The sequence below is a fragment of the Eucalyptus grandis genome, chromosome 8 (genome assembly GCF_016545825.1).
Source record: "Eucalyptus grandis isolate ANBG69807.140 chromosome 8, ASM1654582v1, whole genome shotgun sequence".
NCBI lineage: Eukaryota > Viridiplantae > Streptophyta > Magnoliopsida > Myrtales > Myrtaceae > Eucalyptus > Eucalyptus grandis.
Window position 1 is genome coordinate 66767251 of NC_052619.1, and position 63371 is coordinate 66830621.

General features: G+C 38.7%; 4 protein-coding genes across 10 annotated transcripts in view; 1 reads left to right on the forward strand and 3 right to left on the reverse strand.

Annotated features, from left to right (window-relative positions):
* LOC120287744 (histidine kinase 3-like) overlaps positions 1–242 on the reverse strand; it is a 1290-nt gene extending 1048 nt beyond the window's left edge. Inside the window, exon 1 of the mRNA XM_039301072.1 lies at positions 1–242. This exon is cut by the window's left edge and continues 195 nt beyond it. Coding sequence (XP_039157006.1) covers positions 1–197 — 197 coding nt within the window. The 5' untranslated portion in view covers positions 198–242.
* Positions 243–29087: 28845 nt separating this feature from the next.
* Positions 29088–36608, reverse strand: LOC104415677 (histidine kinase 3). 7 transcript variants are annotated; one of them, XM_039298897.1, is made up of 13 exons: positions 36133–36608; positions 35798–35914; positions 35160–35538; positions 34422–34703; positions 33994–34163; positions 33593–33805; positions 32580–32766; positions 32440–32491; positions 32091–32320; positions 31899–31997; positions 30570–31708; positions 29661–30011; positions 29088–29527 (listed from the first exon to the last, which is right to left on the reverse strand). In XM_039298897.1, the coding sequence occupies exons 3-12, from the start codon at positions 35529–35531 to the stop codon at positions 29747–29749; spliced, it is 3009 nt and encodes a 1002-aa protein (XP_039154831.1). In that variant the 5' UTR covers positions 35532–35538; positions 35798–35914; positions 36133–36608; the 3' UTR covers positions 29088–29527; positions 29661–29746. The 7 variants fall into 7 exon arrangements, with proteins under 7 accessions (XP_039154831.1, XP_018716751.2, XP_018716749.2 ...); XM_018861206.2 differs by having other exon boundaries at positions 36450–36606; XM_018861204.2 differs by having other exon boundaries at positions 35160–35914; positions 36347–36608.
* A 13712-nt stretch (positions 36609–50320) lies between these two features.
* On the forward strand, positions 50321–52596 carry LOC104415678 (stress-associated endoplasmic reticulum protein 2). The gene is made up of 3 exons (XM_039298670.1): positions 50321–50479; positions 51315–51471; positions 52267–52596. Exons 1-3 carry the CDS (start codon positions 50477–50479, stop codon positions 52311–52313), a joined length of 207 nt encoding a protein of 68 aa, XP_039154604.1. The 5' UTR covers positions 50321–50476; the 3' UTR covers positions 52314–52596.
* A 747-nt stretch (positions 52597–53343) lies between these two features.
* LOC104415679 (F-box only protein 6) lies at positions 53344–58129 on the reverse strand. The gene is made up of 2 exons (XM_010027007.3): positions 57777–58129; positions 53344–55005 (listed from the first exon to the last, which is right to left on the reverse strand). The coding sequence occupies exons 1-2, from the start codon at positions 57947–57949 to the stop codon at positions 53763–53765; spliced, it is 1416 nt and encodes a 471-aa protein (XP_010025309.1). The 5' UTR covers positions 57950–58129; the 3' UTR covers positions 53344–53762.
* Between the last annotated feature and the right edge of the window lie 5242 nt (positions 58130–63371).

The window sequence follows — 63371 nt, forward strand, 5'->3', positions numbered from 1 at the left end:
GAGACTTCGCCGTTGCGGCAATTTCCCTTGTTCCCCATGTTACCCATGGTTCGCTGTAGACAAGCGGCCACCATACTAGCCCTTAGAGGTTTCATGATGACAGCAGGACTATGAGCATCAGAAGTCACATTGTCACTCCGGGTTGAACTAATGGATTTTGCTAAAAAGAAGAGTCTTGGAGGAACCTTTTGGTCCATATGCCTTAACTGATCAACAAAAAGAACCGCCGAATCTGAATCATTGTTCCAGACCTCCTCTTCAATGAGCACCATGTCGATTCTGGGGTTCCTGCTTTTTAATGATGATAAAACTTGATTCAAGTCTGAGACGATCTGGACATGATACTTGGATATTTTGGCTCGGACGGATCTGAGATCCACCACTAGTGCCAAATAAGTGCTTTAGCCAAAACTTTTGTTCATCAACGCCAATCTCTATTGATCTATACGTATATTAAACCAAAATTACTCTGACTCACGTTTCTTTTTCATCCATATATGCCTGAACATACAAAAGGGTGTGTATCTCACTTTTTTTAATGGGAATTGGCATTGTTCTCAAATGGTTAGATCTTTTATTAAAGAATTTGTGATGTGTTACCTCCCTATCTCGCATGTTGCATGCTTCCCTTCATGTCAATGACCATGCGAGCTTAGCAAGTAGTTTTCATTCATGACTTGAAGTACAAGTCAAAATAGTGCGTGAAATATCGCTCATATTGGGATATGAGGATTGAGTCATGCATTACATCAAAATTGCAATTCGTGTATCAAAAGACTAGTCAACGAGGATAATGTTTGACTTTTCAAATTCTCTGAATCAATTCCCTTGTTTCTCTCTGGCCAAAGGGAAAAAGAATCCTGGAATCATTGACGATATGATAAAAAGAATAGAGGAAAGAATCCGGGTGGTAACACGTGCTCGTAAGTGGTGAACGATACAACGTCAACAAGTTCACCTGCGCTTTAGGCAGAACTTTTCCCAATAAAACGGCATTCACGTAATGAAGTATACACAAAGTGCACATGATTAGACATAAGAACATGAAAGAAAATCGAGAAGGATCATGGGATACCTCGCCCTCGTTTTGGAGCATGTAGAACAGCGACTGCAGGAGCAATCCTCCGCCTCGGTTTCATATTTTCTTCAGATTTAACAGAAGTTACCTCAATTGTATCAAAATATCTAATCAAACCATTCTGAAGAGAAGTACTTCTGTAGGTTGCAAAAATAAAAATGAAGGTAGGATGACAGAAGGAAAAGAGTGATGTAAAGCTTTGCCTCTGCCTTGCACCTACGTCGTACGCCAGAGAAGCATGATGCGGATTGTGTGAAAGTAGAATACTCCAAATTCAGTGTCTAAAAGTTTTATAAAACATTCTTGGTGGAAAAAAATTGTGTATGAAAGATCCCATGGAATTGAAATATCTCTCTCAATTCAAAAATCCAAGCGTCTCAATAAGGGCTTCAAGGGTGGTAGAATTGGTGGAGAAGTCAAGCAGAAAAGTAAATGCATGTTTGGTAACCATCATGTTTTCTATTTTGCCGTCCTTTTGTTCCCTAAAATAGAAAAAAATAGAAATTTATTTAGTATCATCAGGTAATTTTTCTATTCCGAATTGATTTGGAATATAAATAAGAAATAAATATATATATACTTCTTTGTTCCAAGGGACAGAATTGAAAAAAACAAAGTCTGAACAGAATTGAAAAAAACGAAATTTGAACAAATATTATTTTCAAGAATAAAAATGTTACCAAATGCTTCCTAAGTAACTTGGATAAAGGAGCTGTGTTTTGGTTTTTCGGATATGGGAGAAAACTCCGTTTTTAATCTTTCTACCTGAACCGAAAGAGAAGCGGTTGGAATTTTTGGTTTCGGGTCTGGCCTGGTTAGGGTTCTCTTTTTATATATATATATTTTTAAACACCTAGACGATGAGGACAATTCCAAATAAAAAGAGAGAGAACAAGGTAAACCACGAACCCCACATATTTCTTTTGCCCTTGGGCTTTCTCTCGCGTCTGAAGCATAGAACCAAAAGGAGAGAGTACGATGAGTACGCATCGAGAAACCATGGATCTGACAATGAAAACATCCGACGATGTCCGGAAAAAGATTCATAAGTGGTTATTAATGGAGTTGAAGTTACCAAATTCTAAGGAGTCGGTATCAATTTATGCCTAATTGCTCCACACATAGTTCCTCTGACCACATTTTCTAAACAAACCAAAGCCAATCTAAATTGATCTTGTAAGAGATCCGCTACAGAACGAGTACACTTATTTTTCAAATGATTCATATCATCAAGTTTATCCATTCCAAATTTCATGCCAATCAAATGATCATTCGGACTAATCTGCCCACTCGGCTTCTTATATTGATTCATGTATCTACTCCAATCAGACTATTATTCCGTACTATTATCGAAGAAGATTCAAGGAAAATATGCACTTATTCAGAAATGTAAAAACATCGCTGAATATGCTAATCTCCTCTTTACCGACTCGTGCAATTTCAGAAATGCTCTAGGGTAAATCTGGCTAGATTAGCATATTCAGCGATTTATGGGCTTTTTTTTATATTATCATTTGTATTTTCTCTGCTTTTTTTTTTTTTTTTTGGGAATTATCGTGTGAGGAAATTTTTTGATAGGATATTCTATTTGTATAAAGATTGAAGTTTCTACATTAATTGACATCTTTAATTATTATGATTAATTATTGTTCAATTTTAAATCCTATGTAATTCAATTAAAACCCTTCCATTTTTTCATTTACTAAAATATAATTAATGAATCGCATGCTAATCTAAATGTCAATATTTAGTTTGACAATTCTAACTATTTCGGGATCACGAACCCACAAAATTTAGATAAAACAAAAAGTAAAAATCAGTTTAGGGGGAGTTATCAGTAGTATTGCGTATTTACCACATCAAGGCAAGAGCTCAAACGGGTAAATAAGTGATGTACATTTACCTGCGAACTTGGAGACTCGGAAAGTCCCAGTGAGGCAAAAAGTAATCATGCGGAAGAAGACAATGCCATGGTACGTCCCGTTGGAATTTTTTTTTTACGTGAAAATAATAATAATTTTGAAAATATATTGGAAAAAATTATAACATAAAATCAATTGTTTGAGGCATGTATACATTTTTAAGAATAATTTTCCCCCTCAAAGTTTGAAACTAAGTGTAATTGACTCCAGCAGCTATCCTCCTAAGATATAACTTGCCTTATTCTTTATTCCGCATTGAATAATAGCAATAAATATAAATAACGTTATATGTATAGCCTAGTAATGAAAGAAAAAATATATAATGATATAGAAAAAAAATAAGGATATTTTGATTTTGATACATGGATATCTTATGTTCATAATTATTATTTATATGTAAAAGAAAGAGAAAGCCATTTGAAAATCGTTTAGATCAATTAGTAGTTAAAGAAGAATACGACCATTATAAAATAATGAATAGTTTATGAAGATATAAATCCAAAGTATTTGAATGAAACAAATGACGAAATAATCAAGCCGATTTGGATATTGTTCCTGATTACGATGTATGATATCTTTGATGATTTTGAATGATTTGCCTTGTTAGAAAGCATGCTCTAGGATTACTTGCATATTTAGATTAAGCATTTTATTTATCTGTATAATCATATAGAATTAGATTCATGAAATGCACGCATTTAGGGATTGTTATTAAATCCATTTAATTAGAAATTGCATGACATTAGAATTAGGTCATTTAGGCTGCATATTGCATGATTCTCATTAATTAAGTGAAAATGAAAAAAAAAGAAAGAGAAATTGCGTGTTAATTAGAAATCATATCTAGGGTTGATGAACCATGATGCTTTCATTGCATTGCGGCAATCATACTAAAATATCCAACAAGAGACTTCCATTCTTACATTTGAATCAAATGATATAATACAGACTCTAAAGATAGTGGCTGTCCTAAGATAAGAACAACAAGATTCTTGTGAATGGTGAGTTCGCATGAATATAGGCAAAAGTACACTGCAAGCGTTAAAACTTGGCACGGTGGATACTTAAATGTCAAAACTTATGAAAGGTATACATAAGTATTATTTTTTTAAAGCAAAAAAATTGGGACATTTGAGTGCTAAGTTCGATAACTCTGACTGGAAATTCTACGTGGCAATTTTTTATTAATATAACTTGCTTACGTGGCTTGCCGAAAAGCTGAGTCAACAAAGAAGAGCCAAGACGATGTTGTTTTTTACTTATCTAAATACGTTAGCATGCAAAACAACGCCATTTTCAACTTATTTAGCCACACTAGTGTGCAAATTGATATTATTTTGAACTTATTAGAAAAACGCTACATTAACATTTTGGCCAATTTTTCTTGCTATTGGTACTTAACTAATCTAGTTTGCTCTAATTTTGGTATTTAAGTGTACATTTCCTAACTTTTGACACCTAAGTATGTTCTGTGCCAAATTTTGGCACTCCAAGGGTTCGGTGTCCATGAATACACGTATAAGAAAGGTGATACAATGTCGACGCTCTGCTATGATACAACTTATTCACACGATTTCCTGGGATGACTTCTTATTTGGTATTTGAATCCCTCTGAGGAACTTCTATTCCCTTGATTGCTGATCTAGCGACTTCCTGGGTAAATTAGCATATTTAGTGAATTCGGGTCTTTCGAGTCTGAGCTCGTGCCACGATATGTGACTACGAATTTCGCTTTCCCAAAAGCAAGAAAGATGCTCAAGAATATAAATCTGGCCAGCTGGTTATTGAAAGTTGAAAACAAGCAAGATAGCATAAAGCTTGATGTCCTCTAATGTCATACGAGGATATTAATCTGGACACGGCATCATTGAAGCCGATACGGTGGGGATGCACGGTAAGATTTTGTTGGTTATTAAACTCATAAAGAGTATCCAACGTGCTGAAGGGATCGACACAATAGGTCCTTTCAGATTGTTGATGAAGGTCCATCGTTTGCAAAACAAGGATCCCAAATTGTTCCATTCGTTAAAACCAAGGATTCAAACAGACATCGAGCCCTTTTGACTGGAATCCCTCTTATTGCGAGTTGTTTGTATCATTATCGCGTCCCAGGTGTTAACTGACAGCGCTGCCAGGTATTAGGATTCACAAGAACAACTTCCAGTTATAGCTGGATCTGCATTCTCTCAATTAGTGTAGCTTTTTTTTTTTTTTTTTCCCTTTTATAACAACTTCCTCCTTGAATGCTTTGCTTACATTTGATTCATGGACCATCGAAGCCTTTGAGAGACAGAACCACGACTGCTCCATTTTTTATTTTATTTTATTTCTTAGATGAAGGAGGGATCCCGTTTGGTTCAACATTTCAAATGAGCTTTACGACTCTAAAATCTCTTGGCCAAATATAAATAGCGTTTAGTTCATTTTTTGCCTAACTTTGGAAAAATACAATTGTATCTTCAAAGTACTTTAAGAGCCTTTAGCCCAAACTAGGTCTGGAGGTCCATTGGGAAGTTGCATTCTCAGAATGCAAGTCTTGGCCTCTCATTAATTGTTCATTTTCTCCATGGTTTGCATGGAGAAGTTGAAAGGAGGTTGATAACCACCGGTCTAGGGGTCGAGCATGCCAGCAATCGCCATCAGGAGGTCGTGACCACCTGGCTACTACCGCCTAGGGTCGTGCGACCTCAGGTGGGCATCGACCAAGGTCATGTGACTAGGGCGTCGGTCACTAGGGTTGCAATGACTTAGGTGTTGATCACTTAGGTTTGTTTGACCTAGGTGTCACTCGAGTCCTGTGACCTTAGGTGACGCATCATGGCAACCTAGGCGACGTCGCCTGGGGTCATAAGACCTCAAACAAGCTATCTGGCGGTCAGATCTAGCCATCAGCAATTGGTTAGCGACTATTTTGGCCGCTGGTGACTGAACTCCACGAAAAAATATTTAAAAACTTAAAAAAAAAGTAAAAGTTCTTTACAAAATATTATTTTTATCAAATGGCATTTAAGCCAAAATTGTTTTCCAATACATTTTAAAATTACAATTCACTAAACACTATTTGCATTTCGAAAAATCTCTTTAATCTAAAGGTATATGCATTTTCCCAAGCACGTTTCCTCAAAGCCAAATCAAATGAGACCATAATTTCCCTTAGGTGTAAGCCAAATGTCATGAGTTTGTAGCCCATATCTCTTGAGATGGTCCTCACATGAGTTGTGGAATGGGTTAATGGTCGGTTTATAAAAGTGAGGGAATGCCTCATGCTTTGAGTTAGTTTATGTGATGAGAGAAACCCAAGACTATTCAACACTGATATTGGAGCTTGGTTTTCCGACCAATTTGGACTAAAAGTCAAATGGAAGAGTTACAGCTTGTTGCGCCTCTGACCCAGGCTTGATATGTGAGGGGGAGATTGTTGAGGTTGTCCTATATTGATTAAGGAAATGACTAATGATTGATTTATAAGTATGATGGAATGCCTCACCCTTTGAGCTCAATTTTGGAGTGAAAGAAACTATTGCTCTACTATATCGTTTCCCATTAGATTTACATAAGAGGAGAGATTACTTTGTTCCGTTATATTAATTCGATATTATTAGAATTGTTGGTGATTCGTGGAAGAAATTTTTTATTTTTTATTTTAATTTTGGTACACACAGACAGGATAAGCAAACTAAATTTCATTTGCGGCTAGGTTTAGCTTTTTCATTTTTAAATCTACGTGTATTCTTTTTTACACCTCCTCGTGACACGTGTTGAAAACGGTGTGAAGACGGGGTAAATTAAGGCTTGCATGACAACGTTTTTGTTTTTTTTCAATTTCTATTCTTTTGTTCCTCGAAACAGAAAAAGAACATAAATCCGTTTGGTAACGCCAACTTATTTTTCTATTATTCGAAATAAAAAAGTAGTCGTGGAATAGATTTGGAATAGAAACAAGAAACAAAAAAAAGCAACTCCTTGTTCCCGGAAACCATTTCTAGAAATAAGTTAATTTTTCTTTTGTTATTCTTTCTTGCTGTAGCCACCACCGGCCCCCATGCTAACCATTGGCCATCTCTGGCTGCCCGCGGCCATCGTTGATCGACTGTTGACCGCCGGTGATCATCGTCGTTGCCGTCGCCCCATCGTCATCGGCCAACCGTCGGCGATCATCGTCGGCCGACCGCCATTGCCTGACCATCGGCGATTGTCATTGTCGCCGTCACCTAACCGTCATTGCTGTAGCCTTTGACTACGGCAACCATCATTGGCGTTGCCCACAACCTAGTGGCCACCCCCGCTGGTAGACGATTGCCACCGACTGCCGATCGATCGCCGCACGACAGCCGCCTAACCGCCGCACGATTATCGCACGACTGCTGCACGACCGCTGCACGACCGCCGCTTGCCGCTGCCGGTCAGCGATCGCCAACCGCCGCTGCACAACTACTGCCCACAACCCACTGACCACCGTCCCCTCTCGCGGTCGGCGGCTGGTGGTCAGTGGGTTGTGGGTGGCGATCGTGCGGCAACCGGCAGCGATTGGTGATCTGTGAGTAAGAAGAAAGAATGAATAAATACAAAAATTTATAAATCGTACCAAACACATTTCTATTTTTTTTCTATTTGAAGAATAAAATTTTTGTATCATTATCAAACATGTTATTTTACTCATAAATTGTTCCTCGGAGTAGAAACGTTGCCATGCGTACCTTTAGCTTTTGCTTCTCTTGTGGAAAAAGTAGATATTTTTTATATTGGAAGTTTGAGGTAAATATTATTGGTGAGATCCAGTTAAATGCGGAAGTTCTCCTAATCGCTAGAAAGAAAAATGTGAGCTTTGGGGACTCAAATCCATATTACGTGATAAATGACCAGACTATCAACACATTATTTTGATGTATATCATTAGAAACTTGGTTTTTCTAATTGAATGCATATATTTTATGCGATCTTCTTTCATCATCATCTTTCGAGCTTGCTTTTTTCAGACCAGTAAAGATGGGAAAATACCGGACGCAATGATCAAGCATATATATTCATTCTCAACACAATCATATCCATACTCTTCAAAATTCGACGAAATCCTTCCATAAAGTAGACAGTTAAAGCACAACATAGTAAACTATAAATAATGGTTGTTTTGGTGCACATGAGGAACATATAAAGGCAATAAAAAATGCAATTAAAGTACCGCAAGTCTCACACTCCTGCAAACCACTATGCCAACAAACATAGTACAGGAAAACACCCAGAAATCTGCGGTGACTGCAATGCAATTTTTTTTTTTCCCCTTTCCCCTTCAAATCAAGCACCAATGAGAAATGTTAAACTTAATGAGAAATAACAATGTGACATGGATGACTTAATTTGAACATGAATTCTACCTAATTATCCAGTATACATTACAAATCCTTATACATCTTTCATGATGCTGAAAACTCAAATTCTAGTCTTTATTTTGCATTTCAAAACTGCCAGTCCCATAAAAGGGACCCTAGACACATATTGGCTTATCCTTATGGAAGTTTCCACAACAAAATCTGGGAAAAGAAACTGGTAGTATGTGTAAATCAATATTTAGCTTAAGTTATTCTTTCATATCTTCATTTTGCGGTGGTATGGGATTGACCAACCGAAAAATGTCATTCTTTATGCAATAGCCTCTTTCAACTGTTAGCATCAGATGGAATGTTTAAGGGCAGATGACAGCACAATAGGGTGTTAAAAGTAACTACGCAAGTTTCACATATGCATAGATTATATTATCAAAATGCAAAACATACATATAATGGCGATGTCTCAAGTAACAACATGAAGAATGTTCCGTTGTATTAATCCGATATTATTCGAATTGTTGGTGATTCATGGATATATATATATTATTCTGGTACACACAGACTGGATAAACAAACTAAATTTTATTTGCGGCTAGGTTTAGCATTTTCTTTTTTAACTTTACATGTAGCCTTTTTAGCTTCTTCTTCTCTCGTGTAAAAATTATATATTTTTTATGTTAAAAGTTTAGGTTAAATATTATTAGTGAGATCTAGTTAAATGCAGAAGTTCTTCTAATCGTTGGAAAGAAAAATGTGAGCTTTGGGAGCTCAAATCTATACTATGTGATAAACGACTAGACTACCAACACATTATTAAACTGTATATCATTAGAAATTTGGTTTCTTTAATTGAATGCATATACTTTATGCGATCTTCTTTCATCCGCATTTTCCGAGCTCGCTTCTTCCAGACCAGTAAGGATGGGAAAATACCGGATGCAATGATCATGCATATATATTCATTCTCAACACAATCATATTCCTATTCTTCAAAATTCCATAAAATCCTTCCATCAAGTAAACAGTAAAAGCACAACATAGTAAACTATAAATAATGGCTCCTGCAGTGTTTTTGTGCACATGAGGAACACAAGCGTGCAAGCAAAAATGCAATTAAAATATGAACACAAAAATGCAATTAAAGTACCGCAAATCTCATACTCCTGCAAACTATTATGCCAACAAATATAGTACATGAAAACACCTAGAAATCTGCGGCGGTTGTAGTGCAGTTTTTTTCCCCTCCCTCCTTCAAATCGAGCACCAAGGAGAAATGTCAAATTTAACGAGAAATAACAATATGGCATGGATGACTTAATTTGAATATGAATTCTACCTAATTATCCAGTATACATTACAAATTCTCATACATCTTTCATGATCCTAAAAACTCAAATTCCACATTCTAGTTTGCATTTCAAAATTGTCAGTCCCATAAAAGGGACCCTAGACACATATTGGCTCATCCTTATGGAAGTTTCCACAACTAAATCTGGGAAAAGAAAGTGGTAGTATGTGTAAATCAATATTTAGTTTGAGCTATCCTTCAATATTTTCATTCTGTGATGATATGGAATTGACCAATCGAAAAATGTTATTCTTTATGCAATAGCTTCCTTCTACTGTTGGTATCAAGTGAAATGTCTGAGAGCAGATGACAGCACAATAAGGTGTTAAAAGTAACTGCGCAAGTTTCACATATGCACGGATCATCAAAATGCAAAATATACATATAATGGTAATGTCTCAAGCAACAACATGAAAAATGTGATTTAGTACCCCCAACAACATAAAAAATGTTCCGTTGTATTAATCCAATATTATTGGAATTGTTGGTGATTCGTGGAGATAATTTTTTTTTTTTATTCTGGTACAAACAGACGGGATAAGCAAACTAAATTTCATTTACAGCTAGGTTTAGCTTTTTCATTTTTAACTCTACGTGTATTCTTTTAAACTTCTGTTTCTTTCGTGAAAAATGTAGATCTTTTTTATGCTAGAAGTTTGGGTTAAATATTGTTGATAAGATCTAGTTAAATGCAGGAGTTCTCCTAATTATTGGAAAGAAAAATGTGAGCTTTGGGGGCTCTGATCCATACTATGTGATAAATGACGAGACTACCAACAAATTATTTGGATGTATGTAATTAGAAATTTGGTTTTTCTAATTGAATGCATATACTTTATGCGACCTTCTTTCATTCTCATCTTCCGAGCTTATCTTCCGAACTCGCTTCTTCTAGACCAGTAAGGATGGGGAAATACAGAACGAAATAATCGGATATATATATATATATCTCTACTCTTCAAAATTCAATAAAATCCTTCCATCAAGCAGACAGTAAAAACACAACACAGTAAACTATAAATAATGGCTTCTTTTTATGTGGATGACTTTATGGCTCTATCTTCAGTTGCTTCTACTGCTGCAACTTTCCATCAAGCTTTAAGAAGTTTGGTTTTCTGTAATGTCAATTTGACTTGTGCTTTAGTTTTCATATTCGGCATATTTCTCAAAAGAATTTTGGGATTGAAATTCACTTGACCAACGCTCTCATTCATGACTTTCATTTCATGCTTCAATTGATTCAATCACATCTGAAGTACTTCAATGGAGACATTTTGATCATTTTTTCTCAAATGATTTCTTCTCCTTGATCTTATTCCACCGATTCTTGTGCCACGGGTCATAAGGTGAAGATAACCTCATTTTCTCTATAAAAAAAAAAAACTTTCTTTTTTTCTTACATGTGTTTTTTGTCTCTTCTTATTTGATCAATTGGGACATTCACTTGAATTCCTTAAGTTTTTGCAATTTACATCGGAACTTCTCAAGCTCTCTTTCTTTTACCTTGAGCTCTTTGTCCTTTTGCCTGAGCATTTCATATCTCGTTTTTAATATCTTTTCTATCTTCATCTTCTTAATTTCTAGCTTCTTCATCGTATCCTACATCTCTTGTAGTTCCTTCTCACAATTGCTTGTTGATGTCGTTACTTGATTCTTCGAGTTCACCCCTCACTTACTCTTTTTAGGGACATGAAGGAAGTTGTTGAATCATTTGACTCAATCATACAAGCGATTGCCAACTCTTCTCTGTCCTTTATTACAATAGCCGCTTGAAAGTCCTATTCTTCTTCGCTTTCAATCTCCTTCTTGAAAGAAGTTACAACATTGCATTCTTCTTGCCTAAACCAAAAGACTCTAGCAATGTACCCTACATGATAGGAGTTGTGGAATCATTTGAACCAGGAACCGGATTGTTGGAATCATGCTCACTGCTAAAGCATATCTTTTTTATGGAGGCTATAATAGGCATTGTTAAAAAGTATTGAATGAGGATAAATTTGACCTCTTGGCTCCCCTTTTGGATATTGTTGGCGATACTAAGTCACATTTTTCATATTGTTGCTTGATACGTCACCACTATATATATGTTTTACATTTTAATGATATGGTCCATGCACATGTGAAATTTACATAGTTACTCTTAACACCCTCTTGTGCTGTTATCTGCCCTTAGACATTCCAGCTGAAGCCAACACTACAAGGAGGCTTTACATAGTGAATGACATGTTTTGTGTGGGCAACAACGCACCACCATAAGGTCAAGTCATGGGAGGTGTGGCAGGTATTGAGCATTAATTTACCCATCCTCCCATTGCCATCGACCAATAGAGTTCTAGTCTGAGATTGCTCCCGTGTTTAATAAATAAACTTGGCCAATGTGGTGTTGTATGCATTTGATACCTTGAGTATGAGAGTGGAGTCCTAGATGAATTGAGTTTATTCATGTTTTAATTGAGTCACTCTTGTCTGATGGCTATCCCTTATGAAGGTTCACAAGGGGGAAAAGAATTTGTGGGCTTGGGTGTTTTCCTTTGCTATCTTTATGGGTTTGTAAAATGTGAGACTTACCGTACTCTAATTGCATCACCATAGGAGCCTTTATAGTTTACTGATATTTTTTACATGCTAATATGACCAAGATTTCAATGCCACTCATTAGACCAGTCTGCATGATAGCAAATTTCCATTTGCCAAAGGCTGGGCCAACTTAAATACCTTTGTTTACCAATGACACCACAGCCATCAACAAACTTAGTCTTATCTTGTTAGGTGGTTGTCAACTGTATGAAAGCTTTTTTTAATCTATTGTAGTCAATTTCATGTCAAGTCTTCTGAAAGATCTTAAAGGTCCTTATCTTCTTGAACTGTTATGTTCACTGTTGGTGGAATTTTTATTGACAATGCCATATTTTCAGAGTTTTAGAACGAGCGAAGATTGAATCAAGTAAACCTGAACTTGAGGTGGTACAACTTGATCTGCGGGCAATACTCAATGATGTCTTGTTGTTTTTTTTCTGAGAAGTCTCCGTAACCCTGAAAAGAGAAAATATTCATTAGCATCATATCGGCAGGTCACGTGTTGATGTGGCATGCATGTGTCCAGTCAACACCATTCAAAATTTGACATCTGTAAATTTGGAGCATCTCAAATTAAGAAAAACAAATATGTTGGCTGTGAGTGTAACCTGTGAAAAGCAGAAGAATTAATTGCCCTATCAATGCAATAAATGCCTTCCAAATTTCAATTGGTCACTATATATTCTCTTCTCTGCTGAATTCATTATGTTCCTTTCCATTTCCTTTTCTTTGAAACGAAAACCTCTATTAGAGAAAAGCGAAACTCTAAAGGTAAAATCTCCATTACAAATGTGCAAAGTTTTGTTTTGCGTAGTACTTGGTTCAATCTTCTTCTTCATTTTTTTACTCTTTATGGTTAGAACTTTTTCCCTTTCATTGACTTTCCCCAATTTTTTTTTTTTAAGGAAAAATCTTCATACTAAAGGTGTCAAGCTCCGATTCACGTAGCACCTGGTCGAGTTGCCCTCTTAACCCTTTCACTCTTTTACATTCAAAAATTTGTCATTTCATTAACTTTTCCCAATTTTTTATTTTTTATTTTAATTTCTAAGGGAAAAATTTCATGTATGAAAGTACAAAGCTCAACTTCGCACAACAAAGAGGTGTGAAGGTTGAGTGCGACACTCTACTTTGGTTCTGCAATGGACAGGTGGGAAAGGTTGAGAACGGCACTTCGCTCCGATTCACGCAAAAAAGAGGTGTGTTGTGGCACTTTGCTCCGGATCGCGCAAAATAGATTGCGTTTCGGCTTTGCTCGTATTTTGCATTCACAAAAGTCTTAGTTTCATAAATGAGTTGCACTTCCTTCCAATTCGATCTTATGTAGACTTTTCCCGATCATATAAATTATTGTATGTATGTTGTTACGCCCTGAACCCCGAGACACGTGAACAAGCCGTCATGGTTATGTAAATGCGACATTCCTAGATAGTGTCGCCGACCCCATTCAATTATTATGTGCATGCGGAACGTACTAAGAAACCTCTGACAAAACTTACAAGATAGGACAGCGGGAAAAATCAATTCAAAATCAAACCAACATACTTTCATATATCATCATTCTAGGGTTTACATACACCAACAGGATCTAGAGACTATATGCACCAAAAATGGGTCAGAGTTTATGTGCATAAAAAGGGTCAGTCTACACTACATGGATTGGTCCACCAAAAAAAAGAACAGTCCTATAACTACTAGTCGGACTCATTCGTTGATCCCACATTTTTCACATCTGACTGTATTGGGTTCGGAGACGATGGGTTGTCCACCCTACCATTAGAAAAGTCAGCTACACCTTCACCCAAGATAGCATTCATTATAGCCAGTGGAATATCAAAACTATCGAGTTGACCAATCCTAAAGCCATTAGCCCCAAAACGGAACCATATCCTAAACCTATGTGGTACCCTAACATCCTCGGTCTCCTGAATCCATACGGTAATCCTGATTAGCTCGTAGACCCAATGGTTCCCAGGATCAGAAAAGTTGTGCACCTGCTCGATAATCTGCATTGGGATGCCATTCTTCTCCGGAGGTCCCTCCATCTACGGCCCTATAATATTTTTCCCGCAGTGGGGTGAGACATTGTCTCAACAAGTTCACCCCTCCTAAAACCCTATTAGAAAGAAAATACGTCCTAGAGTGGTCTCGCCACACAGTACAGAAGACTTACATCGCCTTCTTGCCTTCCTACAGATTAGTACAATTCATATCACTCAATCATATGTAATAATAGGAACTTAAATCATTGGAACACAATCAATTTCACTTAATTTCACAATCACAACAAGCGTTCCAAATTATTATTCACTGCCACACAAGGGCATAGCCTACTCGCATAATTCGGCTATCTATTGACATATAGCCAAGCATTGCCTCCCCACCTTGGAGCTTAGCTTTATCAGTACATCGACGGCGTTCCCGAAGGAGCATGGGCCCAGAATCAACTGTGACCCGCATCCGTTGTATGGGGCATCCCATAGAGGGACAATTCCAGCTCAATAGCTCAAGACAATTCCTCTTAATTATCATACAACAACTCATAATCAACCCAAGGCACTTTGCACATCACTCACATACCCCAATTACAATATTAATCTTTAAAAATCCAATTTCGATGCTAAACCCGACATTTGGGATTTTCTAAATAAAATCCATATTTTCCACAATCAACACTCAATTTGCATTAACCACTCATCAATTTCAAATTCTAAATATACAACAGCGATGAGTACGAAATTCTGAGCAATTGGGATAAAAATTATTTTTTGAATTTTTTTGAATAATAATATTTTAATAATTTTCGGAATATAATATATTATTAAATAATCCAATAATTTTGAAACATTTATTTAAATCAGAAACAAATCCCTTTAAGTCATATCAAGGCTTATATTAAAATAAACCTACTTAACTTTAAACTAAACATACTTTATTTTAATTAACCACCTTAATCTAATCCACAACTAAATAAACTAATCTAACCACCTAATCTCAATCAACCTAAGCTAAACACACTTAAGGCATCATTAACCCTCTAATCAAGGTTTAGTGAGCTAAACTCACCGGAATTGCTTTTCGACGAGTCTCCGGCAAAGAGCACGACGATGCCGACGACAAACCTACACTGATCAACACCAAATGAAAACCAAAAGGCGACCAAATTAAGCTTAGAAGGGCCGGATCTCGCTGGAACTTCCTGCAACTGAGCAAGCTTGGAGGAAGGCGGCACGGTAGTCGGTTAGACGCGAAACCGGTGGAAGAGAGAGGCGGCAGCTCGAGTAACGACCAGCGGTGGCTCGGACGGAGGAACGGCGGCGATGGAGACTTCGGCGAGGTGCTACAACGTCGAGCAGTAGCTGTGGGACGGCGGACGACGGGCTGGAACTTGCGGGCAAAGGCGGGGGCAGCTCGCACGCGGAACAGCGTGCGGTCGTCCGCAGACGAGCGACGACGGCGAGCTCCGGCGACGAACGGCAAGTGGCGAACGGCAAGCGGCGACGAGCGAGCGGCGAAGGGCGAATGAAGGGGAGTCGGGTTCGCTGGTTCAAAAACAACCGTTCCTCTCTCTCTCTCTCTCTCTCTCTCTCTCTCTCTCTCTCCCTCCTCCAAGCTTGAAGATGATGGAGACAAGGGGGAAGTGACATCCCACCTTTTTGGGATTCAATCTCCACCCTCCAAGTGTCACCACCCTAGCCCATCTTGCCCCACCCCATGATATCACTTGTGATGTCACAATCCACTAACTCCAACCTCCCACAACCTTAGTCCAATAGGTTCAATTTCATTTTCCGCTGGGCCATAGAATCTTGTACAACAATTCTTCAACTCCACTCGCTTCAAATTGAATCAAATTGAAGTTCATAAAATTAATCCAATGTCATCACACTTCAATTCACATCTTCACTTGTCCATAGAACTAACTTAACTCCCAAAAGCACGACCGAAGGCGGGCCTATTAATTTCTCGAGCCAAATTAGCTATTCCCTGATTTAATTGCTGAAAAAACTCTGATGGCATGAAAAATCTTCCAAAGATGAGTCAATGATCCTAAAATGATTTGTGACACACCATGATTTCTAATTTCTGAATTCGTTCACAATTTCACGTTAATTTCACTTTGGCACAATACTAGTGCGTCCTGATTTGTCGGGTAGCTTTTAGGAATTTTTATGCATTCGACCTATGGTTGATCAATTCAAGCCACAATGTACATCTTTGACACATTGGCAACTTTCGATTGTCGGGGTAATCTCAAGGTTTTAAATACGGACACAGGGTACCCAATCGATAGAAAAGTCGGTCCAGTGCCGATCGACAAGAATTGTGCGATCTGGTGGAATCACCCACACCTGATCACATGCCTCTGTCGAGTTGACCTATCTCCGATCTCTAATCGATTTTTATTTGTGCCGTAATGACCCTTGCGGATTATCTCGATCAAAAGGTCACTTCCTAATCAAATTATCGAGTCTGATGCATTAAAAATCTCTTAACGGCTTCACCTGATAGACTAGTTTTCACATAAGTGACTGACTCGAGGAAATGAATTATATGCGTGCCAACGAAATGTCCGTCTCAATTTATTGAAATTAGAATTAGAAAATCAGGATGTCACATATGTTATGCCACATTGCTTTGGTACCACCAATCCAAATCTTGTCAATCGGCTAAAACTTGGCATATTGAAGCGTGGATGGAGCGATTTAGAATGTAAATTTTCTAACAATTCTGAAGAATCCAAATGATACCCGCCAACTATGATTGTTTTCACCAATGATCCTGCAACATAAGAAGGGGAAAAATTTAAGATCCTTGAACACAAGTTATAGAAAATTCAAGCCATTTATGTCGTTTTTGTTTTGAGAGATTTGAATCTAAAATCTAGGAGGACCTCAGAATGCTTATATCTTTAGGTTGCTTTGCTCTATGCATTATCTCGTTGGGAATGAGTGGTGGACGACATTGAGGTAATTAACTTTAAATCCAAATTGATTTTTGATGATTTGGGCTTTTATTATTATTGATGCATAAGTTTCGGATGAAAAAATATCTGGACTTTTGTGTTTACTTTTGTTCTTATAACGCACTCAACATGTTCGACAATCTAGTTCTTGTGTTGCTTTGTTCTTGGTAATGCCCAATAGTGCTTATGCTGTTAACAATCTAGACTGAGCACATATGGATTATGGGTAATTGTTGTTTATTTTGTTATTTTGTTATTTTGTTTGCAATTTTAGTAATTATTTATTGATGGGTAATTGTTATTTATATTATTACAATATGTAGGCCAGAAGGTACTTGGATGGTGGGAGTGATTATAAGGTTTGAATGCCTATATGTGTAATTTGAGAAGCCCAATATTGGTTAACACAAAAACTCGTTTTTAAGATTTACTTTCGACAAAATTCGCCAATCTTCTTGAATGAAATGGGTATGTCTTCATCTTTTTAAAAGTAAAATTGTATTTACTTCATTTTTCTTTCATTTTTCTTCTTTAAATGATTAAATTTTTTCCTCAAATTGTAGAGACTTCAAAGGATAATATCATCATGCATAATTCAATTTAAAATTGGCATGGTGTTTGCTAATGAGAATGAAGTTTATAATACATATAATGCATATGCAGTTTGCAAGGGACAAAAAGCAAACAATAGTAAAGGGGTATTGCAACACATTTGTATGTAATTGTGAATGACACTCTCCACCAATCCTAATTCATGAACATTGAGATGTTTATAAGATAGTGAAGAGAACCAGATGTCAAGCTTGCATTAAATTTAAAATCAAAGATGGAGTTTAAGAAGTTACCAAGTTTGAAAATATTTATAATCATCATTTCATTGATGATAAACAAAAACACCTTATACGATCGTATTGATACATTACGAATACTAGTAAAGGTATTTTGACTTCTATGATTGGGTTGATATAGGGGCTACAAAAGCATATTCTTATCTTTGTGATGAAGTAAGGGCAAAATAATATTGGCTTCACATTATGTGATTATCAAAGTTTATCACAATAAAAAAGAAGGAACCTGATTAGTGTGGGTGATTATCAAAGTATTATCAACCATTTTAATTGCTTACAATCAAATGGAAGCAATTTTTCTTGTATATCTCAATTGGATGAGAAATAAGGGCTGGCCAATTTTTATTTTTTATTTTTATTTGATGGTGTATCCAAATTGGAATATGAGAGTTTTGGAGATGTGAGGTATTTGATACTACTTACTGTGCAAATAAATACAATATGATATATGCGTCTTTTGTTGACTTGAATTATTATTGGAAAAATATTATGTTTGGTTATGCATTTCTAATTGATGAAACTATTGCTTCATTTGTTTGGGTATTTCAATCCTTTTTGGAGGTAATAGGGAATAAAGCACCCAATATTATTTTCACTAATCAAGATCATGTCATGCCAAATACCATTAGAACTATTTTCCCGAATTCTAATAATCGTTTATGTGTATGGCATATTGGGAAAAATACTACGCATCATATTGCACATCTTCTTGGAAGGCTAAGTTTTCGCGATAAATATTGGTATAAGTTTTTATATCATTATAAATCTGAAATTGAAATGGAGAATACTTGGAAAATTATGTGTTAAAAGTAGAGTTTGAATGACAACAAGTAGTTGGAATAAAGTAAATAAAATGCAATCTCATTACTAGCTCACAATATCTATGGCGCAAAGAGACAGCAAAAGCGTCATAGATGGTGGTTAGTAGCCACCACTCATCATAAGGATCCCTTGCTTTGTAGCTTTTGTCCATCTCTTCAGAAAATATTGTGATGGAATACTTGTAACATTCACAACATGAGTCAACATGCACAAAATACACATGCACAATCATTATTGCATTTCAAATAACTTGCAACTACATGTAATGGTAGAATCGCTCGAACTAAAATGAACATTATGCTTCATTTCATTACTTTTAGGTCCCTAGATATAAGTATGCAATGGCCCATCAACTTTTGATCTAAGAACATATTCAGACAAAGCATACAAGAATTTAGCTTAGAGATTCTTATATATGACATGAGTGTATACATTTACAACATGTCTCAAAATTCTACTATTTTCAACAATAATATGTGGCTTTCCTCAAGCACACTAAAAAAATCATCAACAATATCATTGGTGCGCATTTTTCTACTTGCTTTTTATAATGATTGACAAATTCAAACAGTCATCATCTTTGCTTTTTGTCATGGTGTCCTTCACAACTACAACGAATGTGCATCTACACAATATTCCTTTATTGCTATTTGTTTTTTGTTATTTTTGCACTCCAAATCTCTTGCAAATTGCATATGCATTGCATTTATTATATATTTCTTCCTTATTAGTAAATGCCATGCCTATTCTAAATTAAAATCTTTATCAACTTTATACACGATACTATTGTCCTTTCGAGCCTCTACAATAAAAAAATCTAATCATTGAAAAAAGAAAGATAAAGTGAAAACAAGTTTAATTGTACAAAAAGATGACACCATACCCATTTATGCTAAGAACAAGTTAAGCTAGCTATAGGGATTAGAAGTAATCAGCCACATTTATGTGAAAATATAAATTAGGAAAATCTATCATCATCATCAATCATCACAAATTACAAGAGATTTGCCTAAAAATCTGAAGCATCCCCATAATAGAGAGAACTTGTTATGATCGGAGAATGAGAGCGTTTGAGTGGTCGTGCTGGAGTGCTTAACAGTGGTCAACCATGATCAACTTTTGCACCTTTTTACTTCGCAATGAATATGGATTACTCAACCCTTCACAGATCTCTGCTTTATAATGTCATAGGTAGTTAAACTTATAGTCATGATAATCAAAAATAGATTTAGTTTAAGCAAAAGAAATTATCAAACGTGAATTATCCAAAAACCTTTCGAAAACTATTCGACAACAACCTTTTGGTTTATCTAACATAACCACTAATTTGTTAGCTTTAAAATGAAAAAGCTTATCTACAACTTGTTGGTAGCACTGTTTTCTTCCATATTAAAATTTCAATCTTTGTTTAAGCTATTCAATTATCCAGCAGCACTTATGATAGATGGAAAAAAGAAAGAATTTCATTAGAGTAGTGCGACTATAACCTGAGTCCAGGGATTTTAACTTTTTTTGTTCCTTTCTTCCATTGTAGGATTATTGGTGAAAGCAATCACAGTCGGTGGACATCATTAAGAGCGGCTCACTTGCATAAGCTTACTTTCTAAAATCGCTCATTCCACATGTTAATACGCTAAGTTTTAGCCGATTGATGGGATTCAGATTGATGGTTCCAAAGTAACATGTCATGATATACATACAACAATTTATATGATCGGGAAAGGTCTACATAAAATTGAATCGGAAGGAAGTGCGGCTCATTTATGAAACTGAGACTTTTGCGAATGCTAAATATGAGCAAAGCTGAAACGCGCCTATGTTTTGCGCGATCCAGATCGAAGTGCCGCAACGCACCTTTGTTTTGCGGAACCGGAACGAAGTGCCACGTTCAACCTTTCCATCTCTCCACTGTGGAACCACGGTGGAGTGTCAGCACTCAACCTTCATGAAGGGTGCACAATATCTTATCTAATATTTGGTTCATGATTTAATAATCTTTTGTTTTGGTAGAAGTGTGAGACAGCTTGTCTTTTAGAAAATCTCATACTGATAATTCAATGATGTCACGCTAAAACGAGTGCAACTGTATTATGCAGAGTGCAGACTACTTTTGTATCTGCAGTTTTTCTGACATTCATGGTTGATCTAAATATGCAGATCTAAAAAAATGCACAGGCCCAATTGCCTCAATACTGGACCGAGATTCACTTTTCTGGGTTGCGTTCAAGGATTCCCTCCAATATAATGTCCATTCTTCTAGTATATTGCTTCGTCGAGTTTTTTGACAACTCCGAAGTCTTTCACACATCTTATGTGGTCCTCTTTGTCTTTTCCTTTCCTTTCTAAAATTGTTCTTTTGTATTCCTTTTAGTAGCCTCGAAACAAATCTAAATGTGCATGATTTAAAAGACGACAAACAAGCTTGCACTAAAACAGTCAATTTGGAATCCAATTCAGGATTTTACTTGGCAGGTAGCAGGAAGTTATTGGTTTGGAAGGAATTAGGAGAAGAAAGAGCCATGCGTAATGAATGGAAGATTGCAAAATTGGAAGAAAATAGGATTTCTGGGTTTGAATTGGCTAAGCATTCTCCTCACTTGCCCTGTACTAGACAAGTACGTAAAGATCTTCGTATTAAAAACAGTTAAAATCAATCTTGCCAGGCCTAACACTGAAATCAATCTTATTAAAGAAATCGTTACCAATGTCAAGACAAGTCTGAGGAACAAGGTTTAACAATGCCACAAAAATGAGATAAGCATACAGAAGAGATGGATTGAGGTTGGAATAATATACCTCTTCTTGTAGTCTGACCGAGTCTATGCCATTTCAAAATTCAATCAAAAAAAGGATGAACAAATTAAGACCTACCGTTGATCTTTCAAAAACGCGGATATATAACCATCATATGTAACAATGACACGACTGTATCCTTTTGTCCTGTCAATAGAATGACCATTAGACTGGATTAATAAGGGCATATTTGGTAACAATTCTATTTCCGAAAGTAAATTCTAATAAAAAATTATTCTTTTTTATTCTGTTCTGGGGAACAGATTTTAAGCATTAAGTCGTTGGTAATTGTCCAAAATTTTGATTCCGGAATAAAATTGTGTTTGGTACCGTACTTATTGATTTGTTTCAAATCAATTTCTTTTAATTTTTAAATATTTTTTTACTTTTTTTTTTCCTTTTTCTCCTATTCTTCTTCTTCTTCTTGTGGCCGATCGCCACCTTACCGGAGCATCGCCAGCCCCCTCGCCGGTGGCCAGGCGAGCTTTGCCGAGGCTTAGTGAGCCCCACCTAGCCACCAGCGGGGCTGGGCGTCGCAAGTCTTGCCCAACCCTGGTGATGCTTAGCCTTGCTAGATCTAGCGAGATCGAGCCTCGCCGGTGGCCAGGCAAGTCTCACCGAGCTCGGGCAAGGCTCAGCTGGCCACCAGCGGGGCGCCGGACCTTGCCTTGGCCTGGCGAGCTCGCCGGACCGGCGGACGGCAACCGACGGCAGTGGGCGGCAGCGGGCGAGCAGTGGTGGACGGCGGTCGTGGGATGACGAAAGGGAAGAAGAAGAATAATTGGTTTTGATTCTCAAATTTGTTTCTGGAACAAGAATCAACTTTTTTTTTATTCATGATTCCACTCCAAATTTGTTTCCGGAAACAAAAATTTTACCAAACATTATCCTGTTCAAAAACTACTCCCGGGAACAAAAAATCAAAATCGGGTACTGTTTGGCATGTTACCAAACAGCCCCTAAGTCAAACCTGCAGAGGAGTTTCTAGGTCTGAAGCAGAGCAATCCCCAGAAAAAGACCTCAGTTTAGCTCCAATTGTTGTACCAACTTCAGCTCTCTTACCAGCAAGCATATCCAAAAGTACGGAAGGTCTACAGCCATACCAATTTCTCCAGCGATTGTTGATCCCTTAGAGCATGAAAAGTATTCGTTCTTCGGTACTTCAGATAGACCCCCATATGAAAAACCAGTAAACAGGACCTGTAGTGCAGAAATATCAATATATTAGATAAGGAGAGAAAAGAGAGAGAGAGAGATAGAATGCGGTAAACAGAGAATCTCATGATTTCTGCAGAACGTCTCATCATACGTTATGTTATGTATCACGAATATGAAGAAAACAAGCAAATAAATCCACCAGCATAACATTAATTAATTAGGATTCCATGACGTAGAGAACTAAAGCTTTTGATTCTAAAATGTAAGGTGGGAAAGCAACCTCCTCTAGCTTCTAGTAAAACCAAATATCAGTGCTCATCAAAGGAAACAAGTGAACAAAAATTGGCACATCAAGTTCAATTAGACTTTTTTTCTGGTGATGATCAGCAGCTTCTAGAGCTAGTATCCTGCAGCAACAAAGGCTTAGAACATCTTTGAAAATTGCTTTGACCTCCAGGATACAGTGTCGAAGGTTAGACTGCTTACAACATAACTTTCGCCAAGATAAAATGGTTCAAGTATAGCAAGCAACAGACAAACCTATTGAAAGCAAACTGGAAATAAAAAGGCGTGAAGATGTATGTCAAGTATGCGCCGGTTCACACGTGGGATGCCATGCTTTATGCAGGTGGTGTTGTCATAACTCCTTCCTCTAGTCAAACGCTGTTTTCATCAAGGTTCTATAGAGGAGAAATTTTTAAAGTTGCCAGACGCACATCTTCTCGAAAGCTGAAAGGTACTCATATTTTACCTCAAGCCCAAATCTATTTTAGCATAAGTGTGGTTGAAGAAGGATATACAAAGAGGAACTTTGTCAAAAAAAGATAAATTTACCTCCATGGTTCCTCCTCCTTTGCACAATACTGTTGTAACGTACGCCTATGGTGGACAAACTAAGACATCCAAATCAGCTGAACATGAGAAATAGGGCAGATCTCTCCTCCGAGATTGCCTGACGAATCTTTGTTTAGGGCATGAAGAAACACAGATTCTGTGAGCAAGTCCTTGTAGTCCTTCATGATTTGTAAATCATCAGCTGGCATTTTGTAGCTGATCACTCTCTGCACCAATACACATCAAGCTTAAAACATCAAGCTTAAAGAGTCGTGAAGAAACACTTCCAGGATAACAAACAAAATCTAGTACCATGTACAAAAGAGAATTAACCATGCACTCAACGCAGCAGCTTCACATTCAACAAAATATGAAAACCAATGTTTGTCATGAGATGGAACTGAATTGGTAGGAATTCGTCGGTTGTCAAGGATTGTGCCTTTCTACCTAAAATGTGTCTTTTATCATATCAACAACACTCTTGTCCACCACCGGCCGTGGTGGCTCCATTGGATAAGAGCTCCAGTGATCCTTCCCCAAAGGTGAGGGGTTCAAAACCCAGTAGAGGCATTTGATGTCTTAAGTGTGGCGCCGGGTGGTAGGTCCTCTGCCTCGCCAGCTACCAGCTGTATGGGGAAAAAAAAAAAAAACAACACTCTTGTCCTGTAGAAAGGAGAGCTTTAGCAATCCTAGAAATTCGGAAACTAGACATGGGGCTTTAGGATGGGAAGTTGACGTACAATGGTACCAAACCCAAGTATCAGGAAGCTGTCCAACAGCTATTACTGTCATACGACATAATCAGTACCATTTTTTAAAAACCTGCTTCAGAGTCTCAGCATGGACAGTTCATACCGTTTCTGTTCCAATAGCGGCCATAACCTCTGCACTGGTAAAGTGCCAATACTAGAATCTGACATTGGCAAAAGACCTTGTGAGTGGTACAAGCTAATTGATAACATATACTGCGCATGCTCTTCCAAAGCACTGAAAATTTGTCTTTTTTGTTATAGTTAACCAAGATGACAGCAAACCTGACCCAGCAGCAGTCGTGAACTATCGGTATCAGGATAGTGATACAAACGGTATACAGCAGCAAAACCAAGAAGCCTGTCTTGGAAATTGCCTTGCTGATCACCTGTCTTCTGAATAAGAAGACACAGCTTCCAACTTGAATTGGTTACATCAATAGGATAGCTACCTGATGTTGGAAAAATATGGCTTCGAAATGGGTTGAACAATGAAATCGGATCGAGTAAAACAACTCGGACTTTGAGGCGTGATATCACTTTTTTTAAGGATTTATTTGCCCCACAACGTTGCTAATGGTCACCGGCAAAAATCTTCCAGGATACAACAAAGTCTTGGATGAGAATACTAGATAGCAATTCTAGTATTTCTCCAGGGTCTCTCTAGGAAAACAATCGAAAAATTGGCTAGACTCGAAAAATGACCACCTATTTCTTTACGAAAAATGACAAGTATATATATGAAAAGTCTTACAACTCTTCGTGAAAATTGCCAAAAAATGAACAAATACGTCTTTTAGAAAATTGTTCGGATAAACAAATGCGACTCTTCGGAAGAAGTCGAAAACCGAACAATTGTAACCTTTCAGAAAAATTGCAAGACCGAATAAGTAATTTTTTTTAAATAGAATTTCGAAATTCGAATTTTCGTTTTATATTTCATTTTCGAAAATTCTCCAATTAAAAGGCAACCTTTGAATTACAAAAATAATAAAATAAAATAAAATAAATAAATAGCAATGAATTAATGCTAATTAAACCGCGGGCGCGCAATTATTCGCGCACCCGCATGCGGGTATGGTGGGGTCTAGCCCCACCCAGTCATTCCTTTAACTACAAAAAGTAAAACCCAACCAAGCAGGCGCGGATCATTGGCAACATACCCGGGGTACGTGGGTGGTTTCCTACGTGCTTCCCCAGGGTTTACTTACGCAGTTGTCGGTTGTACGGGGTTCCTGAGTCCAAAAAAAAAAATGTACTTTTAAATTAGCCCACTCCCTCCCACTTTTCCTATGTGGGACAAAGAAAAATCTCTGTTTATTTTAACAAACAAACCTCAACACTTGATTCATTGGAAAAAAACCTGCACAGGATTGGAAATTTCTACCCTTGACATATAATGCAACACATGCACACCCAAATAACCCATGAGAAGTCGATGAACTACCATCTACAAGAAGAAGAACAAGAGGGGCCGACCGACGATGCAGGTGTCCCACTGTCATATCACCCATCAACATGTGCACAACCTGACATGCAGGAAGAGTCAATTTTCATGATCCTTTCAACGAGTATTCCCTACTGTGCGGTTAAAAAAGGGAACACCTAATACATCTGACAAAGGAAAGATGAAAAGGCAGAGCAGGAGAATGAAAAGCAGGCTCCTCCAAGAACACTCTGTCAAGCTTATCAGATTGTTAAACGGGCAATATGTAAATCCAACTCCCCCCCTAGGTCCCCGGAAGAGAGAAGGGCAGGATAGACATTGCCTTTCACAATGTTGACTAGCCACCAGCCTACAATGGTAAGGCAAAAAATGGGCATTTCTTCTTACGATTTATTGACATTCATAGGACAACCAACTAAAAAAATCAAAGATGAGATTGCACATAAGTGGAGCTCTGCTTCCCTTGACAGGCTTGTATTGAAACAGGAAAATCTTAATTAGCAACAGTAGGAAGTGAGCACATTTATTAGGCAGATTTTACCTATCAAAAAGTACGGTGAAAGTCAATTATCATGTTCATCATATTATGCACACACGATGATGGTGATCCCCAAAAATAGGAAATTTTGATAAATTGAAACAAAACGCATACCTATGTAAAGACTTTTAGCACGTGTAACTGTAGTGAGCATCCGAGTTAAGAGAATTAAACCCACCTCAACATCAGAACTAACTTTTAGATTACGGAATAGTTGACATGACCAACAGATTGTTGTGCTCTAAAACCTCCCCAGCTGAAACTGTAGACCTCAGAAAAATTATATTGACACAAGAACTTAACAAATAACCAAATAAGACCCACAGTAAACCAGAACTGAGAAAAAAGAACTTCTAATCTTCATCCCCCAACCCCAAAAAAATAGGCGTACCTGATAAATTGGGTCTGCTTGGGAAAAACTCGAAGGAAGTCATCTTTATCATCCACAAGAGTTTCACCAAACATATTCTGATTCAAAGATCAACCAATCAGCGGCTGTCAGGAGGAGAGAAAAAATTAGTTAAACCAGCAAGTCAGTACCTTAGGAGCAGTGTTCAGATCTGTGATTCCTTCGCCTCCCTTGCAAAAATGAAAACCACAAATTTCGGATGTCACCATTAAGAAACACAAAGCTAAGTTGCAAGAAGAAAGCATGATTATCCCACATGTCTATCAACAACCATAAAAAGCCAGCAATGCGTACTGATCATAACGCAGAAGTAGATGAAATGCATACTGATCATAATGCAGAAGTAGATGGAGTACTTACATCTGATTTGCTCATAAAACCAGTTTCTTCATACGTACACAATCATGTGCAGCTTACCCAGACAGATATCTGCATCGAGTGCAATAAGCATTAAATGGAGTCATCTATTACTAATTAAAACTAAACGATCACACAACACATGGAAAATGTTTTCTTATTTTGAGATTGAGGAAAACATTTTTCTTATCTTATTTTACTTCACTTTCTTTCAGCAAATATCTTTTCATTTTTTTTTAAAATCGAGTTTTAATCATTCTTTATTTTCTTTTTTCTTTTTTCTTTTCCTTTTTCTTTGGCTGTTTGACCAATGACCAGCTATTAGTGACTATAACTCACCAACGCTCGAGCCTCATAGATCGTTCCTAGCAACCAGCTGAGGGAAAGAAAATGAAAGAAAAGAAGAATAAAAATTAATTTAAAATTCGAATTTTTTTTAAATAAAAATGAAACAAAAAATAATTTAAGATTTTAAAAAAAAAAAAGTAAAAATAAAATGATCAAAAGAAGAGCACGGAGGAAAATCAAATCAGATGCGTTTTTCACTTCAATTTCAAGTTTCTGACGAACACCGGAAAATATGGTTATATTCTTAAAAAACGATTTTAAGAAAATATTTTCCAAAAACATTACATTTTCAGCGAAACAACCTAAATATCAGTCTCTATTTATAAGAAGATTTATAGCGGAGCCGAATTGTTGCTCCGATCAAGTTCAAGAAAAAGCTAACTTTGTGGGGGGTGATGCCTAAAGAAATTGACCTTTTTTAAGTTATTATTTCTTCCCTCCTCCTCAATAAATCAATCTGTCAATCCCTCTCCCTCCAAATTTCTCATGTCATTTTATCGGAGGAATTCTACCGCTTTGTTACCTGTCCCGTGGGAGTTGCCAGATGCCCAACTTGCTCAGTCTAGCAAGATGTTTCTGATGCAAGGTTCGTGATATTGATAAATACAATATGGTCTTATTTGACAGTATTGAACGAGATTAAGATATGACCTTTTGGATCCCTTTCGGTACGCAACGCTAGGAGTTGCTTCACCAGGGTTTTTTTTTTTTTTTTTTTTTTTGGTCACATTGTTGATTGATGCATCAGCTATGTATGTTGTGTATTGCATTTTGATGATACGACCCGTGCAACCATGTACATCTCCAGGTTTTGCTGTGATTCTGCCCTCAGTTGTTCGATTTGAACCCAACACCACAAGGAAGCTTTTATGTATCATCCCTAAATTGGAGGACCTTCGATTGGAGACAGGATCTCGGACAGGGCAGCGTGTCAGCGGTACGCTCGAGATTGTCCAATGCGAACCGTATTCTCTAGGCTTTTCAGAGGCCGGGAATTTCAATCTGTTTTTCCTTTCGATAAAACTTATCGTAGGACTGTTTGAAACAGATTTCTATGTACGTGATTTGGTAAGACAGAACTGCACGTCTAAGTGGAGTTCATGTTCGAATTGAGTCTGCCAATGTCAGGTTGCTATTTCATGTTCAAGTTTTTATATTCCGGTTCTCCCTGGTGCATGATTTGTTAGGGAGAAAAAGAACTGCAGCGTAGCGTTACTTAGACCATTATTGTTGATCATGTGTGCGGGGGTTCATGGTATACTATCATCAACTGATTTAGCCCATCAAGGTCCTTCATAAAATCGTAGGCAGCACCTGCTTTCAAGGCCCTACATTTATCCTCTCCATTCGCATTCACTTGGACTGGGCTCTGCCTTGCTGTTTAAAATCCTAGAGAGCTGGATTTGAATCACTTGAATTTGCTGCCAGCCAGCCTCGCGACCTCAACTTGAGGTCGGACGGGCCAAGCGGCCCTCGCCGAGGTCGCGCAACCTTGGCCAGTGCCAAATATGGCTTGCTGGTGGCCTGAAATTCAGAACTGTTAAGCAGGAAACTAGGCACATCCAAACGGGGCAAAAAAGAATCATGCAACGAACATGAAAGTAGACAACGCTATGCTAAGATCTACAACTTTCATTCTTACATCTGAATCCAACGCTCTAGTTCAGACTCTACAGACAGTAGCTGTCCTAAGATAAGAAGAACAAGGTCATTGTGAATGGTGAGTTTGCTACATATGTATAAGAAAGACGACACAACGCCGCCATTGCTGCTGCTATGATACAACCAATCCACACGATTTCCCGGGACTTATCCTTGTTCCGAATCTGAATCCCTCTAATGAACTTCTATTTGCTCGGCTGCTGATGGAGGTCACACGTGATGAGATGAAGCGTGTAAGGAAAAAACAACAAGCGGTTGCTATCTATGGACAATCTGTCAAAAATCAATTTGCCGGCAATAAGGCATTGCTCTATTTACACACTCTTCCACGTAATACCTGAAAATGTCTTCACAAGAAAGCAAGAAATTACGGGGAGGTTCTCAGCTTTTCTTCACATAATCAGCAGTTAGCAATACGCAATAAACAATTTGGCTAACACTTCAAATTTAAGAATAAAGTTGACAGAGGCAGAAGCTTACTTTGGTGAAGAACTTTGACTTCATTGAGGAGAAGTGAGAAGAATGACGATCCACTATGAATTCAGCGACCTGCAATGGAGTCACCTTTACAGTTTCCGACTCTCAGCTGAATAGGAAAATCGTGAAACTTCCCGATAAAGTTGTTCTGCTTCAAAAGGCTTTGAAACATATCCATCCATTCCACACTTCATGCACTCTTCTTGAGTCGCATGAATCACATCCGCCGTCATGGCCAAGATGGGCACATGCCAATTCAAGACGTTTCCATGTGCTTCTGCAGATACTTCCCCAAGTTGGATTTTCCGGTTGACACTTTTTTCCACGTCTCGGATTGTTTTTGTAGCTTCAAACCTTCAACAAAGCATTAAAGCCGTCATCAGAGAGAGCAACCTATGTGTACTTCACCTTAAGTTAGACCCATGAACAAGCGAAAATCTTACAAAGAGAGCTGCACCCGATAGCCAACAGTTTGAATCTAAAAGAAAAATGAAAGAACTAAAGCCCAAGACTTCTAGGTAACTTCCATTTCTAGCTAAATTTCACTAATCATTTCATTATGAAGTGACATCAAGACAGAAAATATGCCATAAACTGACTGAATCTGTTTTTGTCGAGAAACACTTCTTACAGGTACAATTAGTACAAGAATATGATTTTATCATGCAATCATGCTTTTTATGGTGCAAAATGTACAATTAGAACTTCTAAAAAAGAAGAAACCGAGATGGACCAGCAAAACTAATGTTTCTCAAAAATATTCAGTATGGATCAAAACCTTTAACTGGCTATGATGATGGCCACGCTATCACACACAAAAACCAGTTTGGACCATTGACACCCCAGAACAAAGCAATGAATTCTTTAAACCAGATTTGACAGGGCGTATATCAAATAAAAAAACATACATACCCATCCATTCCCGGCATCTGGATATCCATGAAGCAAGCATAGAAGCTGTGTGGTGGTGTAAGCAAACTAATCGCCTCTTTCCCACTTTCCACACAGACCAGTTCAGCTCCATATCTTTTCAATGCACCCGCAGCCACTTTAAGATTCACCTTATTGTCATCTACGATTAGAATTTTTCTTCCTAGGAGAAGATGCTGCAGAGATAACCTGGAGACTTCGCTGTTGCGGCAATTTCCCTTGTTCCCCATGTTACCCATGGTTCGCTGTAGACAAGCGGCCACCATACTAGCCCTTAGAGGTTTCATGATGACAGCAGGACTATGAGTATCAGAAGTCACATTGTCACTCCGGGTTGAACTAATGGATTTTGCTAAAAGGAAGAGCCTTGGAGTAACCTTTTGGTCTATATGCCTTAACTGATCAACAAAAAGAATGGACAAATCTGAATCATTGTTCCAGACCTCCTCTTCAATAAGCACCATGTCGATTCTGGGTTTCCTGCTTTTTAATGATGACAAAACTTGATTCAAGTCTGAGACGATCTCGACTTGGATTCCAAGCCTCTGGACATGATACTTGGATACTTTGGCTCGGACAGATCTGGGATCCACCACTAGTGCACTCATGCCCTCAAACTCCGAGTTTGCAGAATTGGATTGATTATTCATTTGCTGGCACGTGTACTCATTCAAATTGGAATGGCCATTGTTGAAGACGGCCGTGAAGGTAAACGTGGATCCTACATTGGGTATGCTCACAAATCCAACCTCTCCGTTCATGAGCTCAACCAAACACTTGCTTATGCTTAGCCCTATGCCAGTCCCTCCATGTGTACGGGATATGGAAGGACCAACTTGCATGAAGGGAGTAAAAACACGACATTGGGCCTCAAATGGGATCCCAACTCCTGTATCCTCAACTGATACAATTAGATTGATGAGGTCGTAGGTAGAGGAAGGGTAAGAACAAACACATTCATGTTGGCTAAAGGTCTTGAATTTCGCCCAGCTGAGACGTCTCTCAGCAACTTGGAAGCCACTCAAGGTATTCTTCGACGATGACTCAGTCTCAACATCTAACGAGTCCATGACCTCTTGAGCAAGATGCACTGTGACAAAGATATGGCCTTTCTCTGTGAACTAGATTTATAAACTCATAATTAGTTTTTTATATGGATGCACCAAAAGATCAAAAGAAACAGTCCAGACATATCTGTACAGATCCACAAGATTCAAAATAAGTTTTGACATAATGTTATATAGTTTGAAAAATTTTCTAGAGCCAAAAGTTAATTTTGAAATGCAGTGAAATGGCCTACAAGATACTCACTTTAATCGAGTTTCCCATAAGGTTGGTTATGATTTGTCGAAATCTTCCAGGGTCACCAATTAACTTCTCAGGAACTTGATCAGAAATGAAAACGGCCAACTGCAGATTTTTGGAAGTCAAGAAGTCATCTGTGAGACTAGCACCAAACTGACTTAGTTAAGTACAGATCTGATTCAAGAAGATGATTGATACCTCCACTCCTTTTTCCTGGGACTTCCCAGAAAAGAGGGACAATACATCATCGAGTATGGCCCGCAGATCAAATTGTACCGCCTCAAGTTCCAGTTTACCAGATTCAATCTTCGCTTGGTCCAAAACCTCATTGATAAGTGAGACCAGAGCTTTTCCACTGGCCTGGGCAGTTCTAACATAATCCTGTTGAGTTACATCTAGATCCGTGTGCATCAACATATGCAACATTCCTGATGAATTAGCAGAACATTTAAATTTGTGGCGGAACAATATTGTAGGAAAGTCACAATATTTTCCAAGAATTCACAGGAAACTCTGAAAGTGGAATAGATTAATCCGATATGCTTACCTAAAACACCATTCATTGGAGTTCTAATTTCGTGGGAAACAGTGGCAAGGAACTGAAAAGTGCATAGGACAATGTTAGGTGACAGACACATTCACATAATCTAAACATTGAGCTTATACAAAGCACTTAGACATGAAAACCTGTGACTTTGCTATGTCAGCTGCCTCAGCCTGCTTCTTGAGCTCCATCATTTTCTGGTAGTCATCTTCGACTTTGGCAATCCTATTTACTGTTGCATAACATATATGCCCAGTGAGCATCGCAATCACAAGAAATCCATACGATGTTGTTATCGCAAGCCAAGGCCATGGAGGTTTCTGCTTGAATCTGTGTGAAGAACATCGTCAATCTCAGCAATGGCATTAAAATTTAGACTTCAGCAGAGTTAATGTACTTTAAGAGAGTTAATGTAATTTAAGAGATAACGGTCCCAGTCCTTTTTGCCATGCAGAAAGTGATGATGCAAATGATGCTTCATCTATTTATAACCTAAAGGACCTCTAAGTATCAGGAAGCATCAAGAAGAACCTATTAAAAGACTACATGCTTCCACCCAGTCTCAAAGGACTTAGCATAAGATTGAACCAGAATGCATTAGCTTGACCACAGTCCCATAAAAGTAGAGTGGGTCAGAATAATGACTGACTAGGTATCTTCTATCTTTGCAAAAGGGGAACCCATTATTTTCTACTCAACTTAATATTTTATGCTCATCATTTACTCTATACTCTTCTTAAGAAAGCACCAGGAAGAAATCCGTATTGAGGACAATCATGTCCTTATTTTGACAATTTTCAGTAGTATTAAGTATCCCACGTCTTATTCAACTGAGTACATAAGTTTTATACATCAATCAGATTAAACCACTTCAGTTTCAAGTATTCAGACTCATGAAGTACACTTTTATTAGGTCCTTCATAAGCATGTTTGTGACAAAACGAGTTTCAAAAGTTTTCCTGTGAAGCATCTTGGCCTATGCAAGCTCTTCAAAGATATGGAAACAGATACATGCAAACCTGAAATAGCCAGGCTGAGGATGCATTGAATATCTCAGATGTGGACAAATAGTTGATGGATATCATACAGAATTATAATCAATAATGAGGGACGATTAAATGCTTAACTCAGCCACAAGAGGAGGAACTAGTATTACCTGCATCGCATTTCATGCTTCCTAAATGGATCGCCAAAATTAAGGGTACTGACATACTCCAAAGCATCATCCGCTTCATCTGAACCATACATACTGATCGGATGTGACTGATTGGTGGTGTCCAATACGTTCAGCACAATGTTCTGCTTGCTAGCCAGCTGTTGCAGCAATTTCTCCACCAATGATTGAATATGAAAGATACCACCAATGTACCTGTCCATCAGCATCGCATTAATGTAAGTACCATATTTCATTAAGCACAGTAAAACATTTTTGGGTGTTGAGCTAACTGTGGAACCAATCATTGAGTAAGATATTGCCACTGAATTAATATACAGCAGAAATTCTATATAAGGACAATATCTTCAACTAATTTTCACATAAATGACGAAATGGCATACCCAGCAGTTGCCTGGATTCTCTCATCCGGAGTTGCATTTGAAGGAAGATCAGTTTTATAGACAGCAAAGGTCAATATGACCCCCAGGCGGTTTGTTTTAATCAGCCTGAAAGGAGCGGTAAGCACCCCTTTTCCTGAAGCTCTTGCACGCAGTACATTTTCACGATCCTCCTGTTGCAATAGAAATTCATAAGACATCATATTCTGCAGAAAAAATCTTAAAGCCAAAAATTCAAGACAAAGTCTAGAATGTAATCCAAAGAATGGACAGACAACAACCAGTTCAGAAAAATCCTTCAGGCTATCCTAACGGTGAACTCAGAAGGAGGCCATGGCCTTCCTTCTTTTAGTCACCATCGATCATCAGACGGAATTACCAAAATCACAGCAATAGACTGCAGTTACTCATAGCAAGACAAAAGAATTTACCTTTCCTGAGAGTAAATCAATGGAAACTACGTGGGAGACAGTATCTTGAGCGAAAATGACGGGGGCGTATTCTTCCTGAATTGGAGAGGGCTCCAACACTTCAGGGTCAAAGTCATCCTTATGAACCAGATTTTGCTCAAGGGTGTCCATTCTCCGGATAGGCCAGCCTTGCTGTTTCTCGAACTCTGCCCTCTCTGAATGGAGCACTCTCACTGCATATGCCACACCACTAGTGAGAGGCCTCTCAAATGCAGTTCTTTTGGTATATTCAGCAAAAGTTGTCTGTGGATTGAGAAAAAAATTCCGTGAACACAGTATTAGTGATTGTAGGTAATTGGTTCAAATGTCAAGCTAAACATCAAAGGACTTGAAGATTAAGCTTTGACCTGAGATATTTAATTGGGGAAATATCATAATCATAGAATGGAAGTACAAATATCAAAGGAATCCAGATTAAGCTTTGACCGGAGAAATAAAGGAATTAAAGATTAAGCACTCGTCAAGATTCAGACTGACTATTTGGACAAGCAAATATGAAAAACTCTTTTGCAGACAAGGCCTAAGGCAGAAATGTTCAATCTCATACAACAGAACTTTCAATAAAAGCAAGATTGCAAAAAATTGCAAGCAGCACAATTAATTGCAAGCGGCACAATTAATCGCATCAATCATGTGATCTGTGAATCGGATGGAGTTGATTTAGAAAGCATATAAGTAGTTCCAGATACTGAAGATAACCTGGTCAATAGCAGAGGGGCTCTTGCCATGGTGAAAGGTTGAGATCAAAATCGACATAGCCTGAACATGGTTCATGCTCACGTTGAACTGGTCCTGCAACATCTGAGCCCTCTCGTCGCACATACTAGCTAGTGTCTCTTTCCTCTTCTCAATAGCTTGCGAGCTCATGTATGAGAAAATCCACAGAGAAAACATGGTCGCACAAAACACCCATGTGTACAACAGCTTCCTCCACAATGCGTTGCTAATTTTCTTGGACCCAAACAAGTGGTCATACCGATGCTGAATCTTGACAATTTTCCCCAAGACTTTCTCACGCCAGTTCAGCGAAATCTTGCCATCCCCTCCAAGCAGGCCAGTCTTGGCATCCATGAGCCCCCTACTAATGAACCAGTTCATTGAAATTACGGATACTATCGACCACCATAACATCCAAATTAATTGCCCTGCCTTTAGACCAAACCCAAGTACATAGAACAGACTCATCCAACACGGTAAACTAGACAACTTTGGCCAGAAACAGTACCACCAAGTTCTTTTTCCTTCCTTCTTTTCCCAGTCATTCAAGACCGACCTGAAGAGCCAATACCAGATCCAGACAAACAGTCCAGCTACAGGGAAATTCTCAAAAACCTCACCTTGGTGATCGTCGTACGGCAATCGAAGAGGCAAAGAAGCCCACTCAAACCTCCCAACTCAGCACCCAAAAGAGAGCAGATCAAAAGGGAGCTCCTGAAGCCCAGAGACAAGATATGCTGTTTTATCCACCCAAAGAGCTCCAGCTTCAGATTACAACAGGAGGAACAGAAATTGCAGAAAGGTTGAAAAGAAAAAAAAAAAATTAACCCAACCAGCACCCCAACACTACCCAAAAAAAAAAAAAAAAAAACAAACAAACAAACAGAACCGACTAGTCCTCAGATTCTTTTCTGATACCCAATCAGAATGTGAAGTTATATAGTTAGTTGCTAACCGAAGAACCCGGAATCGAGAGATGGGTCCAAAGCCAAACCACCAAAGATTCCAAATTTAGCTGCCTCAAGCAATAAAAACCGGAAGAAAAAAAGCCCCGCCCCACCCTCGCCCGACTCCATGGAAGAAGAACCTGATGGGAGTCGTAATTAAAGAAGGGCCCTCGAGAAATGACTCCAAAACTGTGGGAAGACGAAAGAGAGAGAGACACACACAGAGCAAGCAGAGTTCTTTGAGGTTTGACTCTCGTTGGAAGGAACCGACCACCCGCTCGAAACTAATATGCTGTGCGGAGAAGTAACTGCAAAAGGAACCCACTGTAAGAGGCCGAAAAAGCTCTTCCCTTTTTCCCTCCCCGACCCTGCGCTTCGTAAAAGGGAAAATTAAAGTAAAAGGGATGAAAGAAAGAAGAAGAATCTGCGTGAAGAGGATAGTGAAGAATATGGTGGCGAGGATCGTCGGCCGGCGGGGGGGCTTTATCTATATTTTATCCCGTGTCATTATTTTTGCCCGACCGAAGAGAAAATGATGTGTCGTTTGATAGTTACTGACAAGTTTTTTTCCGATATTTCGGACCGTGCGCGTTCCCGAAAAGGACCGGTTCCCTAAAAGGGCCTTAAATCTCGATGGTATTTCGGTTTTGCCAATGGTGGTCCTCCTCTTCCGAGGTCAACTGAGTTCTCCCCATGTCTTTTCTCTTTCAATGCTGTCCTCTTCTTTACATGTCTGTAGAAGGCCTAGATGAAAGCTTAGAAATACAAAGGCCGTGTTCGGTTGAAGGGAATCACGCGGACGGAATGAAAGTAAAACGAACCAAACCAAAGTATCGTGTTGTTAGGAACATAAATGACTTAGCTTCCCATAATAATCACGTTTTAAAAGCACTGACTTCACATTGAAATTCGAACTATAACTTTGTTGCAATGTGGAAAAGAGGAGTCGGTTGTTTCCCATTTTTAAAGTATAGTCAAAGTTACTTTGCAAGATTTCCCTTCTCAACAACTTTCAATTGAAAAAAAATCCCAATTCCAACATTGCTTAGTCTTATCCCCAGACAAAAACATGCTAAAACTATAGGCATGCTTTCCATTTGTTCCATAAAATCAAACACCATTTTGGAAGACGGAAAAAAACAATTGACAACCCATTATCCGCCCTCCTCGAATCTCGGGGTTACACCACTTTTTCATACAATTTCAAAAGAGCTATCAATACACAAGCAAATGTTCAGAATCTCATCTAATCACGAGCAGATATTATGAGAATACTAAGCCCCCAGATATGTGGTGATTTACCTTATTTTTTGCATGCGAATAAACTTCACAAACACACGCTAGGGGCAAAAAAGAAAAAAATTGTAATAATGCACTGAAAAAAAAAATGCCCCCCCTAGTTCATGCCCTCAAAGTGGATGCCCATATTCACCAAAAAAAGAAAAAATAAAGTGGATGCCCATAAAAAGGAAATCGTACAAAAATTGTGGTTGCACCCAACTCTCCCCCGCCCACCTACATCGCTTAGGTTGGGGTCAATTTCCCCGGGGAGCGAAAGCAACCAGGAATTTTGCAAGAAGCTCGGGGGGCATCACCGAAAATAGAGTAGACGCTCGAGGGTAATCCTGTCAATTCACGTGGAGTTAGGCGGCCACAGTGGCGGGGCAGGTAAATAACGGCGCGACGCGGGGGCACATGAGTAAAAAGGATGCAGGAACGGGGAGGGGGGGATACGATACGATGCGATGCGACCCACTTTCGATGGTGGGCTCTTTCTTTTTTGTCACCGAGTGATTAGCGCATCACCACCGTCCATAGCGTCTACTCCTACGCCTCCGCCATTCCCACTTCCCTTTTTTCTTTTTCTTTTTTATATATCTTTGGTGGGGAAGAAAGGAACAGCTGCTCCGACAGCGACGGCCCACGTCAGCGCACCGGTTCTCCAGCCGCCGTCCGATTAAAGAGGCGCACGTGTCGTGACGGGGATGGCTGGCCCCGGCTGGGTAAAAAGGTAAGAACGGGGGGAGGCATCACCCGTTGTCCATGCTCGCACGTGTGCGAAATCACGGGACCATCCTCTCTACTCGACTTCCGCGGCACAGTGTTTTTTTTCCTGGAAAAAAAAAAAGCCACCTAAACCTTTAAATTAGGAAAACCTGGACACATTTATTCTAAAAATATTCCCAAGCTTGTATCAAGATAATAATTTTATCTCAAAATCCGAACTTAATACTATCATATATGTATAAATTTTGATTGAATATATTACATAAGTACAAATTTAGAAATTTTTACATCACAAAAAAAATTGAAAATAAATGTATCACATTATTTCGTCTCTCTTTTCAAATGGCAAGAGGGCTTCTTCTTCTTGTTATTGAGTAATTGAGGGGATTTATATTCAAAGCTAGATACAAAAAGGGAATTCGACTTCAATGAACAATGGAAGGGTGAATTTTACTTTTCAGAAATAACCTTAAAACGTGTGTATTACTATCTAGACAAGAAGTATATTTTTCCTTTTTTTTTGTGATTTCCAAACACGCGTCCTTATTTCTTTATTTACTCCCAACGACTTCATTTGAATTGTGCTGGTTTGTGCTCCATTGGTTGAAAAAAAAAAAAAACATTAATAGTGACCTAACGAGCGTAGCTAGCTATCTTGTCTAATTTGACTATTTGCCCCCGCAAAATGACGAAAACATAAATGAATAGATACAAGAAGTGACCTCACCTCGCGGTTTCCCCTCCGTCTCCTCTCTTGGTGTTTTCTGATAAATGCTGGGAAGCAATGGTTGGCTGGTTGGCTGGCCGCGACTTTGAAATCATTGACGAATGATGCCCCTGGCGGACGGACACTGCACTATGCGTGCGCTCGCTACAGTAAACGAGTCAGAAAATGTCTCCAAGAAAGGGAGGGAAAAAAATGGGACAATCGCCTTCGACCTCATTGTTACAGCGACTCTGCCGGAAACGAGCCGTGTGAGGTTCTGAATTTCTGATGAACTTCGTAATGTGTAAGGCGAATTGAATGCTCGGGTAGCGTACGCGCACGCCTGCAAGGGATGGCATTTAACGCTTTAGTTGTCCTTAGTTATCCTATCTCCATGCATTCCCCCCGTTCAATTTGGAGCGTACAAAAGAAAATTAGGAACAGCCTAGACTCTCCGGAATCAGATTGAAATCGACGATTCCAAAGGAAACTTGTCCGATTCTTAGTTTCAATAAATTGAAACTGTCAAGTACTAATCCAATTCATGGTTTTAAATGTGGAACACGCCCACCCGAATGTAATCGGTAATATATTTAATTTATAAGGAAATTTTCTGATAAAAAAAAGTTGAGAAAAATGAAAACCCAAAAAATTCCCGATTTGAAGCTCAATACTCATTAGCTGAGCGCCCATCTCATCTCACACTAACCTCACATGAGTCGTCTCTTTATATCTCACTCATGGCATCGACTCTCACCTTTTAATATGAGTCCAATCTTTTTACTGATCTTGCAATTAAGACTATGGAAGTTATTTGTTTTTTGCATTACTTTTGGCTTGCTAAAAAATGTAGCATTGAGTGCATGAGGCGTGTTAGGAACACACTTAGGAACCGGCCTGAATTGATGGTCTGATTCCTGGGTGGATTTATGAAACCAACAAGTGGTTCTTGGTTTTAATTTTTGCGAAACTAGTTCTTAGTAGGGGGTTCCCGCTCTGGGGTGGGAACCGCCCACTTGGACCAAGCTCACCTTTACATTCGATGACAAGCATGAGCATTCTTGTCTTGCATCTTAATTTGAAACTGCTACAAAGCATTGAATTCGGTTGAACAGGTACATGATCAGTACTTCTTTTAAGTGTTCGGTGTTGTAGCAGTTAAGGAATTATGACATTTACATTAAGATATAAAGGTGCCCCAAAGTGTCGCAAAACCCGATGTCTAAGTTTTTTTTGGGTAAAGGCAAGTATAATTAAATAGATAAAGTCACCAAACACAAAAATCCGACGCCAAACTCTTTCACTCATAATGCGAACATGCAGGATGAGTGGAAGGGAGCCGAATTAAAAGCAAGGAAAATAAAAACACAGCTAAACACCCAGCAACACAAGCCTAGGCAAAAAAAAACGCCACTAGGCAGAGAAAACAACCCAACAAACCACCTAACTAGGTGAGATGAGTGTTGATTCCATCAAAAATAGAAGAGTCGAAGCCCCATCCACGCTGAAGTCACCTGTTCCTAGGGTTGTCCAGCACATTGCTAAAGGTAAGAACTTTATCCTTGACGACTTTAATAAGGTACTTCTTCAAAGTAGAGACCTCAAGCGCTTTGCCCCGAAAGATAATGATGTTCCTTTTCTTCCAGATTAAGTGGCACATGGCCCCAAAAGAAAACTAGGCAACGGAGTGGAAAAAATCCTTGCAAGATAGGAACCTGAGGGCCCAATGAATGGTTTCTGCCCAAGTCCTATTTCGCCAAGGAAGATTACACCGTGCAGCCTAGAAGAAGGCAAGAGTCGCAGGGACATGGCACTTGAAAAGGAGATGATCAATCGAGTCCGGAGTGGCATTACAAAAGGCACATACTTCATAGTTAATTTTACCATAGGATAAAAGAAAAATCTGAGTAGGTAGTCGATTCTTAGTAATTAACCAAAAGGTTAAATTGAAACCTAGGAGCCATTGACATGTTCCAAATGAAGTGGGCCTAGGGAACTCAATCTTTCTTGGTTCTTAGAACCTCCCAAGCTAAGGCTGCCGAGAAGATCCTAGAGGAAGATTCACGCCAAGAGAACCTGTTAGGGCCCTGAGCAAGGGTCGGAAGAGAAAGATCCCAACACTCTAGAAGATATTGGAAATGCTGGCCTGCCGATGAGAGAAATTCAACAACCGTCGCTTGTGGAGAAAGACCCGAAATAGCAATAAGAAACTCTGGAAGGAAAAGGCTCAGCGGGTCTTTTGATGTCAATTGTCATGCCAAAGTGAGACTGATCGACCATCTCCCACTTTCCAAAAGAAGGAGAGCCTAAAATCCCTTCTCAACTATAGAATATTCTTCCCAATGTCTAAGTTCATGTTCGCATAGTGGCAAAAAATATATCGGCCGGCCACATCGATTGGTCCCGCGTCATTGGTTATCATAGCTTCCCGAGACCTAAATTTTGGCTGAGAAAGGGGGATTATTTTGCTCTTTCCTTCGTGCACACAAGCTCCGCTTTGCGTGTCGTTTACTTTAGAAGCACCGTTGTTTGCAATGTATTCATTGCACGAACACGAATTTAAACCTCTCGGGGCACGTGGCGTGTGTTGGTTGCGGCGTCGAGAGATTTTTCAGTTTGGGAATCGTAGGCCGCCTGTTCAAGTCCTACCAACAGCCCGCGGGTGTTTTTCACGAGCCTAATTTAAAGTCCTACCAATAGTTAAGTATGTTTGAAGAAATATGTTGAAAATGTTATTTTATGACAATAACGTATCTACATGACCCTTCCTTTCAATGGAAACATTGACTTGGTAATGCTTTCCATTGCATTTGTATTAAATTACAATGCAATTCAATATTAGTAGGTGTCTGCAGCATACCTTCCTCAGGAGAGAGAGTCGAGATGGAGCCCAAATTGGAAACTCTATCAGCATATTCAATTAAACTAATTCTTACTCGGATACTTAGGTTAATGAATTATATTAATTACTTCACATTGTATCAATCATCCAATGTGGACCTTTTTCTATCACAACTTATGTGCGTATCTAAACAAATATCTCAATCTCTACTCCTCTACAAAGTGGAAATGACCATTTGGATGCCCCCACAACAAATTAAAAACTCCACTTTAGATGTTTATTCGAAATTCGCCACATTAAATAAAGAGACTTTAAAGCTCCTTGGGTTACACGGGAGGAGCATTCTCAATTGTTTTCCTTCTACGAAAAGCATAATAAGAGGTGCTCCGAATAAAGGGGACAGAGGAAATTCCGACCAGGCAGCGCGCAGCTCCATCTCATCGATTCCGTGAGGACTAGGCCCTTTCGATAAATGGGGTTAGGCCGTCCGCAACAGCCGAAATTTAATCAAACCTCTTCACGCACGCAACCGAGTTGAAAGAAGGATGGGGCAACGACCATTTTGGAACTTGCTATAAAGAGCTGTCCATCACACTTCTTTTTAAGTAGTCAATTAAGGAAACATTAAGGCTCTTGTTACGGGACGTGCTGTAAGGTGTTTTGAAGATCGAAACACATTTTGCAAAGTGTGCGTGGCTAGGGTCTGATGCCGCTCGATGATATGATTCTTACTTCAAATTTGGTATGCTTTTTAAAAAGGGATAAGTATAGAAAAAGTCTTAAATCTGTTACAATAGTAACAATTTCATTTTAAACATTTTAATTAGATCAATTTAGTCATAATTTTTTTTTATATTGATACCAATTCAATTCATCCAGCCAATTTAGATAGGCAATTACCAACATGGAGTCCAACCATCCAGCCTAGCATAGTCGGCATTGACATTAACATTGTTAATAATTTTTTGAATTTTCGACAATCTTTTCTTTTCTTTTTTTTTCCCCTCATTTTGCCCGCGGCCCGCCAACAACTCTTGCCAGCCCTTACAAAATTTGGGGGAGGATCACCTAGCCCATGGCCAATGGGCCCACAAAGGCCCTAAGCGAGGGCCTTCGCACCCTCAGTTGCCAAAATGAAGAAAAAAGAAGAAAGAAAAATAATAAAAATAATAACGTCGATGCCAGTCATACCATTAGCACCCGATATACCATGTAAGATGATTGACGTCCACATCAATGAATTTTTGACTTAAATCAGCAGGATGAACTGAACCGGTACCAATATAAAAAGGTTTATGAATCGATTGGTCTAACTAAAAAGTCTAAAATTGAACTAATACTAATACAATTAGTTAAAGACTTTTTTTTAGTATTTCTCCCAAATAGAATAAAGAAAACCGACAGCTCTGAGTACATTGCTTTTCTTGTGTTTGGATTTATAACCAACAAGTACCCTCAAGACACTCATTAATAAAATACTTATATCATCACGTGAAGAGAGAAAAAAAAGTTTAGGAATCAATTTATCCAATTGAAAGGCCTAAGGTGGAATTAGTACTAATACAAGAGATTTAAGACTTATTATTTGGTATTTTTCCCAAATCAAATAAAGAAAACCGACAACTCTCAATACATTGCTCTTCTTGTGTTTGGATGTATAACCATTTCTTCTTAAGGATATGTAAAAGTATCCTAAAGATACTCGTTAATAAAATACTTATATCATCGTGTAAGGAGGAAAAAAAATTCCTGTGCCTAATAAATTAAAACCCTTGTAATTTCATCCGTTGAAATTGTCGTCTTCTAACCGGCTCAGATATGTACATCATCAATTAACTTCTCTAGCAAAGTCTAAGTTAATCTAATCAGTCAATGGAGATAAACTTTTTTTTATGACTAACCATTTGACAAGTCATTCTTAATCAAAACAAAACAAGATTAGGGCATCGCGGATCGAGGCATGCATTGCATGCGACGGAAAATATAAAAAGAGAACGGCTGACGAAATGCCGACGCCGACCAGGAGCATAAAGTTCAGTTCAGAGCAATCAAACTGGCCTCTCCAATCAAATTGCTCGTTTATCCTTTCGATGTGAATCGTTATTATTTTAATTGTTATTCCGCCCCCATCTATTTTTTTTTATTTTCACTTTTTAACATTGTTGTCTAGTTCACGTAAGCCACGTTGGAAGTGCCGGCTCCAAGTGAGGCACTTAAGGCATCAGGCGACGTGGCCGTCGGATGGTTTCCACGTGTAGGGATCTAATCCCCCCGGGACGATTAAAGTCTTAATGGATTGATTTGATGGGTTTAATTTAATCCGTGGAGATTAGGAAAGGGATAACAGGTATTGATTTTTGGGATCGTAGGAGGGGGGTCCATGGGCATCCAGAGCAATTAATTCTGGATGATAGCGATGTGTCCACGAGATGGACGGTGGGAATTGGCCAACCGTGCTCTCTTTTTCTTTCGCTTTTTCATTTTTTTATTCAGGTAAATGCCATAAAAAAATCTCACATTACACCCATCATAACACATTTATCCCAAATTTTATACTCGTGTGACAAGTTTTCACTAAATTTTTACCCTTAACTGTTTTTTTTAATACAAAAACTCAAATTTAGACTAGTGCCACATATATGTCATCCATTAAGAATTTTTTTCTCATTTTTTTCTTTTTTTCCTTCCTCGTTCATCTTTACTGCCGCCCTAGCCGCAATCGCCACCCTTACTGTCACCATTACCACTGTCTTCACTGTCACTAAACCAAAGAAGAAAATGAACGAGAAAGCTAGGAAAAAGGAAAAAAAAAAACGAGAAAAAAATCACTCCAACACTACTTGCTTTCCATCAACCTTGTAGGGTACCACATAAGAATTTTAGCTGCATTCAAAGGAAATTTTGACGAAGGGAAAATACAAATACAAGTTTAAATGAACGTATCATTCGGATACAAATTTAGAGTCTTTGGTGTCATTGAAATAGGTCATATGAGTACAGATTTGGAGTCTATAGTGTCAAGGGAATAAGTTTCGAGTAAATGTATTATAGTGAACATAATTTGAAGTTTTATGAAAGAAGAGTTTCAAATCTAGGGGCCAAACGCTTTGAAAAAATTTGTATTTAATGTTCGCCTAATTCACTCAAATTTTAGAAGGAAATTAGTTGGCCAAAAAGGACACTTAAGAGTGGGATTAACATATTGGTTGATTTTAAAAAGGGAAGGGAGATTAGGAAAATGGAATATTCGGCCATGGCTGGAAAGCCGCATGCACTATCAAATCATCATGAGTTTTAGTTATTCGGATTAAAGTAATAATAATCATCGGTTTAGCTGTGTTCCTTAACCTTAAATTGCTGGGTGACTCGCACCGCAATAGCCGTACCAATCATGAGGAATTATCGTCTCTCACTTTTTTAAAGATTTTTTTATCAAAAAAAGTTAAAGTTGGGGGGAATCACCATGTTCCTCCAGCGAAAAGTAGATAAATAAAAACTTGATTGGATCGCCATCTTTTGTTGCTACGTCCTAATCTAACATGAGAGATACTGCTAAATGTGCGAGATCATTATATTCGAGATTGATCAATCAATCAAATACTCTGAAAAAAAGAAGAAAAAAAACGCGTCACTTGTCGTTGCTTACATTCTCATCATAGCTAGCACGCGACACGTGCCTGAATATCCGAATGTGCGAGGCGGCTGCTCGAAACAAACCAAAAACAACTGACTGTGTTGAACACGCAAACAAGCTGAGCGATCAAGAGCGTCTTCCTATCATATCTACAGTAAAAATGTTCCTGAAGTTAGATAGGACTGCTAAAAATTTTAATCACTTTTTCTCAGGCTAGTCAAGTCCCTATTTGCTTTAATTGACCAAGCAAGCCATCAGAAAGTCCAAAATGCATGCTCAATACTCATTACCATGTGGCCGAAAACCAGTGATCGAGGCGTATGCGTGATTTTTGGGTTTGGTTGCTCCGACGCCGACCGATTTCAGGGCAAATGTGTGAGCATAGAACGAGCAAAAATCTTTGTGAAATTGGGGAAATTTTTGCGAAATTCACGCGTCAAATGGATTCGTGTAGTAGTGGAAATCAACCACACCGTCGACGGTCCAGACAGTCAAAAAACGCAGTTTGATATTTGCCAAACTACCCTTTTTTTGTCATTGTTAATACGGCTCTTTTTCAGTTTAGACATAAAACATCAGGAGACATGCCTTCCGGACACCCACCTGACCTTGTGGAAAAAGAAGCATGAATGTTTTTCTTTGTTTCCCCTCAATTTGTGATTGCTTCAAAAGTCAAAGTCATACATGTCGCACCCCGGAAGCAATCTAAGCAGAAAATAATCCCCGCACCTTGTTATAAGTTCACAGAACCTCCAAGTTAGTGCGGCCACTGGTCCGATGGCAGGCCAATCACAACTCTCGATTATCTTGTATACGATTACAAGCTTATAATTGTTCCACTACTGTAGCAATTACTATTCACTATTGTATATGTGGAGGGAAACCACATCTGTGTAAAAAGTAAATGAAATGCACACGAGACACCTAGCTAACCTTGTGGAAAAACAAGCGTGAATGTTTTTTTATGTTCCCTTTCAATTTGTAATAGTTTTGAAAGTCCAAGTCCAACATGTCGCACACTAGAGACAATTTGAGCAAAAAGTAATCCTAGCACCTTATTGTAGTTCACACAACCTGCAATCGATTGACAATGGGCCAATCACAACTCTTGATTATCTTGTATACGATTACAAGCTTATACTTATTGTAGCAATTACTATTTACTATTGCATATGTGAGGGAAACCACATGTAAGTAAAAAGTAAGTGAAATGCACACGAGACACCCACCTAACCTTGTTGAAAAACAAGCGTGAATGTTTTTTTATGTTCCCTTTCAATTTGTAATAGTTTTGAAAGTCCAAGTCCAACATGTCGCACACTACAGACAATTTGAGCAAAAAGTAATCCCAACACCTTATTATAGTTCACACAACCCACAGGTCGATGCGACTATCAGTCCAACAGTGGGCCAATCACAACGCTCAATTATCTTGTACATGATTACGAGCTTGATATGCTCAAAAAATAAAAACTATTAAATGAAGTTGTAGTTCTTCTCACGCTTAATCTAATTCGAATTTAGGACTTCCAACTCTAAAATATTATAAGATTTTATGGAATCACTATTAACTATTCTAAAATTTAAGCTATATTAAATAACATATACACCTTAATAATCAAGCGATGTGGGACATTTCAACATAGTTATTTTTTATTTTTTTATAAGATAAATAAATTGTGTTTTATCTTACCTTTACCAAAAAAAAAAATTGTGCTTAATTATTATTTGAAGAAAAGTGCGGTTGCTTGATATAGACGTGAATAGGAAACGAAAGCATGTGCGATGGTTTCGAATGATTGAGAAACCCTCCTTTTCCGGCTCATGATTTTCCTACATGATCGTCGGCACAAGGCCTAAAAAAGATCCGACAAGGATAAAGATAAGACAATGATGCGGTTTAAGAAGAAAGCGCTAAAGACCGGGGAAGCTTTGGAATCCTGCGATTGATCCCCGATAGAAGAGGATTTCTGCAGACAAAAATTAGATGGGCCGAATGCAGTTTTCTGGCGGCCCATTTCATCAAGTGGTGTAAAAACCATAGTCCACTGAGCTGTCCAAAGTGGTTCCTTGGCTCAAGAATAAAAGTAGGAACAGTTTCGAAAGAACATCTCTGAATAATTTAGGATGTGAGTGATGAGTGAAAACATGGAGATCCATCGTTTTAAAGTATGTGATGGATCAGTTGTATCACTGATGTGGTATGACCGACTAATCATATTGTCTGCACGATAGGTATCCCAACCAACTCTGCATTTGAATTTTCTGGATTCTTATTTATGATTGACTTGCTTCTTCACGTGTCACTGTCGCGTGTTTCATTTGATGCACAAAATATTTCTTCGTTTTTACGCTATTATTATTGAAATAAGTGTTCCAGGTATCACTTGAAGTAATTCAAATAAGCGAATGACAAACTTTGCGGGGTTATATATATGTATAATCACATCATTTGTCGATGATTTTATTTCAAATACAAAAGATGTGTTTACTATGGATTTTATGAAGTACCTTGAATAGAATATGTTTCATCGAAGTTGAGACATTAAATTAGGGAAGATCTCTCGGTGGTCACTGCGAGATCGAGCCATTCGATGAGCTACTTAAGCTTGTCGTCCTTCTCGCACTTTCATCATTTGTAGAGGCACTTCCAAGGGAGGGACTAGGACTATGATGTTTGCCATAAGTTGTCTTTTTTATGTTAGATATCTGAGAATTAGAGTTATTTGGGCGAGAGTAGGCGATCTCTGTCACTAATTATCAACACCATGAGCTATGTCCATGATAAATAGATGCGTGTGTCACAGGTCAATCGTTCCTTGGGCCATGACACACCCGTGATACACCCGTGTGTAAGTTAAAAAGAGTGGTTTAATCAAATTCTTAACTAAGATGAATGCTTAATGGTTTAATGTAAACTTCTATTTTAATATCTCATTCATGATGTAAGATTCAAATTCTTGACCTCTTCTTTGTCAAAGATAGAAGATATCGTCGAGAGAATTATAGCATTGGTGAAACTTAACGCATTGAAATCATTATAGAAAAATTGTAAAGCTGAGGTTTCCAAAACTCACAACAAAACGCAGAATTTGTTTTCTAATGTTTGGTAGATGAAATTGTACATGTTGTCCCCTTGTGCTAGTGCCACATGTATGTAGCTCATCTATTTGATAACACCGGTTGAGTTGAAGATAATTATGAGGATTAACCGACACCTTACGCATAGACATATCTTGTTAACAAAATTACATGCGTCTGAATATTTTTAATATGGAAAAATTCCTGAAAAGAGAGAAATTTGGGACAAAAGAAAAGAAGCTATTTCATTTGCATTTGTCTCGCTAAAAAACTCGGATTATGATATTTGTGTAAGTATTTCCAATAAATTTTTCGTAACGGCCAATTTCTTTATATGGGTAATTTGAATTCGCGTATGTTAAGCAATCTACAGTAACCCGAAAATATGGAAATTCCATGTGAAGCCTAACACAAGATCGGACGAGGAATATAAAATCGAGGATTGTATTAATCAAATCTGCACTTTCTTCGAGAGAAAAAAGAATGGATTTTATCAACTAGTCAATGAATGCTTGAACTGGGGGAGTTAGTGGATTAGAGCTGGTCGACTCAGTTCTGTTTGTTGGACCAATTCAATGCGATCTGGTCTTAGTTAGCTGTTGGCCAGCAAGATCGCCGCGTTATAAATAAAGATTATATTATACAAGCTCTATGTGCCAACTGCTTCATTGATACAAAGTCAAACTAAATTTAATGGTTGCAAAAGAAGAGAGACCAACCGGAAGAGGTCAAGCCACATGTTAAGTGGGTCTTGAACTCATTCTTTTAGGTGGGAAAAAGTCGGGATTCATTTTTTTTTTCTTAGACGATTAATAGGGCAAATATTAGTTTAACGATTTTTTTTTATAGAAAATTATTAAGCGTTTCCAAATTATCGAAAAGGGAGCGGGGGCTCCAACATGGGTCCATCCCCGCATCTAAACATCGCACGGAATTTGACGGCCCTTTTAAGTTTTAACGCGAAAGCGATACGAATAGCCCTAATTATTCTTTAGAAAATTAATCTCTTAGACATTATAATAAACACGTATATGTGTCCATGCCACTTAGAAGCTCATCAAATTATTCAAAGCCGAAGTTTTCTTTTTCTGCATCTAGACTCGAGAACAACACAAGCCTTTCCTCCTTAGAATGAATTACTTAGCTAAATGTTATGTTAATAACATGTGACTTCGAAGTTTAAATTTAGAAAATATTTGCTTATTGCGTGGATATATATTAATTTGCAGTAGCCTCCCTTAAAAACATCCTGTCACTATCAATGTACATGTTAAGAGAAATTAGATTCTACTTTCTATCCTCAACAATGGAATAGCTAAATTATAAAACATAACGAAAAAAAAAACACGAGTAATATATATAGATTTTTTTAAAGATTATAAATGTTTCATATAAAATAGGAGTTTGTTTCTCACACCCATTAAAAAGGAAAGAGAAATATAAAAGCGAAAATCATCCAAAGCAGATTATGTATATGAGAATGGATTTCTCGAATAAAAATAAAAGTTCTCGTTAAAACGAGAATTATAATTAGTTCCTTCGTGAAATAAAAAAAAAAAAAAAAAAAACTTAACTTTATAATTGGATAATTTCACAAGTCAACAATCCAACGTTGAATATAATCAATCATGTCCGATTTGCCGGACAAAATTCCCACATGCGTCCGATGAATCATTCCGCTAAATGCGACGCGCCGCCGGGGATTGCTTTTGGTGAGGGCCGACGGTGACCGAGACGCGCATGTGGTAGATTAATTAGAAGTCAAAGAAAGGGAGAGAGGAAGGATCGCCTCCTCGCTGCAACCAGCCAATGGGATCCCGACGCGTGTCCGGATCCACGCGTTCCAGCCAATGGGACGGGAGTCGGTGACGCTCCGCTCGAAGTCGGGCCCCGTCACCCTAAATAGATTTCTCGGCTGGGGAAAGCTCTATAAAAACCCGGAACTGCGGATCGTTCCGCCTCAACGATTAGATTCGCCAGCGAGACGAGACCGGATCGCCTGCTCCCGCGCGCATTCTTCTTCGGCTTCGTTGCGGATTTGATTCGCGTCCGTCTCCTCTTCGGGATCTCGCCTCCATCGCCATGGTAAATCTCGGCCTCCTCCTTCCTCTTCCGCTTCGTCTCCCGCGTTCGGGTTCGGGTCGGGCTGGTCCTTGCGGGGGGAGCTTCTGGTTCTTCCCGTCCCGATCGATGCCGCTTCTTTCGGATCTTCCGGAGCGGATGGATGATCGGATTCGATCCGTTCACGATCTGGAAATTTTAGCGGCGTTTCGCTGATTTATCGATTCGAATCGCGACCTGCAGCGTCGTTGATTAGATCGAGCTTTCGGCTGTTTTGAGGATTTAAGAATGCAATGGCGTTCTCGGTTGAGTCGATGTCCGTGCTGATCCGGTTGAAAATTGCTCCGTGCAAGCATGCATCTTGAAAGGTCGCGAGGCTCTAACTCGGAAATCGCTTCGATCTATCGAGTTCGAGTCCATTAGCTTCGCGATGTATCGTTACACGACCTCGGGAAGGTCGTTGCATCTGGAAATATAGTGACTTTCTAGGAAGATCTGTTCTGCGATTAATGCCCGTTGAGGAATGTTGGAGTCGATTAGCTTGTTGCGTCTGGAAATATCGCGACTATCTTGTCACATTGTCCTTTGTTTGTGCTGTGATCTATGTCCGTCGGGTCGGGTAATGTGGAAATCGATCGCGTGTTGCTAATTTCGGTAACTTAGAATTGCTTTCATGGAAGAATGTTGCGAAACATGGTCCTTGTTGTGTGGTAGTTTCTGCTTCGTGTCAGTTGCTAGGCATGGCTGATGAAACTGATTCCGATTGCCTGATTTAGTTCTAGAAGATTTTAGATCGAGCGTCTTAGATAATAAGTCGGTGTGCAATATTTAGGTGCTGAACGAATTTTTTCCCTTTCAGACTACATCAAGGCGTTTCGCGGACAGGAAGGTGGACAGGTTCGAAAAGAATATTAAGAAGAGAGGAGCTGTGCCTGAAACGACCGTCAAGAAAGGAAAGGACTATCCCGTCGGCCCACTGTTGCTTGGGTTCTTCATTTTCGTCGTCATCGGCTCATGTGAGACTTTCCTGCTTGGCTTCTAATAATCAATTTAGATAACTTTCCGGTTTCATCTTATCAGCATATTTTACTTGGCTGAGTAATTTAGAAACTTTGTTACCAATCTGCTGGAGTTGTCGCCGTCATGGACACTGCTTGTTCGCTCAATTTGTAAACTTGAATACAAAACTCATATCCTGCTGTGTGTAAAATTCTCCTGGAAAAAAATTTGCAATGCACCAGTAACTTAGAAGGAAAGCAGAAGGCTTGTCTCATACAGGATAGATTTCCTTTTATTTTTTACATGATGATGCTTATTGCAATTGTCTGATTTATGATTTCTCGTTATAAGAAGACACATTTTCTCCATCTTTTACAGTCTAACTAGGAAAGACAAGTACTTTCAGAGAAAGTTGTCCTCATGGTTATCCCCATCTAATATGAAGTGAAGTTGGTTAAGGAAATGATTGACATTCACGTCGTTATTTCTTTCTTGGCGACCAGCATATGCATTTTCACTTGTTTTGCTTATCTTATGCCCCTGTACCAGTATTCCAATGTTGAAAGACCACTTAATCTCCTTAATGCACTTCTTGGTATCAAACTGGTGTGGTGCTAAATACATGGTAAGTTTGGTGCCATTGAACCAGTTGCACCAAACCCGATTGACATCATGACTCTCGAACTATCGGGTCTATTCTTAGACATGCGAATGCTTTGTTGCTCACTACTCTGTAATGTTAATGTCAATCACAGTCCTCATAAGGTGATGGTTCATAGTTCTAACCATTCTGTTTTTCTTGCATGTAACAGCTCTTTTCCAGATTATCAGGACTGCAGCAAGCGGAGGAATGGCATAAGCTTGGAATGATGGAGACAGTATTGTCATCCTCCTAGTCTGTAGGGAACAGAGAAATGGAAATGGAAAATTTATCCGGCTAGTTATCATGGTGTGAATTCTCGATTTGAATATAACATGATCCCTTTATTTTTCTCAGTTTAGTTTCTCTTTTAAGGAAATTTGTTCTAATGATGACGAGAGCTGTTTCAATGATGCTCGGATGTTGGACTTAATGTGGTGCTTTTCACCCTTCATATAATTCAGGCAAGAGCCATACGAATTACAGCTGTGTGTTCAGTTTATATTTCTGTGAAATTAATGGAGTACATGGATGAGGATGAATCATCTTGCAGGATATGAAGGATGCATTTCTTTCGCCTAAAAAGAATGATTTAAAAATAATCACTTGAATTTCTTACAAAAATGAATGAATGAAATCTTTTTAATTGTTCACAATAATATTTAGACATAAATTATTATTGATGATGAAAACATTTTTTGTTAATTAATTATTTTGGGCAATATAAGTTAATTTTTTAAGATATATTTTTAAATCAATCATTTTCGGTAAAATAAACGGACCCAAAAGTTGCACAAGACATGCTCTCAATTGGTCCCCCATTATTTGTTCGAGAAAATCACATTTACAGATTCAACTTCTTGTACGACATCTCTTGTCCAACATCTTGCAATCTAATGTGAGAAAGTAGGTCCGCTGCAGCAGGGTTAAAATGAGACGGATAGCTGGTGAATTATTCAAGGATTCCCTGTGCTCCTCGGACAATTGGGAGCCTATGATTACAAAGGCTAGCATACAAAATAAACAAGCGGGTCATGTTGAGACGCCTGACTCCGCCACAGCACTTCATCATTTTTTTCGTACACTAATCTTTTAAACTACTCTTCCTGTTGAGGGTCGGGCTGAGAAGTTGCTGGGACAGACCATATCATAGAAATTTGATGTGCAGTTGCAAGAGAAAGTAACGGTGCATACATGGTGTGAGTTCCATCACCAATTCTTTGGAGACGAAAATTTGTCACCTAGCAGAAAAGTGAATCGCTCTCATCTTTCATAAGAGGTTTGTACTCCAACAAACATCAGAGTTACTCTCCACTAAGATGAAAGTCAAATCACTCTTAACACAACATTACAGCACAAACTACATTAAGAACCCGTCAGTTTACTTTCAATATAAGCCTTAAAAACCCAAAATTGAAAGACAAAAGCGGTACGGGAATATGTTTTCTGGTGATTGGAGTTATTTGTCCGCATAAGTTTGTACATGAACAAAGCACGTAGATCGTGTGGCTAACCCCATGGCATTCCCACTGGACGAGCAAGACATAGAAAATCTAGCCACAGAAAAAACTAGCAGCTTAAACATACAGCCAACCAACCAAAATAAAAAACCAAATCGAAATCCCTAATCTGAACAAGCCATGGCTGCCAGACGTGAAGGAAATCGGTTCAAGCAGTAGCGCTTAAGCAAGGGTAGAAGGCAGTACCGCATGCTATCCACTGCCTCTTCCGCCCGCGTGGCACCACGCATCCAGGCACCTTCAGCCATTCCTTGTTCGACATATCATAAGTAACCAGTCTGTTCATTTGTCTAGACCTCAATGACAACATGAGCAAACCTTTGTTGCCCAAGCAAGTCATCCTAACGTGCTTTCCGTAGAAATCCAAGCACCATTCATTTGGCATTCTGTCAACCTCCTTCCACAAGAGCGTCATCTTCTGCAGCTCCCATATGCATACACACGTGGCAGCATTCTTGGTAAGCAAACCTACCAGCATGATACGCCCCCCACACTCAGCAAGCGTGCGGTCGGTCAGATGAAGCGGGGCTGGTATTATGAACTGCTTCCAGATTCTGGTGACCATGTTGTAGGACACGATCCCTTCCGGATCTGAGCGCATGAAGTAGAGTGTGTCGTCAATGGAAACTGCCTGTGACTTGAAGTTCAGTGATAATGGGAGCTTGATGTTCGGCGGCATGGTTCCAGGACGGAGCCAAGAGTTCTTCACCGAGTCGTAAATCTCATACTCCCCCTTGCACCCCACCCACATTATCTTATAGCCCCCAGTGGCAGAACTTCCATTCAGGGTCATCCCCACTGCAATGCGAGACCAGACCTTAATGGATCTAGCTGGCAACTCTTTGGAAGACTGAGTAAGAGGGTTACAGACATAAAAATTTCTGTGACCAATGTCAAGAAAGCAGACAAGCCCCCCAGCGGAGGCAACTGGCAACACGATTATATTTGCAGGCAGAGAAGATATAGTGGGGTGGTGCCATTTCTTCAGGGAAGGATCGTACATGACCCCAGAATTCACATTCTCATGAGTGATAGTGTAAAACCATGGATAAGCTTGTTGAACCTGGGCACAATGCTGAGAGAAACTCTGAGAGCAGAGTAACGAGTTCCACTTCCGACACACTGCCCGGAAGCGAAAGAATGTCGCGATAGGAAGTCTTGCAATAACAGCTTCGAAAAGGTCTTCTGGGAATTCTCTCCAGATTTCTTGGTCCATAACCTCGGCTGATTTGTCATTATTTGCAGACTTACCCTGGTTGCGCTCTTTTCGAGATTTCTTGGAAGGGGGAGGCTTGCAGGGATCTATATTTTTTATTCCTCTGGACTTTCCAGCAGCCATTATGGGGCTACAATATTCTGGAGAACTTTCATCAATATCAAGAAAGCACCATCTGTTCAAATAGCATAGCAAGTCATTGCAAAAAATGGCATCAGCATTTTGTTCTGACTTCTGATTACAAAATCTAATGCTAACGGGCGCCCAAGAAAGAATACATTATTAATGAAGATAGCATATACAGAAATAAGCAAATTCTCATTCTGCAGAGCATTATCGACTCTGAGGTCTATTTGTTTGGTCAGAACACGACTAAGTGCCACTTTCAAATTTTCAAGCAACATAAAGCAAGGAATTTCATCAGTCAACTCATCAATCAACTCTCCCAAAGATAAACAAGAAGACTCATCAGAAATAAGAGCATGTCAAGCAGCTACACTTATGGGAACTATAAAACCATCGACCTCTGCAAACCATTACTCAATTTGATTTAGAAGAGTAAATACAAATACACCTTGAATATCTGGAACTTAAGGAATTTCACAGATTTCATACTCCAATATACCACATTATACACTATCTCATGTTTATTCAGAAAGCCATTTTACGAATAGTTGTTGAGTTCTAAAACTATAGTCACAAATCCATAGTGCAAAATAACTGCTTCAAATACTTTAATAAAGGTTTTTCAAAACCACCAACCAGAGAATAACATTAAAGGACACACGTGAACTCATGCACGCATGAGAGAGACTTCATACATGACCCATCACATCAACAGAGTTCAAAACACTATATAGAAGGCATATCCATGAATTCAATTGACATTAGACAGTAACAAGAACTTTTTTGGAAAAGGCATGTTCAAACATTCACTCATCATTAGACCAAAACCAGAACTCTTCTCAAAAGCAATTCAACAATTTATAACCAAAGATCAACTGAAGAGTACTACCAATAGTAAGGTTGCTACCATGAGGTTATAGAAATGCAGAATTAGAAGTAATGTTTGACAAGGTATAGAAATAGAAGATATTGCTTAATTGTTGTGTTTTTAACTTTTACCAACTAAACTTCCTGTATTTACCAGTAATTCTGTTTCTCCTAGTGACATGACAAAGTCAAATGGAATGTTTATAGAGAATCAAACACCTACAGGAGATTTGAAACTAAAGGTGAACATACTAAATAGATACAACATGATATTTAATTCCATTTGCATTTGATTCTTTCAAACCTTTGAAATCAAGGATTTCATCTCTTAGGACTCAGATTGGAGTAAAGCTCACGTTGCTTGAACAACTGATTTACTTTTATCACTGTGGACTAAATTTAGCCTTTGACTTAACAAAAAGTCTGCCCTGAATTACAAAACAAGGGTCCCTATCCTGAGAGTTCTACAAATTCATCTTCAAAAAATAGTAACAATGAAGACCACACAAGATAAAGAGTCCACAAATATCAAAGATATAACAGAGGTGGGTTTTTGCTGAATTGAAAGGAAAAGAGGAAGCATCAAGCCATCACAACCGTAAAATCTTAATATTCTTTATAGAGAAATGAACTGCCTTATTTCTTTCCATCGCAAAATCGTAGCAGGATAAATTAATCTAACACTAGAAAGATACAGAGATCTAATGCATGTATGGATTGAAAATTCTCTCTCAAAATACAATTGCCTCTTAGAGTGGCACAATCTACCCAGTAAATGCACTAAAACAGGACCACTTGATATCAATTAATATCATCATGGAAAAGAACTAACGTGGAAACATTCTCACCCTTTCAGTTGGGAGAAAAAGACAATGCAATTTGAGCACAGTGCCCTTAGATATGAATATGCAAGACAAGTATCAATTTCTTCCCACGTGACAACCAAAGGACCCAGCTACAATGGATTTTCGCAAAATAAAATCTGGAAAATACATATATAAATCAGAGTTCAAGCTATGTGATCTTGGAGACATATCTACCATATGTAAAGCAAACTCAAACAGGATATTCTAAATTGATAACTGTAAAGCCCATTCATATTTGTCAGGTGGATGAAATTTTACGTTGTACACAAGAAAAGAAACCGCGAGTTTAATACTTAATACTAAGCCAAATCCGTGGACTAACTATCCTAGGGGTGGGGCCATTCTTTGTATCGAGTTTGTTAATCCCTTATCTTTACAGGCGAGGGTTCTAGGCAAGGAAGACTACATTTTCAGCTCAAAGGAAGATGACTCCGATTACTTTCCGCAGAAAGCTTTGTGTTGTGGCCCAGACAGCAAGCTTTTTAGGTTTTTCTCCTTTACCATCCGACTTTTCTTCCGGAATGAATCCGTTAATCCAAAATTATCACCTACCCCATAAATCTCTCCCCCGAATCTTGCTCATCCTAAAACCACGCAAATTTTACTTCTGAAACGACCAAATTCTTCCAAGACTCCTCCTTTCTCAAGAAACCCAAAACTCGACCCACATTCCAGCCCATACGCACGCCGCCGCTAATCCTAAGGTAGGTAACCCGATTCACGCACAAACGCACTCGCAATGAAGAGACGAAAGCAGCACAAAGAAGGCCAGCCATCATAACTAAACCATCAAACGCCCAGCTCGAAAGATTGTATAGAAAAAGCAGGAACCGCAGAACGCGTCTCCGCAAGCAAGACCTACACAGCCGGAAACCAAAAGGCAGAAGAGCTCGAAAACGAATTACAACGCCTCGCGACGCGAAATCGGAACAACGTAGGCGCGCGACACTCCGAAACCTAACAAAAGGCCGGGAAACGACAAAAAAAAAAAAAAAAAAAAAAAAGAACAGAACGGCGCGGAGGAAGCCATGTTGGGGGGCCCCGGACCGCGAGCGAAAACGACGAGATGGCGCAGAGAGATTGGGACCTGCGATCGAGGCGGTCGTGGAGGAGGCGAGGCGGCTCGTCGGTGTCGGGGGGAAGGAGTTGCTGCTGCTGCTGCTGCTGGAGCTGGTGGGGATAATAGGGGGAGCCGTAGAGTTCGCAGAGCTCTTGAAGCTGACCTATGAAATGTCTCAGCATGGCCAGCTCCGCTTCCATGCCCCTCCCCGGCGAGAGAAAGAGCGAGCGGCGGAGGAGGACGAGGAGGACGAGAAGAAGAAGCGTCGCCAATCGCCTCCCTACGCGCCACCGCCCGCGGCGGCCCCGCCGCGAATCGCCACCGCAACCACCATCTCCCCGTCTCTCCCTCTCTCTCTTTCTGGGACTTTTCTCTCTCTCTCTCTCTGAGTGTCTTATGCTACTTAGTCCCCCTCTCTCGGGTCCGCCCAATCATCCTTTTCCACGTCAGCAACACGGGTTTTCGCTACCTCCCCCTTTTTTTTTTTTTTTTTTATTATTATTATTATTTTAATCCCTTAATTCTGGGGTCTTCGAAATCGCAGTTAATTATTTGTATTTTCCCGCACGCAACTTCGCTCTCGTGATTATTTTCCCTTCGCCCTGCTTTATGTCCGCTCTAGCCTCCCTTCGTGATTTTACCTCTTTGTCCCTCGCCGGTCAACGGAATCGCAGAAAGCCTATGGTTGAGAATAATTCCTTTTTCGCTCTATGAAAGTCTATAAAAGTGAACAAAATATTTCAATGGTATATGTGCTCCTTCATCAAAAATCGATCTTTTCTTATATTCTTCTGCTTTCACTTTCGTAGGCTGCCTTTCCAGACTTCCGATACCCCGTCGCATTAATTATCTCTCTTTGAGGATACATACAAAATTTGAAAGATTTATAATTTCTCGCAATTCATGTATCCTAGGTTTTGCGAATCATGTTGCAATAACCATGTATGTCTTCTAATGCATGTTCGATGAGAAATGCGCGAAGAAACTCTCGAAAATACTGATTAATTCATATTGCCGATTTGAGATTTATCATTCGTCATGCACTTTTTGTCAATAAAATTTATTGATGTACTTCAAAATCATGGAAAGTGGAGTTCAGTTCAATACAATCATACAAAAGAAAACTCAAACAAACAAGAGAAATGACATCATAAAGTACGATTTTGTTTCGGCCGAATGATAGGATACTACTCAGCATTTCTCATACTTCTTTAAGAAAACTTAAACAAGCATGAGAAATGCCGTCATAAAGTCCAATTTTGTTTTGGCCGGACAATGAGATACTACTCAAGCATATATCCCCAGTCTCTTTCTTCTCTCTTCGTCACGTTCGAGTTCCCATTTAGACCATGCCTATGATAAGGATAAACTATTTAGTTTTTCTATGACCTAAGCTTTTAAGAATATATTATTACACAAATGTCGAGTTCGGAATATTTTCTCTAGGCCTATTTCCCAAAAAAGCCCCAAATTTCAAATATAATCTCAATTCTACCCCAAATATTTTTTTGGTCTTAGAAAAACTTTCAAACTTTAGGTCCAGTCCTAAATCTATCTCGAATATTTTTTATCACAAAAAAAACTCCAAAATTTAAGTCTAATCCCAAATCCACCCCAAACATTTTTTTTTAAAGAAAAATAATCAATTTTTACTCTAATCCTAAATCTACCTCTGTTCGTAGTTTGTTGACCCTAACTTTTATATCCTAAAATGATTTTATTCTAAAGATAACTTTATGTGTTGCCTTGACGATATGGATTAGTTATCGATGTGGGAATGTCGCGTCAAATTAGAACTAGATTGCAGGATAAATTTACGAATAAATTAAAAGTTGATTTTTTTTTAGACAAAACAAAATTCAGAGGACAAATTTGGGATTAGACCTTAAATTTGGAATTTTGTAGGGAATGAGGCCATTCTCTCCGATGGCTCGGGCACCATATTTTAATTCTAATTCTTCCGGTTATTGGATTCTCTCTTGGTGGGAAGGGAGAAAGGGAGGGGTACGGAGGTAAAAAAAGAAAAAGGGTGCACGGTTAGTCCTCCGCACGTGCGAACCCGAGGGAGGGGCTTGTTGGTCAACAAGGCCGAAGACCTTTTTTTCCGGGGAACCAAAAGGGCCTTCTCGCTTTTTTGACGGGGAGATCCAACGGCCCACGATGCGCTCCCCATCCGATCGCCCCCCCGTCCGCACGCACGTACAACCGCACGATCGGGCCCCACCCGCCTTCACGTCTTCCATGATGATGATGATTATGTTAGAATTACGGGAGACTCACCTTTGCTCGATTGTCCATCATTCCCACTCAATTGCTCCGAGCGAGGGAGGCTTTTTCTCCACATTATATTTCCCCCCCTCTATAAAGCTTCCTTTATGGCGAAAATCACGTACAAACCACCATAAATAGGTCTAATATAATCTTTCACCATGTTTATAAAGGTGCGTAATTTATCGCGAGGTCTAGTCGATTTGGCGTAAAATCAAAGGTGCCGTCGTCGTCAATGAAACAGTGAGATGATGTAATCCGAGATCCGATTATTGCGATTCAATGACAAGCTTCGAATTTTTTTTTTTTTTTGCAACAATTAAGTCGTTGGATCCGTCCAAAACTCAGACGACACTATTTCTTTCTATTTGCCTCGTTTAATTGGAGGGAAAGGAGACTACTTTCACTTGCGTTGGAGGATTAAGAAAATCTACAAAATGTCAAATTGAGTATGTTACTTTAGTGTATATAACCCTACTAATACCCAATTTGAGAATACAAGGATTGAGATGGCTAGGGACTTGGATAATATAAGAATAACATAAGTAATTAAATCTTGACATAGTACACTAGTTATAAAGCTAAATGAGCAGAGTGCTTTTTTTACCTAATTATCAAAATGCTCGCACAACCAAGCCATCATGAGCCAACTCTCTCTTTTCTTTATCTTTAATTTTGCCTTTTGAGAATTCATCATGATCATATGCATCAAGTGCACAGTTGAATCCTACTTGCTCCTAAAGTTTTGCTTGTACATCCAATGCGGTCATGATGGGATCAGAGTAAGACTTACTCATTTCAATACCAAATCGTGGGGCTCTCTGAAATTCCCCCAATTCGATTATTAGGGGATGCTAAAAAGATTTTTTTGTATATTCTGCCAAAGCATTCATCATGGTGCCCAACGTGTTACACTGATTTGCATTCTAGGAGTTATTGGCCCACCAAACTTCATTTCTGCCTTTTGAAAGTTTGCCTAAAATGTTCCTGTGCCTTACCTAAAAATCAAATCATGTAACTGGGAATTCATCTATTCATTTGTCTATACCAATATTTTTGAACTAATCACATGAAATGCATCATTCAGCATGCTTCGAGGTTCTTGTCTATCAGGATCAGCATACCTATGCCTAATGGCATGTCTACGTCGAGTTTAACAAATTTTATTATAAAAATTTGGCGTGCAATCAACCGCTCTTAAGTAGTTCAATTTTATCGGATGTCTTCAAAAAAGATGCCGCTCTAAAAGTTTAAATGGTCGAGAAAAAGTGCACATATTCATACCTTACAGATTCTTAACGCGTTTATTAATAGAATAACATAAATTCCTTGTCATGAGGACATCTCCCGTCATTCTTTCTACCGAACTAAACTCTATTTTATGACACTTATTCTCCAGTTGCTCATTTTATTGTGTGTGAGGTGAGGAAAATTCCCAAATCATGTAATAGGGTTGCTCATGAACTAGCAAAACGTTATTTGGAATTATGACTAATGTTATTATGTATTCTTATAGATTGATTTCTTTACTTTGTCAATGGGTTGTTAAACACAATGCTCTTCACATATGGAATTTTGTATCCTGCTTCGAATTTTATTGACACAAGGCTCCAGACACTGTGGGGAGGAAACACCACACCCTTACTTTTATGGAGTCTTATGAGATGCACGTGAGCCAATTTGCATCTTTTAAGATAGGTTAAGTATCTATTGTTATAAACAAAAGGCATATCATCAATTAAGATTATAGAATTGAAATAAGTTAATCTTACAAATTGAAATGGAATCACGAGGTATTTCCTAAGTATTCTTAACAATGAACAGTGTGAATTTTGAAATGTTGATTAAGGATATTACAAAAATTAACCATATTAGAAATTAACCATATTAGAAAATGTAACTTCTCCTTCTTCTTTTTTCATAATGTTGATATTTAATGTCGATTATAAAATTGATATATCAAGTGATATGCTAGACTTTTATTAGGTATGTTAGGAATATGATTAGATACTTAGATACTCATTTGCAATTTGTCATATCACTTGATAAATCAATTTTATAGATAAATTTAAAACTATCTATTATTGCTCTTGTTTGTTTAGCACGTGTTAGATAAGACACTTTTCAACAAAATCGAATGGCAATGGGGCATATAGGCTCACTCATTCTTCCATGCAATAAAAGTGGCATGTCAAATTTAGTAATAAGACCCGTTTATGATGCCCTACAAGAACGGGCAAAATGAGTGAGGATGTCCGCACACGTGTTTAGATGTATTTAGACATGCCAGGCCAATTCGAATAGTATGTATAAACCTATATTAATTAGACACGTCTAAACACACCAACAAGTTAATAGGTCCAAATCATGCATGGCATGCTTATTATTCATAAATGCGTTTAACTATGTCCCACATAAATCGATCATGTCGAAAATCGTGGGGCCTAAGTTATTATTGTGAAGGAATATATCCCAAAAATCCGTCACGAAATCTGAAATCTCACGCCTTTGCGAAAATTCAATTGAGGAGGTTGGACAGACGTGTGGAGTGCGGGCGTTCTGGGTGAGGCTCTTCCATGAGCTTTTTCCTTTTGGCCGACTCTCTAATGACTGTTTATTCACTTCGAAAGTTTCCAACCCCGTTTGCTTTCTTCCTACCTTGGAACCTGCGTACGCCATCTCATCTCCTACCCAAACTTGATGTCTTAACCAAACCTTAAACGGCCAATATATTAAACAAAGGAACCCGAACAACCAGTCAAATGAGACCCAGAAAGCATACCGAAGTCCTTTGCTTCCAAGAAAGCGCTTCCTGTCGTCCCTTACACATCCCACCTAAACATTCACTTATCAGTTTCGATGAGAGGGGACGGTTCGGGGTCGAGTACCGTCCATCCGCACTTTGTCGGTACGTGATCGATCCTTCCAGAGGAAACGAAAACAAAAGACAGAGATCTCGTTCACACTGTTTTACTTGACAATCTAATCACATTGTAATGTGCCATTTCGTATGTTCACGTTTTTGAGAAATCGTTCTACCTCGTGTTATTGGAACTTTCATTCTCGCACTAAAATTTCTTCAGCTAAAAATTGGAGACAGCTTGGATCTAAGCAAGTCCAAAACTTACTTCGTCTGAACTCTAACTTCAAAAATATTTCTTTTTGATTGGGGAGAAAAATATTCATTTAAGACCTTGGAGGCCTTGGGGTGAAGGTAGACACTCCCGATCCCTTCTTTGGAAAAGACTACTCTTGGATAGATAGATATAATAACCTCCCGCGTGCGTTTGAGGATAATAAGATGAAACTTGAAAGGGTTTTTGCTGAGTTGACTGGTGCTTCGCTTGATATCCT

Coding starts and splice junctions, on each gene's coding strand:
- LOC104415677 (XM_018861204.2), bottom strand. CDS start 35,645: ATGAGTCTGTTCTATGTACTTGGGTTTGGTCTAAAGGCAGGGCAATTA. Junction 32,321..32,439: donor TCCAATGAATGGTGTTTTAG/GTAAGCATATCG, acceptor CTAATTCATCAG/GAATGTTGCATATGTTGATG. Junction 30,012..30,569: donor CAGATGCCGGGAATGGATGG/GTATGTATGTTT, acceptor GCTTTGTTGAAG/GTTTGAAGCTACAAAAACAA.
- LOC104415678 (XM_039298670.1), top strand. Junction 51,472..52,266: donor TTTCGTCGTCATCGGCTCAT/GTGAGACTTTCC, acceptor TGCATGTAACAG/CTCTTTTCCAGATTATCAGG.
- LOC104415679 (XM_010027007.3), bottom strand. CDS start 57,949: ATGGAAGCGGAGCTGGCCATGCTGAGACATTTCATAGGTCAGCTTCAA. Junction 55,006..57,776: donor CACGACCGCCTCGATCGCAG/GTCCCAATCTCT, acceptor CTATTTGAACAG/ATGGTGCTTTCTTGATATTG.